At 38.2% G+C, this 60,421-nt stretch overlaps 1 long non-coding RNA gene across 1 annotated transcript; it reads left to right on the forward strand.

Moving 5' to 3' along the window:
• Positions 1–53: 53 nt before the first annotated feature.
• Positions 54–15,999, forward strand: LOC147823738 (uncharacterized). Its single transcript, XR_015443367.1, has 3 exons — positions 54–105; positions 2,441–2,572; positions 3,259–15,999. It is a non-coding gene; the product is annotated as an uncharacterized LOC147823738 (long non-coding RNA).
• Positions 16,000–60,421: the final 44,422 nt, after the last annotated feature.

The raw sequence follows: 60,421 nt of genomic DNA on the forward strand, positions 1-60,421 counted from the left end.
AAGACCTACACATGCTCTTTGGATGGATCACAAGTGGCCAAATTAGGGGAGGAAAAGATGTCATGCCTGTATAAGCCTCCACCTCAAGAAACCAGCACAGGAAAGGTACGGTATCTGTCCTTTGGGTTATCATACTTTCTAGTCTAAATGACAGAGTTTATAGCAATTTTTTCTGATCAGAAATTATGATATAACTCTTCACTAAAAAAATGCAGTTATTTGTGTATTAGATTTTATTAAGAATATATTTCACAAAATAATTCATTCACAAAAATGATATTATGAGAAACTACAGAGCTAAGCTGTGTGGAGATTTCACAAGGTCAACCTGGCTGAAGCATCAGGACTCCAAGTCCTCAGTCCTCTAAACCTTGAAAGCAGAGGCATGAAACCTTACACTGTATGCACTGCTCTTGCCTAGAAGCAAGGCTGAAATCAAGCCCTCCCCTTTGATAAAGCAAAAGAGATAGAATATAAGCATAGTTAAAATCCACAGAGGGAAAAATGAGGCAAATAAACTTGATTACATAACTCTGTCAGCTATAGTCAGCTAATGGTTCAAGACAGAAATGACAAACTTTATCCAAAATCCACTCATCTCTTAGCTCTTCAAGGGCAGAGACCATGTCTTTGTTTCTTTTTTTAGTTGTAGAGTTTAGCATAATGTCTGGCATGTAGTGCATTTTCAAAAATATTTGGTGAGTGGAAAAGCAAATTAAATGAATGAAAGAATGAATAAATGAATGAGTGAATAAGGTCCTAGGGTAGTCAAGCTGTGAATCTAGCTAATGGCACAAGAATAATTTTGCTTAAGGAATGAATTCTCTCTAAAGTTCTGAGGAGAAAGATGATATATCTGTGCATAATAGGTAAATTATAAAAGTAACTGTAAATAAGGATTAAAATGATTAAAATGAATAAATGATCATTTGAAATAGGAAGAAAAGGTCGAAAGGGGTAGGGAAGTGGGAGGGGAAGGGGAAAGGAAAGAAGGGAAAGGAAAAATTATGTGAAAAGAAAAAAATGGAAACAAAGTCTATGTAAATAGGGAAGGGTGGAGGGGGTGAAGGGCTCACTGGTAATGGGGAAAAAATAAGAACCAAGATACATCATGTACAGGTACAAGCACCCAATGATGAATGTAAATGTATTGTATACCTAAAAGGTACCCATAAAAGAATTTAAGCAAAAAAAAATAAAATAAAATAAAATAAAAGTAAGATTATCACCAATCTAAGTGGGGTAATCTTAGAACATTTAAAGACATAATTCCACAAAAAAAACCACAAAAATGGAAACTGTATTGAGACAACTTACCTATTCCTCAGAACTTTTTGTCAAAATATTATGTTAAGTCTTTAATTCATCTTTAATTGATTTTTCTGTATGGTGTAAGATAAAGGTCCACTCTCATTGTGTATACAGATATTCAGTTTTCCCACCATTTATTGAAAGGATTATCTCTCTTTGTATTCTTGGAACTCTTGTTGAAGATAACGTAAGTTCACTATTGTCTTACTCCACATCTGTTGTAACAAAATGTCACAAATGGGGTAATTTACAATGAAACAGGAATTTATTGGCTCACCCTTTTGAAGACTGAGTAGTCCAAGACAGAGGGCCCAGCATCTGGTGATGGTCCTCTTGCTGTGTTCTACTATGATGGGAAGAAGAGGAGGAGCAAAAAAGGGTACGAAAGCAAGAGGCAGAAGGGGGACAAACTCCCATTAGGACTTTCATCACACACTTACCCGAAATTACCTTCTTTATTTTCTTGTCTATCTCTATTTGGAAGGCAAATTCCATGAGAGTAATAACTTTGTTCATAGCTGGAGCCCCACAGCGTAGAACATCCAGAGCCTAGAAGGTGCTTAATGGAAATTAAAAGCACCAGAAATAGAGTGTTGACATCACGGAGTTCTCAGGTTACCGCTGCTCCTACGAAGATAAAACTAAATCTTATGGCAAAATCTGGGGTTACATTTTATCAACTGAAAGAATTCGGTAAAGCCTGCCCTATCAAACTCAAAATGTTTTCTGACAAACAATAAAGTATACTAGTCAGAGTTCTCCAAAGAAATAGAACCAGTAGAATATAAAGTTATAAGAGGGGATCTCTTAGATTGCCTTACATGCTCACAACCTGGATAGTCCCACAGTGGCCATTTGCAGACTGGAGAGCTGGGTAAACCAGTAGCCTCTCAGTCCAAAAGACTGGAAGCCTCAGAACAAGAGGGACCAAGGAGGCAGCCCCAGTCCAAGGTGGATGGTCTGAAATCCCCTTAGAGATTTCCAAATAGAAGCCCATGGTCAAAGGCTGAAGGATCCGGAGTCTGACATGCATGAGTGACAACAGCAGCAGAAAATGCACCTGCTTGCGAAGGGCTGAGCATGCACAAGTGCAAGCTTCCTTCTTCTTCCACTTCTTCATTCTACCCAGGTCCCAGCTGACTGAACGTGCTGCTGACCCATCTTCTCCAGAAACACAGACACCCCAGAAGTGGGCTTCCTCAGTTTTCTATGCATCTCTCAGTCCTCTCAAGTTGACAACCAGGATTAATTATCACATAAGGCAAGGGTTTTAAAATTCTTGGAAAACATTCTATATTGTAGGGTTTGAGAACTTATGTTGAGAAAAATAGAACAATATTTTGGAAACAGAGCAGTGGGTGGAAAAGGCACACATGGGAATGATCCTAAGAATGGATTCAAAGGAAGGAAGAAAGCTGAATGTATAAAAATGATTATTGTTACATTGTTTAAAATAATTTTAATCTGGGATAACCTAAATGTCCCACAACAAAATGGATTAGTACAATGTGTTCTTTTGGAATCATTAAAATTAAACTTGAAAATAACAATGAAAAGCAAATAATGTTATAATAATATTTGTAGTGAATTGGCTGAAAATAGAAATTCAATCTTGTGCACATAAAATTACTATAACCGAGTAAAATAAAGATATACAAGAGATGAAAATAATTATATATCAGCCAAGATACCTATTGCAAACTAGCCTAGCCTAGGGCCAATTTAAACAGAAGAATAATTTAATAAAGACTGCCAGTTGGTTCTTAAAATCACTAGAAAGAATGGAGAAGCAGATGTCTAAGTTTCCAGCAACAATGTCAACAGTGAGATATTATATTTTAATAAATTTATTATTTGGGGTTTTCTAAATAGGTAGTCTGCCACAAATGACATTCTTTTTTCTTTCTGTCCAGCTACTTAACTCTTTTTTCCCTTTTCTTTTTTCAGGCTACAAATTCTACTACAATGTTGAACAAAAGTAGTGACTGCAGCATTGTCTGATTTACTCCTAATTTTAAGACAAATGCATTCATAATTTACATTTGAATATGATATTTTCTGTACATTATTTGTAAATAACCTTAATATTATGTTAAGAAGGTTCCTTTTTCTCCTTTGTTTCCTAACCCTTTCAATGATGGATGGACATTGAATGATACCAATGTTATTTCTGCATTTAGTTAGATAATCATATGTGTTTTATTTTCTCATATCTTAATATGGTGAATTACATTAACAGACCTCTTAGAATAACTTTTATGTCCGGGAAGAAATCCAGTTCTTCTGATGATGTGTCTTGTCTTTACAATCGTTGGATTCAGTTTGCTACTGACTAATTTTGCATCTTTTCATAAACAAGATCAGTTTGTAATAAATTATTCTTATATTTGCCGCAAAAAGGTTAAGTATCAAGTTTATGCTAGTTTCATAAAATAAATGAAATAATATTTCTTGTTTTATATTTTCCTGAGAGGACTGTGCCATTTAGAATTATTTATTCCTGAAATTATTGGTATGCTTGACATGCAAAACCTCCAGTTGTAATTTGTTTGCTTATTGACTTACTTTGTATGGAAATATTTTTATTTACTGACTCTATTTACCTGCTATATCACCATGGAGGTTTCCTACACTTGAGTTGATTTTATTAATTTATATTTACTAAAAATACATTTCATCCAATTTCAAATTCATCATCCTGAAGTTATTTCTGACATACTACTAATTACATCTTTTATTTGGTTCTTGTTTATAGTACATAAGGATTGCATTCATCATGGGGAGTTGGTACATGTACATGACATATCTTAGTTATTCTTTTTAACCCTCTCCTTTTCCCTCCCTCTCCCTTCCTGCATCTCCTGGACCCCTTCTCCTTATACGGATTTGGTGCAGCTAATTACATTTTTAATCTTTGCAGTATCTGTGGTTATGTCCCTTTTTCACTGTTAATTTAGTTCAGCTGTGCATAAGTAATATCCATCCTTAGAAAGAATTTCTGATTCTCCATGACTCCTAGCACAGCAGGGAGAGCCCACAACCATGGGACACACTATAACCTTTGACTTATAAGTACCCAAATGGTCTTAAATATTCATTTATTTCTTATTAACCTAACCATAATGCCATGAATCCCTTGAACAAAAATTCAGTTTTAGAACAAGCCAAAATTATCAGAAAATTCAGCAAATTAAATACCAAACATCTTCAAGATAAATGCACTTCAGGATAAAAAGGATAAATTCTGGGAAATTTCTCACATCCTTAGGCAAAGAGAACACCCCCCCCCCCAAAAAAGCATAGAAAATAATAGAACAGCTGTTCAATATCATCATAGTCTGGGGGCACATGTTCAAATTGTGAACATGGATGAGATATGATACAACTCAATAGTTACATTCGACCACGTACAGGCTGTAAATCACACACAAACCCACACCATAATAAGATAAAAATCAATTACATTGCTACACATATCTCCCATTCAGATTAAAAATATCTTCATAAGACATCCTCTAAAAAGGAATATATTCAATTATAACTGTAAATGAATATTCCAATTTGTTATTCATGGGCTCATTTATTTTAGCCTTTAGTTTGGTCACATCATTTGCTGGCCTCTGATGGCCATACGAAGTCTGTTTCTACCTTCAACTAATATGCCACATTTTATCTGAGAGAAAGAGGGCTGCTCTGCTTAGTCAGATCTCAGAAAAAATATGAAGACATGTTTTTTAATAGGTGGATGGAATGGGGAGATCCTCACAGTGTTGCTTTCCCCTCTAATATTTGTAGGCATAAATTCTCCATCCCATTCTCATAGTAACTTCCAAAATTCAATGTCAGCCACAGGAAGGAGGGAGACACACCTGGGGTCAAAGGAGGTATCACCTGATCCAGCCTTGTGATTCCCAAACATTTCACTCACAAGAACCCTCAAAGGATCTTGAAATGCTACAGAGCCTCTGATACCTTTTTTAATTGACTTTTAAGGTCTTTAAAGAAATTATTTAAGTTTAAATAGTTGCAAGTGATACAACTTTCAGCACATTACAATACTGACATTTTCAATAAAACTGCTACATCACTCTTTTAAATGTATCCAGTGGAATCTAAAGGCCATAGCAATTTGACTCCCACCATCATTTTTTCAAGGAAAGGTATTTTTAAAGTTAGAAGTTTCACAAAATTCCCTTTCCTCCTTGAACTTTGATTTATATTCTCCCACAGATCATTCTCTTAATATTTTCTGTCCTTCAAAGAATTTTATAAATTATTTTTTCATATCCTTTGTAACAAAATATGTATATTACTTATATCTCCTATAGCTATAAAGCTCCAAGTGCTAAAAACTTACTTCTAGATTTGCTTATTAAAATTTTATTTATTAGCTATTAATCCAAATAGTACATCTAACTTATAAATCCTCAGAAATACACCATTGGAAATGAATCTGATCAAAGAAACATTTTCCCAATTAGTTAATGAATCCAAGGATGAAAATTGGTTAATTATATAAGACTCAACATCAATACTATTTCTATTTTCTATTTTTATTTGTGAGCATTGGTCAAATACTTTCAAACAAATTAGTTGGGTAGAAATAAATTTACATTTACACAATATTGTTTGATTCTTTGTACTCCTTTTAAGTTTTATGTTTAAAAACATCATATACTCATCTTTTATCAAGAAATTGGTAATCTGACCACCAGCCCCAGCATCGAGGAGCAGAGCTGTGGAGGAGTGCAGAGGAGGTGAACCTTCAAGGCCATCCTACCACCACCCCCAGCACCAAGAAGGTGAGCCAGCACAGGCACCAGCAGCACACACACACACACCCTTGAAATGAGAAGACACTTAAACAAGTCTCAAAGCCAGACTCACAGATCACCTAAAGCAACCCCAAAGGGAAATGAGATGGAACACTCTGATACTCAACATCCTGAACTCCCTGAACTGGCAATAAAAGAGGATCTGGAAAAAATTAAATCAGAAATACTTTCTCAGATAACAGCAGAGATTGTACCCATAGCGTAAGACATGATTAATAAATCTAGAGGGGACACAGAAAAAAGAATAGAGGAGCTGAGGAACATGATGGAATCACAACATAGGAAACAAATAGAATCCATGAAACAGATAAAAACAGATTTCCAGGAGATTAAAAACTCCACTGAAAGTGTATGCACAGTATGAGCCAATGTGAGGAGAGAATCTCGGATATAGTAGATAAGATTGCAATTAGTGACCAGGAAAAGAAAAATTTCTTTAAAATTATAAGGGACCATGAGAAATCAATCCCACAGCTGCTACACAATGCGAAGAAGAATAACATAAGACTGATCGGTGTCAATGAAGAAACAGGAGAGAGTGTAGACAACGCAAAAAAAACTATTCAAAGAAGTGATGGCAGAAAACTTCCCAAGCAGGGGAAAAGAACTTGACATACAGATAAGGGAGGCATATAGGACTCCAAATAGCCTTGATCAAAAACAGTCTACACATAGGCATATAAGTGTTAAGATTCCAGAAACCCAACAGAAGAACAAAATTTTTCAAGCAGTTAGAGAAAAAAACAAAACAAATCACGTACAAAGGAAAGCCCATCAGAGTCACAGAAGACTTCTCAATGCAAACCCTCAAGGCAAGAAGAGCTTGGAGTGATGTATTCCAAGCCCTAAAAGAAAACAGCCTCCAACCCAGATTGATGTACCCTGCAAAACTATCTTGCAAAATTGATGGAGAAATAAGATACTTTCATGACAAAGAGCACCTTAGGAACTTCATGAATACCAAAACAGCACTGCAAAAATTTTAGACAATATCCTAGGAAAAGACAATGAGGATCACAACCCCAGGAATCTCAGTAGAATGAATCCATTAGGCATGACAAGAAATTAAATGCAAAGGGGGAGAATCTAACAAAAAGAAAAAGTCATGACAATGATAAGTCAATACATATCAGTTATGACCATCAATGTTAATGGTCTTAATGCACCAATCAAAAGAAACAGACTGGCAGAATGGGTCAAGGAGGAAGATCCCACAATATGCTACATACAAGAAATACATGTAATTCAAAAAGAAACTCATAGACTGAAAGTTAAAGGATGGAAAACAATACTCCATATGACGGGAACCCGAAAAAAAGCAGGAGTAGCTATCCTCTTTCCAGATCAAGTGGATTTCAAACGAATACTGATTAAGAGAGACAAAGAAGGACACTACATCCTTGTAAAGGGAACAATCAAAGAGGAAGAGATGACAATCATGAATATATATGTACCAAACACTAGTGAGCCCAACTATATAAACCAAATACTAACAGACATGAAAAATCAAATAAGCACTAATACAATAGCAGTAGGGGACCTCAATACCCCACTCTCACAAATAGATAGATCAACCAGACAAAAAATAAGCAACGAAATACTAGAACTCAATGAAACTCTTGAACAAAGAAGCCTAACAGATGTTTAGAGAGTGTGCCAACAAACAAAATCAGAGTACACATTCTTTTCAGCTGCACATGGGTCGTTCTCCAAATTAGACCACATACTCACTCATAGAACATGTTTAAGTGCAAAGGAATTTAAGTTATCCCCTGCCTAATATCCGATCAAAGTGTGATGAAATTGGAGATCAATAGCAAAAGAAAGCACAAGAATTTCATAAACACATGGAAATTGAACAACACACTTCTGTATAACCAATGAGTCACATAGGAAATTAAAGAAGAAATCACACAGTTCCTACAATAAAATGACAATGCCAATACAACATATTGGAATTGATGGGACATAATGAAAGCAGTCTTATGAGGGAAATTCATAACAGTGAATACCCATATTAGGAAAACAGAGTGAGCCCAATTAAAAAACCTGATGCTAAACCTCAAGCTTCTAGAAAAAGAAGAGCAGGATAAACCCAAAGCTCATACAAGGGAGGAAATTATAAAGACCAGAGCAGAAACCAATGCAATGGAGACTAAAAGAATGATACGAAAAACCAATGGAGCAGAGTTGGTTCTTCAAAAGAATAAACAAAATTGACAAACCCTTAGCCAACCTTATCCGAAAAAGGAAACAAAAGGCCCAAATCCATGCAATTAGGAATGAAAAGGATGACATTACAACAGAACCAGCAGAGATCCAGAGGATCATCAATACCTACTTCAAAAACCTATATGCCAATAAGATGGAAAACACAGAAGATATCAACAGATTCCTAGATACATATGAATTACCAAAGTTGAACAAAGAAGACCTAAAAATTCTAAACAACCCAATATCACCAATGAAATTGAAAACAGTTAAAAACTTAGCAACTAAGAAAAGCCTAGGTCCTGATGGCTTCACTGCTGAATTCTATAAGACATTTAGAGAGGAACTGCTGCCACTACTGTTTCAACTCTTCAATGAAATTGAAAGGGAAGCAATACTCCCAAATTCATTCCTGGAAGCAAGCATCACCTTGATCCCCAAAGCAGAGGAGACCCAACCAAAAAAGAGAACTATAGGCCAATCTCACTAATGAACATAGATGCAAAAATCCTTAAAAGATACTGGCAAATAGAACAAAAAAGATCATCAAGAAGACCATACACCCTGATCAAGTGGGATTCATCCCAGGGATGCAGGGATGGTTCAACATATGCAAATCAATCAAGTAATACACTATATCAATAGGGCCAAGGACAAAAAGAATATGATCATCTCAATAGATGCAGAAAAACCATTTGACAAAATCCAACATTCGTTTATGATCAAAACCCTACACAAAATTGGAATAGATGGTCTCTACCTCAATCTGATAAAAGCTATCTATGAAAAACCAACAGCCAATATCATATTAAATGGTCAAAAACTGAAATGCTTCACACTAAAATCAGCAACAAGACAAAGATGTCCACTATCACCACTCCTGTTCAATATACTCTTGGAAACATTACCCACAGCGATTAGACAAGAGAAAGAAATAAAAGAAATAAAGATAGGAAATGAAGAAGTCAAATTGTCATTATTTGCAGATGACATGCTACTCTATATAGACGACCCCCAAAACTCCACCAAAAGTCTTCTAAACTGAATAACCAAATTCAGTAGAGGAGCTAGATAAAAGGTCAACAGACAAAAATCAATAGCTTTCTCTACATGAACAACAGACTCACTGAGGTAGAAATAGGGCAAACAATTCCTTTCAGAATAGCATCCAAAAAAATGAACTACATAGGAATGAACCTAACAAAAAAAATCAAAGACATCTTCTCTTAAAACTATAGCACTCTGAAAAGATAAATTGAAGATGATATCAGAAAATGGAAAGACATCCCTTGCTCTTGGGTAGGAAGAATCAACATAGTGAAAATGGCCATGCTTCCTAAACGGCTATATAGATTCAATACAATCCCCAGTGAAATGCCAGCACCATACTTCTTGGACCTTGAGAAAATCCAAACATTCATTTGGAACAAGAAGAGACCTAGAATAGCTAAAGCAATTCTAGGCAACAGAGACATGGCAAGAGGGTATAACAACCCCCAACTTGAAACTATACTACAAAGCTACTGTGATAAAAACAGCATAGTACTGGCAAAGAAACAGACCTGAGGACCAGTGGAACAGATTAGAAGATGCAGAAACAACTCCAGACACACTCAGCTACTTCATCTTCAGCAAAGGAGCCAAACACCCTCACTGGAGGAAAGATAGCCTCTTTAAGAAATGGTGTTGGAAAAATTGGGTTTCAACTTGCCAAAGATTAAAACTAGACCTATATCTCTCACTATGCATTAAACTAAAATCAAAATGGATTAAGGATCTAAATGTTAAAACAGAAACACTGAACTCACTGGAACAGAGGTTAGGTAGAACTCTTGAAGACATTGGTGTAGGAAAAGACTTTATGAACAAAACCTCAGTTGCCCATGAACTAATACCAACAATCAACAAGTGGGATCTCTTCTTATTAAAAAGCTTCTGCACATCAAGAGAAACCACCAACAGTGTGAAGAGACAACCCACAATGTGGGAAAAAATCTTCACCTGCTGTTCCTCAAACAAAGGTCTACTATCTACAATCTATATAGAACTTTAAAAAATCAGACCTCCCAAATTTAAAAACTCAATCCAAAAATGGGCATCTGAAATGAACAGACATTTCTCAGATAAAGAAGTAGAAATAGCAAATAAACATATGAAAAAATGTTCAACATCACCGGTCAGTCAAGAGATGCAAATGAAAACAATGCTGAGATTCCACCTCACCCCAGAAAGAATGGCTGCTATCATGAAATCAACCAATAACAAATGCTGGTAGGACTGTGGGGAAAGAGGAACCCTGCTCCACTGCTAGTGGGAGTGTAGACTGGTGCAAGCACTGTCAAAATCATATGGAGATACCTCAAAGAACTAGGGCTGGAAGTCCCATTTGACCCAGCTATTCCCCCGCTGGGTATCTTCCCCAAAGAACTAAGAGTCATACCACAGTGATATATGTGCACCAATGTTCATAGCAGCATAAATTGTAATAGCTAAAACTTGAAAACAGCACAATTGGCCATCAACTAGAGACTGGATAAAGAAAATGTGGGTGTTTTTTATGAGGTGGAGTACTACTTAGCCATAAAAAATGAGAAATTAGAGACATTTATAGCTAAATGGATACACACTGATGTGATACTCTTTTTTAAAATAACTTTATTATCAAACACACACACATACAAAAAATTGAAACCATTCAAAGAAGAGCAATGCAAGGGGAAAAAAACTACAATAATATTCAATACCATAGAACTCAATTAAAACAAAACTGAAAAGCACTTAAACATTTTTCCATATAACTTAAAAAAGCATCTCAAGCACCAACAAGACACCAGACAGTGTGATTTGTTTCAGAAAGATCCCCCAAACCAACACTGTACAAATAATGATCTGGAAAAAAACTTCAGTTAGTTAGCAGACTCCACATAAGCCAAACTTCTCCCTAATTTAAATTTCGATGCTGTCATATGACACGCCATGGAAACACAATCCGAGAAATATGTTATTAGGCCATTTCATCCATGTGTATCCTTAATTACACTTTCAGTTTCTCACACTGGAGAAACTATTCGGTATTTACACATGTGTGTCCTATCTATTTCACTTAAAAGGATAGCCTCAATATGCATCCATTTACCTATGAATGTCTCTAGTTTCTCATTCTTTATGGCTGAGTAGTACTCCATTTTATAAACAAACCACATCTTCTTTATGCAGTTTCAAGTTGATGGGCACTTGGGCTGTTTCCAAGCTTTCACTACTACGAACTGTGCAGCTATAAACACAGGTGCACATATATCGCTGTGGTAAGATTCTTTTAATTCTTTTGTGAAGATCCACAGCAGGGAGATAGCTGGGTCAAATGGGACCTCTCACTAAGAGAACAATACAAAAAATCAATGAAGCCAAGAGTTGGTTCTTTGAAAGAATCAACAAAATTGATAAACCTTTAGTCAACCTTGTCAGAAAAAGGAAAGAAAAGGCCCAAATCCATGCAATTAGGAATGAAAAGGGTGAAATTACAACAGACCCAGCAGAAATCCAGAGGATCATCAATACCTACTTCCAGAACCTATAGGCCAATAAGATGGACAACACAGAAGAAACGGACAGATTCCTAGATACATATGAATTACCAAAGTTGAATGAAGAAGACCTAAAAATTCTGAACAACCCAATCTCAACCAATGAAATTGAAAATGTAATTAAAAACTTATCACCTAAGAAAAGCCCGGGCCCTGATGGCTTCACTGCTGAATTCTACAAGACATTTAGAGACGAACTGCTGCCACTACTGTTTAAACTCATCAATGAAATTGAAAGGGAAGGAATACTCCCAAATTCATTCGTGGAAGCAAGCATCACCTGGATCCCCACAGCAGAGAAAGACCCAACTGAAAAAGAGAACTATAGGCCAATCTCACTAATGAACATAGATGCAAAAATCCTTAATAAGATACTGGCAAACAGAATGCAGAAGATCATCAAGAAGATCATATACCCTGATCAAGTGGGATTCACCCCAGAGATGCAGGGATGGCTCAATATACGAAAATCAATTAATGTAATACACTATATCAATAGAGGCAAGGACAAAAACCATATGATTATCTCCATAGACACAGAAAAAGCATTTGACAAAATCCAACATGCATTTATGATAAAAACCCTACAAAAAATTGGAATAGATGGTTTCTACCTCAAACTGATAGAAGCCATCTATGAAAAACCAACAGCCAATATCATACTAAATGGTCAAAAACTGAAATCCTTCACACTCAAATGAGGAGCAAGACAAGGATGTCCACTATCACCACTCTTGTTCAGTATAGTTCTGGAAACATTAGCCACAGCAATTAGACAAGAGAAAGAAATAAAAGGAATAAAGATAGGAAATGAAGAAGTCAAATTGTCATTATTTGCAGATGACATGATACTCTATATAGAAGACCCCAAGAACTCCACCAAAAGTCTTCTAGACTTAATAACCGAATTCAGTCAAGTAGCTGGTTACAAGGTCAACACACAAAAATCAATAGCTTTCCTTTACACGAACAACAGACTCAATGAGAGAGAAATAGCACAAATAATTCCTTTCACAATAGCATCCAAAAGGCTGAAATACCTAGGAATCATCCTAACAAAAGAAATCAAAGACCTCTTCTCTGAAAACTATGGCACTCTGAAAAGAGAGATTGAAGATGATATCAGAAAATGGACAGACATCCCCTGCTCCTGGGTAGGAAGGATTAATAGAGTGAAAATGGCCATACTTCCAAAACTCCTATATAGATTTAATGCAATTCCAATTGAGATCCCAGCAGCATACTTCATAGACCTCGAGAAAACAATCCAAAAATTCATTTGGAATAAGAAGAGACCCAGAATGGCAAAAGCAATTCTAGGTAACAGAGACATGGCAGGGGGTATCACAATCCCCAACCTGCAAGTCTACTACAAAGCTACTGTGATCAAAACAGCATGGTACTGGCAAAGAAACAGGCTTGAGGACCAGTGGAACAGATTAGAAGATGCAGAAACAACGCCAGACACACTCAGCCATCTCATCTTCGACAAAGGAGCCAAACACCCTCACTGGAGGAAAGATAGCCTCTTTAAGAAATGGTGCCGGAAAAATTGGGCTTCAACTTGCCAAAGATTAAAACTAGACCTGTATCTCTCGCCATGCACTAAACTAAAATCAAAATGGATTAAAGATCTAAATATTAAAATAGAAACTCTGAACCACTTGGAACAGAGGTTAGGTAGAACCCTTGAAGACATTGGTGTAGGAAAAGATTTTATGAACAAAACCTCAGTTGCCCGTGAACTAGCACAATCAACAAATGGGATCTCTTCTTATTAAAAAGCTTCTGCACAGCAAGAGAAATCACCAGCAGTGTGAAGAGACAATCCACAATGTGGGAAAAAATCTTCACCTGCTCTTCCTCAGACAAAGATCTACTATCTCAAATCTATAAAGAATTTAAAAAGATCAGACCTCCCAAATTCAAAGACCCAATCCTAAAATGGGCATCTGAAATGAACAGACATTTCTCAGACAAAGAAGTAGAAATAGCAAATAAATACATGAAAAAATGTTCAACGTCACTGGTCATTCGAGAGATGCAAATGAAAACAATGCTGAGATTCCACTTCACTCCAGAAAGAATGGCTGCTATCATGAAATCAACCAATAACAAATGCTGGTGCGGCTGTGGGGAAAGAGGAACCCTGCTCCACTGCTGGTGGGAGTGTAGACTGGTGCAAGCACTGTGGAAATCAGTATGGAGATACCTCAAAGAACTGGGACTGGAAATCCCATTTGACCCCGCTATTCCACTGCTGGGGATCTTCCCCAAAGAATTAAAAGAATCATACCACAATGATATATGTGTGCCCATGTTCATAGCAGCGCAGTTTGTAATAGCTGAAACTTGGAAACAGCCCAAATGCCCATCAACTGGAGACTGGATAAAGAAAATGTTGTTTTTTTTATAAAATGGAGTACTACTCAGCCATAAAAAATGAGAAATTAGAGACATTTATAGCTAAGTGGATGCACATTGAGGCAATACTCTTAAGTGAAATAAATAGGACACAGATGTGTAAATACCGAATAGTTTCTCTGGTGTGAGAAACTGAAAGTGTAAATAAGGACTAAATGTATAATAGGTCATGTGAAATAGGAAGAAAAGGGGCAAAGGGGAAGGAAGTGGGAGGGCTAAGGGAAAGGACAGAAGGGAATGAGATTAATAGGAGAAAATGGAAAAATAGGAACAAAATCTTTGTAAATAGGGAGGGCTGGCGGGGTTGAAGGGAGGGCTGGGCAAGGGTGAAAAACAAGAACCAAGAGAGACTATGTAAAGGTGCAAATTTCCAATGATGAATGTCGTTGCATTGTATACCTAAAATGTACCAATGATTCGAATGAATAATCGATAATGTAAAATAGGAATAAAAGGTCCAAGGGGATAGGGGTAGTGGGAGGAGCAGGGGAAAGGAAAGAAGAGAAAGGAAAAAATGATGAGAAATGGAAAAAATGGAAATAAAGTCTTTGTAAATAGGGAAGGGTGGAGGGGGTGAAGGGAGGGCTAGGAATGGGGAAAATAATAAGAACCAAGATGCATTGTATAAAGGTACAATTCCCAATGAGAAATATAATTGTGTTGTACACCTACAATGTACCAATAAAAGAATTTAATAAAAACAAAAACAAATGGGACCTCTAGTCCTAGTTCTTTGAGGTATCTCCATACTGACTTCCACAGTGGTTGCCCCCGTCTGCACTCCCACCAACAATGGAGAAGGGTTCCTTTCTCCCCACACCCCAGCCAGCATTTGTTATTAGATGATTTCTTAATAGCAGCCAGTCTTTCTGGGGTGAGGTGGCATCTCAATGTTGTTTTCATCTGCATCTCTCAAATAACCAGTGATGTTGAACATTTTTTCATATATTTATTTGCTGCTTTTACTTCTTTGAGGAATTTCTGTTCATTTCAGATGCCCATTTTTGAATTCGGTCTTTGAATTTGGGGGGTCTGATTCTTTTCAGTTCTTTATATATTCTAGATAGTAGTCTTTCGTCTAAGGTACAGTTGCTGAAAATTTTTCCCCCGTTGTTAGTTGTCTCTTAGCTCTGTTGATGGTTTCTCTTGCAGTGCAGAAGATTTTTAATAAGATGAGATCCCAGTTGTTGATTCTTTCTGCTAGTTCCCATGCCACTGAGGTTTCGTTCATAAAGTCTTTCCCTATACCAATATCTTCAAGAGTTCTACCTAACTCACTTTCCAGCAAATTTAGTGTTTCTGTCCTAATATTTAAGTCTTTAATCCACTTCAACCTTTATTCAGTGCATGGTGATAGGCATGGGTCTAATTTTAATCTTTGGCAGGTTAAAATCCAGTTTTTCCAACCCCATTTATTAAATAGGCCATCTTTCCTACAATGAGGATGGTTGGCTCCTTTGTCACAGATGAGGTGGCTGAGCAGAGGTGATACACTTAAGTGAAAAAAATGGGACACGTGTAAATACCGAATAGTTTCTCTAGTGTGAGAAACTGAAAGTGTAAATAAGGACTAAAAGGTATAATAGATAATGTGAAATAGGAAGGAAATGCACAAAGGTGAGGGGGAAGTGGGAGGGGTAGGGGAAAGGAAAGAAAGGAATGAAATTAATAAGAGAAAAGGAAAAATGGAAACAAAGTCTTTGTAAATAGGGAGGGATGGAGGGGTTGAAGGAAGGGCAGGGGGATGGGGAAAAAATAACCAAGAGATTATGTAAAGGTACAAATTTCCAATGATGAATGTCATTATATTGTGTACCTAAAATGCACCAATAAAATTAATTAATTAAAAATAAATTAGGAATCTATCAGCTGGCAAAGAATCAGATGCCTCTTACCTTGCCCAGTAATTGGTTATTCACTCAGTGGAGTCATTCACATTCTTAACATGGCTGCCTTGGTCTGATGTCCTGGGGTTTTATCTATCTGGCGCTGCATCTGGATTGTATAGATGAGAACTGTGTTTTTCTTTTTAAAGTGGGGGATGAATCACTGTGGAAGAGGAAATGGGAGAGTCACATAGGCAGGACTCCTTGATCACAGGCTGGTTCTCAGGCAAATGGATTTTAATAGGTTTCAATATGCAGAAATAATATGTGGAAAGTTAGTCCCTTTAAGTTGTCCATAACTTTATACGTCTAAAGGGAAGTACCCCTGTTTTAAGATTACTTGACCTCATTTACTGTATATCACTAACTTAGGAATCATATATGAGAGAGTTATCAGTTCAATCAACCCAAAGCAGTAACTGTTTAATAACTGGCTACTTATTAACAAGTTGTAGAAATGTTCAACAAAATAAAAAAGGCTGTGATTTGGGCTTTCCCAGCATGAGGTAGTTAAAGGGCTCTGAAAGGACAAAGAGAAGAGAGGGCCCCAGAGAAGGATGACAGAGCTGACACGAGAGGGGATGGCTGACAGTGAGCAAGACCCAAAGTCTTCAGTGTGCTCCAGGAAATCTGAAAGCAGAGACAATGAAAACTGGCTTAGGTAAAGAAAGAGCTTTGTTTGAACATGGAATGTGAGGTCAGGAACAAACTTCCCTTGAGAGACCGCAAGAGTACAAGTGTTGGCAAGAGAGAGCCAGAACCCAGTTACAACAAGATAGTAGGGAGGCAGCAGGTGTGCCGCATGGCAGAGTATTAACTGCACCTTGCTGCTCTGCTCTTCTGACTCCTTTGTGGATTCATCTTCCCAAGGAAACTTGCCTAGATGAGAGGCAGGGTTTTTTGGCATAAAAAAAAGAAAACATCTTCTTGGAACAGTAGTTAATGGCAGGAGAAGCTGAAACACCCTCCAGGTCTCTTAGGAACAGGAGACACAGAATGAGCGGCACAGGTGATTGACACTGAGGGTGACATGACGCCAAGTTGGTGTCCAGAGATAGCGTCCACACAATTCAAGCATCAGATGCCAGGATTCCTGGAACCAAGGGGAAGCAGAAGAACCTGAATTGTAGGCTTCATCTATGTACCCTAAGGGGAAGAAGGGAGACCCAGCCAGTACCTGTGGGTCAAGATAATAGTATTCATGCTTTAAATGCAGTTCTTTAAAACATGAAACATTTTATTCCCTGTTTCAACAAGGTTTCTTTTCATTGACAAATGATAATTGTATCTATTTATGGGGTGCGATATGATGTTTTCCTATATGGATACATTTTAGAAAGGTCAAATCAAGCTAATCAGCATATCTCACCTAACAAGCTAAACACCTAAACAAGCTTTTGATACAGGTGATAAAAGTGAAATTGGAGCCAGGCGCACGTCTGTGATCCCAGCACCTGGGAGGCTGAGACAGGAGGATCACCTGGAGTTCAAAGTCAGGCTACGCCACATAGTGAGTTCAAGACCAGCCTGAACTGCACAACAAAACCGTGTCTTAAAAAACAAAACAAAACAAAAAAAGTGAAAATGGAGCTCTTTCAGAGTTGACAAAAGATTCATGTGACTGTAACTGAGGCAAAGAAAAATTCTTAACAGTTAATTTCTCTGTGGGACCAGGGAACAGAATTTAGAGACATCACTTTTGTGTGGAAGCACCAACATGGGAGGAAAACAATTGTTCAACTGGTCATTGACATTGGCACTGTGTTAAATTGGGTTGTACTGCCACCTGGTGACCATTGCAAAGATGTACAGAGACCAAAATTAGCCCCTATCAAAAAGCAAAATCAGCAGCTTGGCCATGCATGCAGGCAGAGCAGGCATGGGCTGAGTGCGCCCTGCTCAGTCTGGCTCACTCCACCCACTTTCCACCAGGAGACTGAGCTGGTGAGGATCCCCAGAACGCCCACCAGCCTCCAGCTTGGCCTCCCAGGCACCGCAACAACAGGGCACGCCCCCCCCCCCCCCCCCCGGGCCTCTTGGCTGTACAGCTATGTGGATCCACACTACAGAGGCACAAGGGAGCATAATGGCCATTGTCCTGAGCTGCAGAAGGGAACAACAGAGAGAGGGCCTCTCTCAGGCTCCCTGATGAAAACAAGCCCACTGGAAACATGAAAAGAATCTCTGCAATGAAGGCACACCAGACCACCATGCTTGGTAAGTTACAGGGATCATCACCTCCCATCAGGATCTGGACTATCTTCAGGGGAAAGGCAGCTGGAACCTGCAGTAGAGCCTTGAAGAGTTCAACCCTGTAGGAGGACAGGGAGCTCATCTTGGGGGTTTCAGCCAGAAATCTTCCTGAATCTCACAAGTCTGAGACTGGCTTACTGAGAATCACTGACTTATAACTGCACACTGCTGCCCATGTTGTCTATTGTGACAACAGAGACATACCCGGAAGGAGGCCATTCATTTTTATCTTTTATTTGTTATTTTTAAAATTACCACCATTTTTTTGCTCTTATTTTTAATTTTTTTTTCTTCTTTGGTACTTTTTTAAAATTTTTATTTTTCTCTTTTTTCTTTCTTTTCTCTTTTTTTTCTCTCTGTCTCTGCCTCACTCCCTTGCTGTCCCACATTGTTCTTCATCTCCCTTTGTGTACCTGTTCTGCCCCTAATTCGTGTTTCTTCCTTACCTTTCTTTTCTTCTCTTTCCTTCTCTTGCCTGTGCCCTCTGGCCTCACTGCTAACCTTCCGCTATCGTTCTACTTACCTATTCCCCCTCCCCAACTCCTAACTCCCCATCCCAAAGGGTAAAGTTGCTATATTGAAGAGTTTATTCACTATAAACGTATGTTGGGTAGGTCCTTGATTTTGATTTAATTCACACAGTTAAAGGTGATAGATTAATAACTACCACAAATTGTCATTTTTTTGTCTTTATTCATTTTCATTGATGCTATTGTGTTGCTGACTGTATCACTTGGCCTAAGGTCTTGCGATTGATCTAATCAGTTGTCCTTCCTGGTATAATGGAAATGAGCCAGCCTCAGAGCCATTAGAGACTCAAAACCTAAAGACCAGCTATATCTGGAAGACACCTCTGAGAAGCAATCATTCCATAAGGGTTCCAAATACATCAACAAACATATGTACAATGAGCAACTTCCAAGTATCAACCCAAGAACTAAACCAAGGACAGTACGAAAAACAAAAATGAGAAGACACTTAAGTAAGGCACAAACTCAGACTTTCACTGCAAAAAAGGCAAATTCTGGGGGAAACTAAGTGGAAAAGTCTAAAAATCAACCACCTGGACACCCTGAACTGATACCACAGGAAGGAACAAAACAGATGAATGAGGCTCTAGAAAAATTCAAAAAAGAAATAATTTCCCAGATAACAAAAGAGATGGTGAGCAGAGGGAAAGACATGATTAGAGGCTCTAGAACAGAAACAGATAAAAAAAAATAGATGAGCTCAGAAACATGCTGCAAGCCATGAATACCCAGCATAAGAAAGAAATGGAAACCATGATCTCCCAACATGAGAAAGAAATGGACTCCATGAAACAGATTCAAACAGATATTCAGGAGATTAAAAACCCCATTGAAAGTATGCAGAGCAGATTAAGGGAATCTAAAGATAGAATATCAGATATAGAAGACAGGATTGCGCTTAAGGACCATGAAAACAGAGATCTCTTCAAAATACTAAGGGACCATGAGAAATCAATCCAGCAGCTGCTAGATGATGCAAAGAAGAATAACATAAGACTGACAGGAGTCCACAAAAAAACAGGAGAAAGTACAATTGACATAAAAAACTGTTCACAGAAGAAAGAGTAGAAAACTTCCCAGACAGAGGTAGAGAATTGGACATACAGATAAGTGCGGCCTATAGAACTCCAACTAGCCATGATCAAAAAAATCTACACCTAGGTATATAATAGTCAAGATCCCAGAAACCCAACAGAAGAACAAAATCCTACAGGCAGTTAGAGAAAAGGAACAAATCACCTACAAAGGAAAGCCCATCAGAATCATGGCAGACTTCTCAACACAAACCCTCAAATCAAGGAGATCCTGGAGTGAAGTATTTCAAGCCCTAAAAGAAAATAACTTCCAACCTGGACTGTTGTATCCTGCAAAATTATCTTTCAAAAGCGATGTGGAAATTAGATACTTCCACGACAAAGAACACCTGAGAAATTTCATGAACACCAAACCAGAACTCCAAACAATTCTAAGCAATATCCTAGAAAAAGACAATGAAGGTCACAACTCCATGGGGACCAACAGAGGGAAGCCACCAGGCAAGGTAAGAAACTAAAGGGAAAGGGAAAAAAAATAAGAAATAAAAGAGCCAACAACACCAAAATCTCATGACAAGGATGAGGCAATATCTATCAATTATAACTCTCAATGTTAATGGCCTCAACTCACCAATCAAGAGAAATAGACTGACAGAATGGATTAATAAGCAAAATCCAGCAGTATGCTTATACAAGAAACACATCTGACTCAAAAAGAATTCATAGACTGAAAGTAAAAGGATGGAAAACAGTTCTCCACATGACAGGAACTCAGAAAAAAGCAGGGATAGCAATCTTATTTGCAGACAAAGTAGATTTCAAACCAAAACTAATTAAGAGAGACAAAGATGGTCACTACATCCTTGTGAAGGAAACAATCCAAGAGGAAGAGATGGCAATCCTAAATATATATGCACCAAATATGAATGCCCCCAACTATACAAAACAAATAATAATGGACATGAAAAATCAAATAAGCACTAATACAATTGTAGTGGGAGAATTCAGTACACCACTATCACAAATAGACAGATCATCTAGACAAAAAATTAACCATAAAGTTTTAGAACTGAACCAAGCTATTGAACAAATGGACTTAATAGATATTTACAGAGTGTTCCACCCCACAAAATCAGAATAAACATTCTTTTCTGCTGCACATGAGTCATTCTCCAAAATGGACCACATGCTAGCTCATAGGACATGTCTAAGTAAATGTAAAAGAATTGAAGTTACTCCCTGTATATTATCAGACCATAGTGCAATAAAATTGGAGGTCCATGACATAAGAAATCACAAAACTCCCACAAACACATGAACCTCCTGAACAACCCTCCTGAACAACCAATGGGTAACAGAGGAAATTAAAGAAGAAATTAGACAGTTTCTGCAAGTAAATGATAATGCCAGTACAACATACAGGAACCTATGGGACACAATGAAAGCAGTTCTACGTGGGAAATTTATAGCAGTGCATGTCCATATTAGGAAAACAGAGAGAACTCAGAAAAATAACCTAATGCAGAACCTCAAACTCCTAGGAAAAGAAGAGCATAATAAACCCAAAGCTCATACGAGAAAGGAAATTATAAAGATCAGAACAGAAATCAATGCAATGGAGACTAAGAGAATGATACAAAAAATTAACAAATCAAAGAGTTGTTTTTTCAAAAGAATAAATAATATCGATAAATCTTTAGCCAACATTATCAAAAAAAGGAAAGAAAAGGCTCAAATCTATGCAATTGAGAATGAAAAAGGTGACATCACAACAGACCCACCAGAAATCCAGAGGATCATCAATACCTACTTTGAGAACCTGTACTCTAATAAAATGGAAAACACAGAAGAAATGGATAGATTCCTAGATATATACGAATTGCCAAAGTTAAAGGAAGAAGATAAAGAAACTAAATACCCCAATTACAATGAGTGAAATTGAAAATGTAGTAAAAAATTTACCAACAAAGAAAAGCCCAGGTCCGGATGGTTTCATGGCTGAATTCTACAAGACATTTAAAGAACTATCGCCATTACTCTTTAAATGCATCAAGGAAATTGAAAGGGAAGCAAGGCTTCCAAATTCATTCCTGGAAGCAAGTATTACTTTTATTCCAAAACCAGGGAAAGACCCAACCCAAAAAGAGAACTACAGACCAATCTCCCTAATGAACATAGATGCAAAAATTCTCAACAAGATACTGGCAAACAGAATACAGAGGGTCATCAAGAAGATCATACACCCTGACCAAGTCAGATTTATCCCAGGGATCCAAGGATGGTTCAACATTCATAAATCAATAAATGTAATACACTATATTAACAGAGTCAAGGACAAAAACCATATGATCACCTCAATAGATGCAGAAAAGACATTTGACAAAATCCAACACCCATTCATGATTAAAACGCTACAGAAAATTGGAATAGAAGGTCTTTACCTTAACCTGATTAAGGTTATCTATGAAAAACCAATACCCAACAACATACTAAATGGTCAAAAACTGAAAACTTTCATGCTAAAATCAGAAACAAGACAAGGATGCCCACTATCACCACTCCTGTTGAATATAGTTCTGGAAACATTAGCCACAACAATTAGAAAAGAGAAAGAAATAAAAGGAATAAAGGTAGGAAAGGAAGAAGTGAAACTGTCATTATTTGCTGATGATATGATATGATATAGAAGACCTAAAATACTCAGCCAAAACACTTCTAGACCTAATTGACAGATTCAGTAGAGTAGCTGGACACAAGGTCAACACTCAAGAAACAATAGTCTTCTTATACACAAATAGCAAGCTCACTGAGAGAGAAATTCGGGAAACAATTCCTTTTACAATAGCATCCAAAAAAATGAAATATCTAGGAATCAAGCTAACAAAGGAAGCAAAAGACCTCTACATTGAAAACTACAGCACCCTGAAAAAGGAGATCGAGGAGGATATAAGAAAATGGAAAGACATCCCTTGTTCCTGGGTAGGAAGAACCAATATAGTGAAAATGTCCATACTTCCAAAACTGCTATATAGATTTAATGCAATGCCAATTGAAATTCCAACAATATGCTTCACAAAACTAGAGAAAATAATCCAATTGCTTCTCGGCCTTTTGGCTAAGATAAAGTGGAGAAAACAGTCCAAAAATTCATTTGGAACCAGAAGAGACATAGAATACCAAAAGCAACTCCAGGCAACAGAGACATGGCAGGGGGGTATAACAACCCCCAACTTGAAACTATACTACAAAGCTACTGTGATAAAAACAGCATGGTACTGGCAAAGAAACAGACCCAAGGATCAGTGGAATAGATTATAAGGTGCAGAAACAACTCCAGACATACTCAGCCACCTCATCTTTGACAAAGGAGCCAACCACTATCATTGGAGGAAAGATAGCCTATTTAATAAATGGTGTTGGAAAACTGAATTTCAACCTGCCAAAGATACAAACTAGACCCATACCTATCACCATGCATTAAACTAAGATCAAACTGGATTAAAGATCTAAATATTAAGACAGAAACACTAAACTTGCTGGAAGATAAGTTAGGTAGAACTCTTGAAGATATTGGCATAGGAAAAGACTTTATGAACAAAACCTCAGTAGCATGGGAACTAGCACAAAGAATCAACAACTGGGATCTCATCTTACTAAAAAGCTTCTGCACATCAAGAGAAACCACCAACAGTGTGAAGAGACAACCCACAATGTGGGAAAAAATTTTCACCTGCTGTTCCTCAAACAAAGGTCTACTACCTACAATCTATATAGAACTTTAAAAAATCAGACCTCCCAAATTTAAAAACTCAATCCAAAAATGGGCATCTGAAATGAACAGACATTTCTCAGATAAAGAAGTAGAAATAGCAAATAAACATATGAAAAAATGTTCAACATCACTGGTCATTTGAGAGACGCAAATGAAACAACACTGAGATTCCACTTCACTCCAGAAAGAATGGCTGCTATCATGAAATCAACCAATAACGAATGTTGGCGGGGCTGTGGGGAAAGAGGAACCCTGCTCCACTGCTGCTGGGAGTGTAGACTGGTGCAAGCACTGTGGAAATCAGTATGGAGATACCCCAAAGAACTAGGGCTAGAGGTCCCATTTGACCCAGCTATTCCCTGCTGGGGATCTTCCCCAAAGAATTAAAAGAATCATACCACAGCGATATATGTGCGCCCATGTTCATAGCAGCGCAGTTTGTAATAGCTAAAGCTTGGAAACAGCCCAAATGCCCATCAACTGGAGACTGGAAAAAGAAGGTGTGGGGGAGGTTTTATACAATGGAGTACTACTCAGCCATAAAGAACGAAAAACTAGACATTTATAGATAAATGGTTGCATATTGAGGCCATACTCTCAAGTGAAATAAATAGGACACACATGTGTAAAATCCTAGTAGTTTCTCTAGTGTGAGAAACTGAAAGTCTAAATAAGGATTAAAATGATTAAAATGAATAATTGATGATTTGAAATATTAAAACATCCAAAGGTGTAGGGATGGTGGGAGGGGAAGGGGAAAAGAAAGAAGGGAAAGGAAAAATTATGAGAAAAGAAAAAAATGAAAGCAAAATCTATGTAAATAGGGAAGGGTGGAGGGGGTGAAAGGTGCACAGGTAATGGGGAAAAAAATGAAAACCAAGATACATCATGTACAGGTACAAGCACCCAATGATAAATGTAAACATATTGTATACCTAAAATGTACCAATAAAAGAATTAAAAAAAAAAAAAAAGCAAAATCAGAAGACCAGCTCTCAGAGTTCATCTTGCACTGTATTGGAATCAACTGGATTAAGTTCTATTTTAACACTAGTAAACCTCTCTGGCAACATAAAAGAATATGTTTAGTCACTTGCTTGGTTTCAAGTGGGGATACATGTGTGACATATTTTCACAGCATCGATTACTTTATCTTTAATATAATGGTATAAACCAGGGGGACAAGCTAGGCTGCCTGAGTTTGGATCCTATCCAGGCCACAGAAAGATCTTGGACAAGTTATTTAATATCTCTTGACCTCAATTTCCTCATCTAAAAATAAGATGAGTAATAGTATCTAATTCAGAAGGTATATGTAAGAATCAACATAATGTGTTCGTGTAAATTGTTTAGAGTTGCACATAGTAAGCAGTCAAGAAATGTTACCTAATACTCTTCCAAGGAGTTTACCAAAAGTTTGTTAAATCAATGGATAACAGGAGAAAAAAATCACCATCCCTCTCCCTGTACTCTTGCCCAGAAGATGACTGTGCTAGGAGGTTTCAACTGGCTAAATTCCATGATGCTGACTGCATTCAGCATTTAGTATACAGAAAATGTGGGTATAAACAGGACTGTTCCAGTAAGTGACACTAACTCTATTTCTTCTGCCTTTTCAGGTGTAGTTTTGCATCATCTGAGTCCTCAATCGTGACTTTGGGCCTATGGAGAATCTGCTTTACAAACCTCCTGCAGCTTCCAGTTCCCCCAAGACCCACTCTGCAGTCTTTTCCCTTCTCACTGCAATCTTTTCTCCCCTCTCCCCAGCAACAGGGGTGTTCTGTGGTTCTTCGCACAGGACAGGTACACCTGCCCCAGGTGCTTTCCACTCACTGCTGCTTCTGCCTGGATCACCCTTCCCAGCCCACTAGGCTCACTCCATTGCTTCCTCTTTATTTTTTTCTTCTTCTTCAATGCCAGGGATCAACCCCAGGGTCTCCTGCATGTGAGATAAGGGTTCTACCTCCATGCTACAACCCTGACCCTAATCATTTAATAAATACCATCTCCTTGGAAACTTCTTTTTTAATCACACCACTGTAAAGGAAAATATTCTATTTTATCTGATTCTGCTTTTATTCAAAGCACTTGATCATCTGACATACTATATATTTATATATTTAACTGGTTGTTTGTTTTTCTATCTTCCTCTACTGACATGTGTTGTTTGCAAGGGCAGGAGGTCTGTTTTTTCCCTCTAATAAGGCCAAACACAGATCTTTCCCCTGGTGCCTGAACCTGTTGACAAAAGAACATGAGATGATAAAAGCTGTAAAATCTATAAAAAGCAAAAACTCTTCCTCGGTTTTTGAATCTGCTCTTAAACTTGGGCTTCAGCCTCCATCTTTATCTTCTACCTCAGCATTGACTTGTGACATTTCTGAACCTCTCCATGGCCAATAACCACATCATTTCACAGGTACCAACATAACTAACCACCTCACGACATCAGTAATACAAACAAGTAGCAATGTTGAGATGCAGTCTGTCAAAAGAGTAAGTTCTAAAAGTGTGTGGCAAAGGGCTAATTCAGCAGGTTTGGGATGTTCAAACCCTGAACTTTTCCAAGGAAGGACTGGCCGTTGAGCAGCTCTGAGCCTTTGGAAAATCCTTTCTAATGAGAGTGTCTTTGTATACCTGAGACCCTGAGCCACACCAGAGAGTTGATGCTAATCACATGGTTTATAGGGACCACCTGTTTGGACCACACTGCACCAATTTGACCTCTAGGGGAGCTGTCAACTGAGTAGCTACAGTCAGTCACGTGGGAGCTCCATGCTTAGGGGACAAACCCCAATAGCAAGGCTCCAGTGGATTCCTCCAGCTGGCACCTCCATCCACACTGTCACACATCATTTCTGGGAAGACTGGTACTGTCCTTTCCCTTCCACTAGGAGAGGATGACTGGAAGCCAAGGTCTGATTCCTCCCAAATTCTACCCTGTTGCCTTTTCCTCTGCTGATTTTAATCTGTCTCCCTTGTCTCTAGTAAATCCTAAATTTGAGCATAACAGCCTTTCTGAGCCCTGTGAATCTTTCTCTAGAGAATCATCAAACCTGACAGTAGTTTTAGAGAGCATAACAAAGCCAAGACTGATGATGATTATAAAATCCATTCATTTACCTATAAAAAGTATTCTTAAGAACTTGTAAATTGCTCAATAAATGAATTTTCAATTAATACAAATATAAGGAGAATACATTGGTTTAATGCATTTAGAAATAATATTATATCCTCTTGAGCCAATGAATATTTACAAATATTTTGAAATAATATTCAAAGAAAAACTACTCAAAATTAATCTTTTTTTTGTACCAGGGATAGAACTCAGGACCTTGCACTTGCTAGCCAGGCACAATGCCACTGAGCTAAATCCCCGGCCCTCAAAATTAATCTTTATGAAAATGTTTGGTCCATCAAGATGCTTGCCATTGCTCCATCCCAGGCTCCGAGGGCAGAGAAGCTGAGCCAGTCCCAGCACCCAGAAGGAAGCTCCCCCACTGCCATCCCAAGCAACTAGGGCAGAGAAGGTAAGCCAGTCCCACCACCCAGGAGGAAGCTCCCCGCCTCCATCCCTGGCTCCTAGGGCAGAGAAGGTGAGCTGGTCCCAGCACCCAGAAGGAAGCTCCCCCACTGCCATCCCAAGCTCCTAGGGCAGAGAAGGTGAGCCCTGTGGGCACCAGAAGCACCCCCCCCCACCATGGAAATGAGAAGGCACATAAACAAGCCTCAAAAACAGACTTCCAAATCACCTACAGCAACCCCAAAGGGAAACAAGATGGAAAAATCTGATACTCAACTGCCTGGACTCTCTGAACTGGCAACAAAAGAGGATCTGGGAAAAATGAAATCAGAATAATTACTCAGATAACAGCAAAGATTGTGCTCATGGTGCAAGACATGATTAATAAATCTAGAGAGGACACAGATAAAAAAATAGAGGATCTGAGGAACGTGATGGAATCCCAACATAGGAAACAAATGGAATCCATAAAACAGATACAAACAGATTTCCAAGAGATTAAAAACTCCATCGAAAGTCTGCGCAGCAGAATGAACCAATGTGAGGATAGAATTTCACATATAGAAGATAAGATTGCAATTAGTGAGGAGGAAAAGAAAAATTGCTTTAAAATTGTAAGGGAACACGAGAAAGCAATCCACCAGCTGCTAGATGATACAAAGAAGAATAACATAAGATTGATTGGAGTCAAGGAAGAAAGAGGAGAGAGTGCAGAGGACATAAAAAAACTATTCACAGAACTGATGGCAGAAAACTTCCCAAGGAGGGGAAAAGAACTCGACATACAGATAAGGGAGGCATATAGGACTCCAAATAGCCTTGATCAAAAAAAAAAATCTACACATAGGCATATAATAGTTAGGATTCCAGAAATCCAACAGAAGAACAAAATTCTACAAGCAATGAGAGAAAAGAAACAAATCACATACACAGGAAAGCCCATCAGAATCACAGCAGTCTTCTCAATGCAAACCCTCAAGGCAAGAAGAGCTTGGAGTGATGTATTTCAAGCCCTAAAGGAAAACAGTCTCCAACCCAGATTGATGTACCCTGCAAAACTATCTTTCAAAATGGATGGAGAAATAAGATACTTTCATGATAAAGAACACCTCAGGAACTTCATGAAACCGGCACTCCAACAAATTTTAGACAATACCCTAGGAAAAGACAATGAGGATCACAACCCCAGGAAACCCAGCAGAATGAATCCATTGGGCATGACAAATTAAACGCAAAGGGGGAGAATCCAACAAAAAGAAAAAGTCATGACAAGGCTTTTAAAACTTTTAACTTCATCTCCCTAATGAGTGTATAATTCAATCTTGTTATTGTACTGATTAGTATTTTTCTGATTCTAGAGTTGCACACCATTCCTTGTGCTATACTGGCTATTTATCATCTTCTTATGTCTACATTTTAATTGGGTTGTCTATTAATGAGCTCTAAGAATTCTTTATATATTCTGGTTGTAGGTTATATGCATTGTAAATACAGTCTGTTTAAGGACTACTTTTCCTTTTACTGATGTCATTTAAAGTTCTAAATTTTGATGGAATCTCATTTATCAGTTTTTTTCTTTTATATATCATGTTTTTTGTATCCTAGGTAGTTCTTGCCTACCCTGAATTCATAAATATTTTCCCTTATAATTTCTTCTTAAAGTTTTATACTTTTAGGCTTTCTTATTTAGGTTCATAGATCCCTTCAAGTTATTTTCGTGTGTGGGAAAAAAAGGGTTGAGGTTAATTTTTTATATACGGATACCAGGTGTTCTAGTGCTGTTTCCTGAAAACACTGTCGTTTCCTTGGCTCTTGAATTGAGTTTATATTCTATAAAATGCTAATGTTAAATAATCTTTCAAAACTCAGTCGACCATATATGTGTGGTCCTATTTCTAGATTCTCTATTTTATTCAAATAATCTATATGTCGTTCCTTACATCAACACTGCCTTGATTACTGTAGCTTTAGAAGAAGCCTTAAAATTAGGTACTAAATGTCTTCCAACACTGTTTTTGTTTTTGTTTTCATTTTCAACTTTTCTAGGTCCTTTGTACTCCTACATAACTTTTAAATTTCAATATCCAATTCTTCATTTATAGCAAGTAACACAGACCTGAATTTTTATATATACCTTGTGTTTTCTAATCCTGCTAAATTCAAGTACAAGTTCTAGGGGCTCCTAGAGATTTCTTAGATTTCTTAGATTTCTTAGATGTCTCCTAGATGATCATTTCATCTACATATAAAGATTTTGCTTCTGCCATGCCAATCCTATCCTAGTTGTGTCATTTTATTGCCAGACTATTTTGGTGGGGCCTAGGTTTCAAAGTTTAATGGACAGATAAAGAGTAAGCATATCTGCCCTTGTTCCCCACCTTAAGGAGAAAGCCTTGTATCTTCTCCATTCATATAAGGCGTTCTTTCTGGAAGTATGGAGTACATGTCTTTAATCTATTGAGAAGGTTCTGTTCTACTTCTAGTCTCCTCATAGCTTTTACCATGAACAGCTGTAGAATTTAGTCAATACTTTTTCTCCAACTACTGACAGGATCATATGGCTTTTTCCTTTCCTCTGTTTAAATGATGACTTTTGGGGGTGGATCTTCCAATGCTGAACCAACACTGCCATCCCTATAACAAAACCACTTTCTACATCCTGCCAGATCTGACTTCTAAGAGTTTGTTTTGTTAAACAAATTTCTATCTATGTTCATACTTTTTTTTTTCTATTATCTTTATCCAGTTTTAGGATGAGCACAGTGTTGAGTTCCTAAAAGGAGGGGAGAAGTGTTCCTCCTTCTTTCTGCTGTAATTGTTTGATATAATTTATCAGTTAAAATGTTTATGAGCCTGCTGCTGTCATATAGGTAGGTTTTCAAGCTAGGAATATACTTTCTTTAATAGGTGCTATTCAAATTTTATATTTCCTCCAGAGTTAGTTTCATTAATTTGTCCTCCAGGTTACTTCTTAGAAGTTGTCAAATTTATTTCAAAAAAGATTTTTGTAATATGCTTTCTATATCCTTTTAAATTCTGTAAAATCTGTGGTAATGTCTCCTAGATCTTAATATTGTAGTTTAAAAAATGTATAACTGATATTGTGTAACAGGAAGAAAAGGTCTAAAAGAGCAGGGGAATTGGGAGGGGTAGGAGAAGGGAAAAAATGGAAAGGAAAAAATATGAGAAGAAGAAAAAAGTGGAAACAAGGTCTTTGCAAATAGGGAAGGGTGGGGGGTGAAGGGAGGGCAGGGGAAGGGGAAAAAAATAAGAACCAAGAGACTCATGTAATGGTACAAGATGCCAATGATGAATGTAACTGTATTTTATACCTAAAATGTACCAATAAAGTTAATGGGGGAAAGAAAAGATGCTTGCCATTAAACAAAATAGTCCTTAAGAATCACTTAATTGTTGTTATTTTTACGTTAATTGCATCTAGACCCTAAGCCTTATATGAAAATAGTACTATTTGGAAATTCTTCCCAACATATAGGGGTAAATTAAAAGCAGAATGTCAATTTCTACACGTCAAATTCACAAAAATAGAAAAATAGCAAAATTGTATATTTGTCAGACACATCTATGCTCACACACAAATCAGACTTGTTTTTTCTCCTGGCACCAATTCTTCCATAATCAAGAATACAACGGCTTGCATAAAACAGGAAAGTGACAGAGAAAACATTATGTAGAATATTGAAAAAGCACATTGTTTTCTTACTAATTAAACTTCAAACTAACAGATCTTACAAGAATAACTTAAGAAATTCCTGCTTTAGTTTGGAGTGCCAAAAACTTTGGAGGGGGGAACCTTTCAAAGTTTTTATTACTATGGATTAAAAATTATTTTTGGATGTTAAAAAAGGATTTTTAAGATTTTCTCAAACTTATTAATCCTTGGTTCAAAGCTCTCTTTAGAAAATATTCCACTGAGTTATATTTTACTGGTTCTATTGAATATTTTGCTTCAGTACCTTATACATCAGACAACTGGACAGCAAGGTGGATTTGTGATAAATTCACCTTCTTCTTCATTTGCTTTCAAAGAGGTTTCTGGGCCTTTCACAGGGAGAGTGCAGTTGAGTGTGGAAATCCTGTCAGCCCTCCAGATCCACTGGTTTGGTATCTGCAGATTCAGCCAACCTATATCCAAAATATTTGGCTGGAAAAATTACATCCGTACTAAGCAGAGTTTTTTTCCTTGTCATTGTTTCCTAAACAGTGTAATGCAATATAACAACTATTTACATAGCATTTACATTTTATTAGGTATTAGCAGTAATCTAGAAATGAGATGAGAGGCTGTGCACAGGTTATATGCAAATACTCCATCATTTTATATGAGAGATTTAAACATCCAAGGATTTTGGTACTCATGAGAATTCTGGAACCCATCCCCCACAGGTACCAAGGGATGGCTGTATTTATAAACCATAAAAGCAATGAGGAAACTCACGCAATTGTAACCAGCATGTTTAGTTCATGCCCTTCAGTTGTTTGCTCAGAAAATAATAAAGCACAGTGTAATTAACAAAATTACTGGCTGGAAACAAGAAAATAATGAGCCACTGTCACTATTTTTCTATCTGTCATAGGCGTTACTTTGGAAGTTCTTTGTCATGTAATCACATTCAAGCAAAATGAAATAACAGCTATTACTTGTGTTTTTAAAGGACAAGGACTCACTCTGAGGAGGTGGATATGTTAAAAGGCAGAAGCGAGTGAATGATGAACACAAAGCATGATGTGAGGATTTTGAAATGCCTTCTAAATGTAGAGGCTAAAAAAAGGGTAAATATCTGGGTAAATCTATGTGCAGCTCAAGAATTCTACTTACTCATTGTAGCTGGCTCAGGAGCGGCAAATGACTTGCCCATTCCCTTGCCCTGGGGCAGTCTGTCAGTAGCAGCAGACACTTAGCCCTACCAAGAGCACCCTGTCACATAAACAGAGTGGACCAACTCCTGAGCAGGACGGACCCAGGCTCAGGTGACAGTGGCCTGTCCTCACCTCTCACATCAGGTTGGGTCGGGAGGTGATACTGTCATCCTGATGAAGAGAGCTGGAGAGAGCAAGCAGTAGTAGCGTCTGCAAGTGTCTTTCACCCGTGCATCCCAGAGGCAGAACAGAGCCCAGAAGAGTTTTATAAAGGACTAAAAGTTTTAGGGGGGAAAGGAAGGAAGAAATTAAAGATGTTTAGAAGTAAGGAAGAAAGAAAATATCAAGAAAAGTTATCTAAACCTGAAAATAAACCAAAAAGATTACCGTGAGCTCTCATACTAGAACAGAGTCTAACAAGCCCACATGTGGGTTGCCGGACTCTCTAGGAATAGAGCATTATTGGGCTATTTACTTTTTAGTCTGATCCATATTCTGTAAAGCTAGATAGTAATTTGGAGAAGACTGGTAAGTTACAATAATTTTCTTTCCAATAGAAAGGATTGCCCCCAAAAGTTGAGTCCTGGAGGACTGTTTTCTATCTAATTTTTCAATCTTATTCTAACATTTTTCTTTAATAGAACAAATATACCAATCTCTATCTTGCTGCTTCCCCTAGTAATGAGTTGAGTAAGTCTTTTGCATACCCTAATACTATATGAGATTCATGGTTATCTTGTTTTAACTTTTTGAAAAGTATAGTTTGATGGAAATAAGAAAAGAACAAAAGGAAAGAGGAACTTTCTTATTAGATTACTCTGAACATGAGTAGCTTTGTTACATTCCCCTCCTCCTCCTCCTCCTCCTCCTCCTCCTCCTCCTCCTCCACTCTCCCTTCCCTGCCCCTCTCTCACCTGCAGGCTCTCTCTAGCAAACCCAGCAAATAAACTGAAGAGTAATACAAAATTTGCTTTCTGACTGGAGCCTAACCTTGGTACCCAATACTCCACAACTCCTGAGACACACTAGTCACAGTGAAGATCTTCATCGTATATGGTATAATCAAAAAAAAAAAAAAAAAGCATCATTTCCCCCTGAGGGTTGCAGTCCCTCTTATGTTATATGAAAGGAGAGAACTAGAGATCTGACCATGGTCCTGAGGCCCAGAGGAAACTGGAAGGGACTGGGGAGAAGGCAGTGTGAACAGAGCTCTGGGCAGCCACCTACCAGGATTCCTACCAGAAGATTCAACTCTCAATTTCTTTAAATACCACCCTTCAGAGTAAGAATTTACTTGAGACACAGGATAACATGGTTTCTTTATTTCCCTCTATACTTAAAATGTTTATGGCATGTTTCAAATATTACTTTTTGGCGTTGCACTTTTCAATGCAGTATAATAATTCCATTTAAGTAATATATCACATATATATTTTTTTCAATTTGCTATTTTTTAATATTAATTTTATCGGTACCTTTTAAGTACACAATGTAATGACATTCATCATTGGAAATATGCACCTTTACATAATCTCTCTTGGTTCTTATTTTTCCCCATTCCCCTGCCCTCCCTTCAACCCTCCATCCCTCCCTATTTACAAAGACTGTTTCCATTTTTTCCTTTTCTCTTATTAATTCCATTCCCTTCTTTCCTTTCCCCTACCCCTCCCACTTCCCCTTCCTCTTTGCCCCCTTTTTTCCTATTTCACATTATCTATTATACCTTTTAGTTCTTATTTAGACTTTCAGTTTCTCACACTAGAGAAACTATTCAGTATTTACACGTGTGTCCTATTTCTTTCACTTAAGAGTATTGCCTCAATGTGCATCCATTTAGCTATAAATGTCTCTAATTTCTCATTTTTTATGGCTGAGTAGTACTCCATTTTATTTTTTTTAAACCACATTTTCTTTATCCAGTCTCCAGTTGATGGGCAATTGGGCTGCTTCCAAGTTTAAGCTATTACAAATTGTGCTGCTATGAACATGGGTGCACATGTATCACTGTGGTATGATTCTTTTAATGCTTTGGGGAAGATATACAGCAGGGGAATAGCTGGGTCAAATGGGACTTCCAGCCCTAGTTCTTTAGATAGATAGATAGATAGATAGATAGATAGATAGATATATGTTTTAGTACCAGGGATCGAACTTGGGACCTTGCTCTTGCAAGGCAGGCGGCGGAACCACTGAGCTAAATCCCTGGCCCCTCCATATATATTTTTAATATGTATAGAACACATTTACCATTAAAGTAGCCAGTATCATATACTCCACTGTTATATGTACAATTGGGCTGATAACTCCTACTTGCTCTAAATATTTCACCTTTATGTATCATTTCTGTAGCATTTGAATTATTTATGTGTAGCCCTCTAACAATGAATCAACTTATTTTGCCTGTTTATAAGTGCAATTTATGCCTGATGTTGGAAAAAAGATTGATTATGAAAAATATCTTACAGAAAGTGTTTGAGAAGTGTGCATGGCTGGGGAAGGATGAGGCTCATGTCAGGAATGAGCACCTGCTGTGTAATTGCCAGTCATTTGCAAAGCAGCCCCACTGAGTCCCAGGCATTACAGCAGGTGCTTTGACTCAACAGAATGATCACCAAGAGAAAAGAAGACATAACATTATCTGTCTATATTTCTTTTTTGTTTGTTTGTTTGTTTGTTGGTACTGGGGATCGAACTTGGGTCCTTGCGCTTGTGAGGCAGGCGGCGGAACCACTGAGCTAAATCCCCGGCCCATCTGTCTATATTTCTTGATAGTCAAATCGCACACAAAGCATTTTCAAATCCTCACTTTTCACTCTCTGCATTACCTCCTCTTCAAGTTGGTCCCTTTGGGTATTGTTTGTTTAGTCATCTTTTTAAATGTTATCTTTTTTTTCTTGATTATATAAATCTAGGGGGAAATATGTACTAGTTAGGACTAGATCTAAAAATGAATTTTTCTCTCACATTAGCATAGACAATGACTATTCTGGGGCTCCACAGTTATCAGTAACCCTGTTTCCTTCGGTCTTGGTACTTCACTATCCTCATCACAGGATTTCTATGTTCGCTCTTGGTTTCTGTTACCTCTTCCACCTCCAGCTAACACATCTTCACTCCGCCCAGCAGGAAGGAGAAAGGGGGAGCGAAGGGGTTCTGCATTCTCCCACCTGCAGACCATGCTCCACAGAGGTGCTGACCACTCCCATTCATGTACTCCTGCCTAAAACTTAGTCTGTAGTCTTATGAGCAAAGGGGCAGCTGAGAAAGAATCTATAGACCTAATAGCCCAGTTTCTAGCTAACAGTTGAGGGTTCTTACTGAGGAAGAATAGATATTTAGGGATTCATTGCCATCTCTAACACATTCTGTCTCTTTAGACATCCAAATAGCTACACACCCTCCCTCTCCTGAAGGACACCCATGGCCCTTCTCAAAAAACGACAAGAGCAAAACGAAAGCCAGGAACTGCTTGCAGATCACTGCCAGAATCTCTGGGCAATGGGCTCTCTCAGTGAAGTGCAAATCTGACTCTGTGTTCTGGCAACCTGTAGACTACAAGATCTGCTCCAAGATGAAAGAGAGGCATGCAAAACAGATCTGCAATTAAATCTACAGCTGGGTAAAAGGAAGCAAGAAAATTACACAGCAGTCACTAGTCCATAACTGTTCAACAACTGCACTTTTCTTTGATTTAGACCAAGTGTCCTAATTTTTCTTTCTTTCTTTCTTTCTTTCTTTTTTTTTTGTACCAGGGATCGAACTCAGGACCTTGCACCTGGGCGGAACCACTGAGCTAAATCCAGCTAAATCTCAAGCGTCCTAATTTTGACCATGTGGATTCACCTGGTTCTGCCCTTAGGAAGTTCTCCCCCTTCCACTGTTTTTCCTTGTCCAGTATCTTCCGTGGCCAAAGTAATGCACATAATTCTGCACATATTTGCAGTTTTTAAGTCTGGGAGCTGTGGTCTGTACTTTCTCTTCTGCCCAAAGCCCTCTCTACAATATTAATGGCTTCTTAAACCCTTCAGAAGGAAAAAGTAGTTTTAGCATAAAAGTGTCATCCTTAATCTGACCTTCACTGTTGCGCTAGGCTCCCATGGTCTGGCAGGAGACTTAATAGCAGGTGTTATAAAGGCTTGGGCAGCAGTTTCATCTCCTACTTAGGCAGACTTTTCACAGCCACTGCACGCAACTCCTTCATTTTTGGAATGTTGTAGTGTTTATCTTTTTCAAACAGCAAGTCTCCAAATTCTAGACATTCAGTCAATTGGAGAGGCCTCAGATAGCGAGCAACTCCCAGAGAGCTGTGCCTCCACCTGTCTCTGCTTGCTAACTCCAGTGCGCATGCCTCTCTTTCCCAGAACAAGGATGAGAGTGCAAAGAAGCAGCCAATCCACACCAATGTCCTACAGTTTCCCCATCATCTCACTAAAACCACATCCTCTACTGACATGAGGTTAGCTTTCTAACTGTGAGTGTCTTTTTTTTTCAAATGTCTTCCTTTGCCTAACAAAAGTCACCAGAATTTCTGCGGCAAAATCTGGATCCTTGCTGCCCTTTAGTCACCACCAAAACAATGTCATATTTTAGTTTCTGTCAGAAGCATCTTCCTATTTCCTGGTACCAATATGTGAGTTAGTTTGAGCTGGGTTCAGCATGAAATAAATAAATGATGGCTTAAACATTCTAGACCTGTCCTCCCCTGACCCTGTATCTCCTCGTCCTCCCTTCTCCTCTTCCTCCTCCCTCCTTTCTCTCTCTCTCTCTCTCTCAGTGGAAACCCAGAGCTTACATAGCCAGTTCGCCATCATAAGGGGCCCAGGGTCCTTCGCTCCTGTTACACTAATACCCTCTCCCTGCGTTTTTCATCTCATGGTCCAAGGTGCCTTTGCAGCCTCAGTTATGATGCCTACATTACAAGCAGCAAGGGGAAAACAAAAAGGAACGACCCCTACCTCTCCTTCAATCAAACTTTTCAGAAGTTGCACAACACCTCTTCCATTACCTCACACTGACCAAATTTAACCACATTCCACAACCATACCAGAGACTGAGACACATAATTTCCTCTGTTAGGCCATGAGCTCAACTACATTTCAGGTTCTAATACTGACAAAGAGAGCAGATATTGGGAAGAGTACTTGCACAACCCAGCTCCACAACTGAAAGTGGACTCTTGAACCCCTTATTTAACTTTTCTGGCTGCACTTCTTCACCAGTGATAGGAAGATAGCAAACAACAGCACTGACCTTATCAGGGTATTGTGAATATTGAATTTCTTTTCCTTTTTTTTTTGGTACTGGGGATCAAACTTGGTACCTTGTGCTTTCGAGGCAGGCAGTGGCACCACTGAGCTAAATCCCCAGCCCTTGAATTTCTTTTTTGAGACAATGTCTCACTATGTAGTTCAGGCTGGCCTTGAACTTATGACAATTCTCCTGTCTCGGCCTCCCAAGTACTGGGATTACAGGCAGGCACCACTCTGACTAGCTAGTGAATTATTTAGAAGAGTGTTCCCCTAGCACTTAGGAAATACTCAGTAAATCTCTGAATTCAGTAAATAGCTGGGTTTTTGTTGTTGCTATTGTTGTTGTTGTTTTTTGGTACTCAGGACTTTGCACTTGCCAGGCAGGTGCAATGTCACTGAGCTACATCCCTGCCCCTTAGCTAATTTTGATTATACAAACAAAACCAGAAACACAAAAATGGGCAAGGCATGTATATAATTCACTTAAAGGAAAATATGAATAATTAGTAAGTATATGAATTCATTCTTAACTTTTTAGTTATCTGAATTCCACTTGGCTACCATTAATTTGGCCAAAAAAGTGGATAAAACTAAATATTGGTATGTTCTGTATTGATGAGACTACCTGAACAAAGAAAAGTTTCATCAGCTGCCAGTGAAGGTGTAGTGTCATCCCAGAAGGAATCTGGAAGTCCGGGGTGCTACCACATGTGTATGCACCCTAAAAGTGATTAACCCCAAAGCTGCACACATTTATAAAGAACACACCTACGGGTATCCAAGCAATATTGTTTGTGGCAGTAGAATTGAGACAAAACCTGGTATCCATTGCTAAAGAAATGAAGAAGTAAGGTTTTTAGATTAAGTTTACTGGTACATTTTAGGTATACAGTATAATGACATTCATCATTGGAAATGTGCACCTTTGCATAATCTAGAAGTAAACTTTTTGTGGTGAGTGCTCATTGTGGCAAAAACTACTACACTACAAATAGAAGCAGAAAAATGGTATCTTGCCTGACTGCTCAGGAAAAATTCCCAATTACGGAATTATTGGGTATGCCAGTAAATGTCATTTAAAATATGCTTAAGATACACCAGCAAATTTACAATCATTTGATATAGTGTATTCCCAATTACTCTAAACCTGCCTTCAGGTTTGATTTTATTTATATTTTTCATCTTCATTGGTCAATAAGTAAAAGGTAATATTTAATTATTTCAATCTGCACTTTTCTTACAAGTAAAGCTGAACAATTTTCAGTTATTTGGTTATTGGATTTTTTAATTATATATTTAGCATAATTTTCTGTTAGATTCTTCAACCTTCTCTGATCAGTTTATGTAATGGACACTCTTGGCTGCCAATCCAATTAGGATTGGAGTGCAATAGAAGCTGGAAAAAATGTCTTAGATGGGGTAGTAATGTGTCTTCGTAGGATATTCCGGAATAGTTGGAAACAGCTCGCCAACATAAGCAAAGACAGTGCCCCTGTGCTGTAGATGCAAAACCACAGAAATGGAAGGAAACTGGCTCTCCGGTGATACCACTGAGTCACTGAATTGACCCTAGAACACGAGCCATTTTATCTCAGGAAGTCTTAGGTGAGATCATAAACACCGCTTTGCTTCAGCTATTTTTAGTTCAGGTGTTCCACAACCGGCAGACAATCATCTAGTAACTGATAAAATTTATGAGCACTTCACAGTTTTAAAATATTAGGACATTTTTATTTCTTGCTAGTATGTTAATGTAATTTGATTCCATTCCAAGTACACAGAGTTTTATTAGAGATTTGTTTTAGTGTAAATTTTTACTTTATTTTATAAATATCAACTACAGACACATCAAGATCATATGGCATGTCTCTATTTGATTTGTGATGCATTAAATTTTATGTTTGAAATCTTAAGGCTCTCTTATTGTTCATTTAAAAAGAATCCTTTTGATCCCTGGTATCAAAATAAATAAATAAATAAAAATAAAAATAATCCTTTAATGAACCTGAAGGACATTATGTTAAGTGAAAATAAATCAGGAACAGAAAGAAAAACACTATATGATCTCATTTATATATAGAATATAAAACAATTGAACTCATCAAAGTAGAGAATAGAACAGTAGTAGCTGCCAAGGGCTCAAGGGTGGGGGAAGGAGGGAGACGGTGGTCAAAGGGTACAAGTATTCATTTATAAAATGACTAAGTTCTAGGAAATCTAATGCATAGCATGGTGACTATGCTTAATAATACTATCCTTTTTCCTTGAAATTTTCTAAGAGAATAGGTCCTAAGTGTCACCCCAAAAAGTGGTAGAACTATGTAATGTGATGGATATGGATATTGATTATGGAAATTATTTTACAATGCATACATATACAAAATCATCATGTTGTCCACCTTAAATATATACATATAATTTTTGTCAATTATATCTCCATAAATCTGGGAGGAAGCATCTTTGGTCACAAATCATGTGTTATCCTCATAATTTGTCTCTGAATTTGATTTCTTATTGTTGTGTATGTTAATGAGATTTGATTTTTTTTTTTTTTCGGTACCGGGAATTGAACTCTGGACCTTGCACTTGCGAGGCATGCACATTGCCACTGAGCTAAATCCCCGGTCCTGAGAATTTTGTGTTAACCTCCATGAGTAGGATTAATCTTAATTGGATTTGGCTGGGTTTTTTTTTAACTATCTTAACTTTTAGTGTGAGAGTTAGTATTAGCTTCATATGAACAGAAATTCAACCTCACTAATGAGAGGAATTTAAGTAAAAGTGAGAAATTGTCTTAATAGTTATTATATTTGCAAATTTTTAAGTCTGTTAATATCAAGTGCTAGAGCAATGAGAAAAAAATCAAAACCATGGTGGGTACTGCTATTGCTGAGCAGTCGGTTCAAACATTTTAGAAAACAATTTGGCAGTGTGTATGAAGATGCTCATAACTCCCTAACTCTAACACATGCACACAAGGGGACATAAACAATGATATCCTTGCAATATTTCTGATGAAAGAAATAGAAAACCAAATGTCCACCAACTAGGGAATAGATAAATAAATGGACTGTCGTCTCTCTAATGGAACAGTAGCTTAAATAAATGAATTAGGTATACATTTAGCACCAAAGACAAATCTCATAAATACAGTGTGGAATTTTTTTTTAAACCCACACGTGGAACAGGTGGAACCAAGGCGTGAGACCATTTATATAAAATTTTAAATCTGCAAAACAATATTTTATAATACAAATGGATACATAATTGTGTAGTTTAAAGACTAAAAGCGTGAAAATTAGGACAAACATTAAGTAATGATAGTGGCTAGTTCTGGGTAAAAGAGAAGATTAAAGATTAAATTGATACTTCACTCGTTTCTTTTTTAGAATTAAATACACGTCCTATTAAATTTTAATATAGTTGACAGTGGTGATGTGAGAAGTGTTAAATACATTATTCTATTCTTTTTTGTTTTAATTATTTCAAGAACCAGATTAACTAATCAGTTTTAAACAGCTGCCACAGAATTATGAAAAATGAAATCACACAGCAATTCGTCATGAACATTTCTCCAACAGCGACCTCTGCTGTCCATTTAGGTTGTGACCAATAATTTACCGCAAAAATCAACACTGAAGCCAGAGACTTGATTATGCATTTCCTTCCCTTCCACTCCAGCTGGAAGCAGTCTCTGTCTGTATCCAAAGGGCCAAATGGAGAATGTGGTAAAAACATATAGTATGCTATAATTATTCTTTACGTAGTGTTTCTCCTAGGCAAATAAGGAGCTAAGAGTTTGAGAGAAGCGCATCCCAGGGCACACACCGTGGAAAGCTGGGAGGCCTGGGAGAGAGAGGGTCGCTCTGTGAGAGCACGCTCAATAAAGGACAAAGCCAGGGTCTGCTGCCATTGGCCCAACAGAAATCCGATCCAGATGAGAGTTTGAAGTCAAAATAAGAGTTTGAAGAGGAATGAGAATTTGAAGTCCAAAGAATCACCCAGCGACACCAAGCCACACAAACCGACCCAGGGAAAGGGAATGAGGCACTCGGCAGCACTGTCCTAATCAAGCCTCTGATTGTTTACAGACCGGCTCCACCATCACCCAGCCCACATCTACCAGGAGGCTGCAACAGAACTGTGCTCCTACTGTAGCTCAAAGCTCTGGACTACTTGGGATTTTGCACGGGAGGGAGAATTGCCCTGGGGAAAAGACAGCTGGACAGGTCTGCCTTTGTGTGTATTTCATATAGCTGCTATAGTGAATTACTACAAATTATTAATTTGTTGTGGCTTAATTACAATGACATAAATCTTACAGCTCTGGAAATCATATATCTGAAATGGGACAGAGGGCTAAAATCAAGGCATCAGTCTTGATTGAGGCTCTGGGGAGAATCCACCTCCTCGCCTTTTCCTTCCAGGGCTGCACATACTCCTTCGCTCTTGGATTCCTGCCAGTTTCAAAGCTGACATTCACACCATTCCAACTCTTTCTCCATTCCTTCTCTAACTCTGACCCTTGCCTCCCTCTTTCATTTATAAGGGCCCCTATGATTACTCTAATCCTAGAGAAGTCCTCATCTCAGTGCCAGTAGATTGGGAAACTAAACTCCACCTGGTCAGGTAACATAACATCCTCTCTGGTACTGGGGATTAGACATGGACATCTTTCAGTGCAGGGTTCATTTTTCTGCAAAACACACTTCACTTGTGGCCATTGTTGGTGTGAAGAATTGCTGCACGCTTCTTTTCATGATTTTCCATTTCTCCTTCTCTGATAGTATTCCATTCTCATTCTCTCTCTCAATCCCTCCCCCCTTGCCTTCTCTACACACACACACACACACACACACACACACACACACACACACACTGTCCTTATCCCAATTTCTGGCCAAAAAGTGTACAAATAAAGAAGAAGAATCATACAAGTCATCATTAATAGTTTCATATCTACATGGTCCCTGAAGCGAGGGAATCCCCCCAGCTTTCTATCCATTACCACATGGGAGCTCTTCTGCCCCCTGCCTCCTCACCAGCCCTCCTGACAGTTGTTTCCCACTGCTCCAGCCCATTCTACTTCTTGTGTATTTCTATAGCCCCCAAGACACAGATAAGCAAGAGTTGTTTTCATTTCAAAAGATATCTGTTGGACAACTATTGTATGCCATTATTGAGCACAAAAAATTCCTGCCCTCATGGAGCAGTGTCCAAAACAGAGATGTGCAGGGAAAAATTCATGCTGAGAGTGAGAGTGTTGAAGAAACCACAGATGTAGCTTTTATGCACACCTTTAAGAACGGGTAACATTTTGACAAAAGCATTCCTGGCAGAGGATGGAATTAAGAAAGGTGCGGAGATGGGAACACCCTCAGAACATTCGGGAACAGCAGGATGACTTGGACAAGCAGTGGATGGAAAGCAAACTGGGACATGTAGCTGAAAAAAAGTTTGAAAGGCTTCTGAGAGGTCCTGGGTATTAGAGCAGGTGCCTGACTTGAGTGTATCTGTATCTCCTCGCTGGCCTCCCACCCTGAAGCCTGGCACGGGGAATTCTCTAGACAGGGATAGATGAACCGACCCATGGACTGACCAGAGTTTCAAAGATGGCTTCCTCCTCTGTTCTTTGTCAATGAGGCACTGTGCCAGGACCCCATGAGCACACAAGAGCAAGAAGGACGACTTCGATCTCTTCCTTCCTGACACGGACATGAATGGGATAATTTCCCCAAGTCCTTTTCCTTCTAATTCCACCTATATTCCTTAGGAAACTTGGCCCAATCTCTGTTGCTTTTTGAGAGTAGAGTATGTGGCAAGGTTGGAGGATTTCTGGATGCATTTGTCAGATGGACTTCCTGGACTCATAAAAGAGGTCAGGAGAGGTTTCGTTACCCATAATCCATGCTCAGCACTTACTTCCACCTAGTCTCACGGGGCCATTGTGATATTTTGAGCCCTTCATAACCTTATCCTTTCACTTCTCCTTAAGGCAGTTCCACCCTTTCCCTGTTGACAAGGCCCCACCAACCAGTCCTCGGACCTCTTCCTCTATGAAACTTTCCTGGATCATCCTCCACCCTCTCCAAGGCCTGATGACTCCTCAGGCCCCTGATGCTCCCTAGGACTCAAGAATCTAATTTTCAAGAAGTTAGTGAGTGAGGGCCGGGGATTTAGCTCAGTGGTGCCGCCACCTGCCTTGCAAGTGCAAGGTCCCGAGTTCGATCCCTGTACCAAAAAAAAAAAAGGAAGTCAGTGTATGAACTTGCTAAGATTCTGTCCAAGGGAATGACAATGATAGGTGAAGGAAACTGGTTCATCACGTCCACAAATAAATCAGAGCTTCTACATTTCAGGAGTTGAGTGTATTGGATCCAAAACCTCATGTAGAGAGGGAAGGTTATAAAGGTGGGAGTGGAGAAACCAAAGCAGCCAAGGCACTGAAGGTGAAAGAATGGCACAAAGGCAATATTCCTGTCAGAGTTAGGAAGAAGAAAGTGTGGCCATGGGTGGGGAGATAGTTGAACTCAGATTTCGTAAATGAATTGAGCCTGTGTGTTGCCAAACCAGTTGGGATGATACTTATTGGAAAAGAAGAGGTCAAAAACAGAGAGGCTTGGGAAAACAGAAAATATCAGGATGTTGACGGGACATGGGTGGAAATCCAGTAAATCCATCTAAGTCTTTCATGAAGGAAATGGGGAGAGTAGATGAGGCCCAAGAAGGGGGAGCCAGAGAACAGAAGCCTCACAGAAAGCCAGGTCTGGAAACAGCAGAGCAGGCCAAGGGGTCCCAGCTCCCAGCCCTGAGGGGCACAGGCTGCCTCAGGAGCTCCTGGGGGTGCACTGCAGGAAGAGGGGAAGAGGGGCCCCTGTAAACTTTGTTTTGTCTGCAGTTTTCTATTTAAATAATTTATGCCTTTATATCTATTAAAACCCTCCTGTTGTTTCTTGATTTCTTTGGTTGTATAGTGTAGTTTCTACAGTTAAATGTTTTGTTCATTTACTTTTTTGTTGTTGTACAGGGGATCAAACTCGGGACCTCTTGCTTGCCAGGCAGGCGCTGTGCCACTGAGCTACAGCCCTGGCTCACTTACTTTTGATACATCTCATTTTGCAGTAAACATCACTCAAGATGAAGAATGCTCTGCAACCCCATGTTAAGGTGTAAAGAGCTCATGGTGTCAACTCCCAAAGAGCCAGCTATTAAATGCTCGGTTTTCCCTTTCACCAAGCGATACTCAGAAAACCTCTTTTTAAAAAATATTTGCAAATGGTTTAAAACTTTCTTTAAATCACAGGTTTATTAAATTCTATTTCCACTGCATCAGATTGGAAAATATGACCTGTATGTTTTCAACCTTAAGGATTTATTGGTATTTTCTTCAGGGCCTAATATTGATCAGTGTCCTAGTTTTAATGACCCCTGGGAATTGAAAATTCTTAGTTCATTGTGTTCAAAGGCATAACACTCAAATCTTCCCTGTAGTTTCTGTTTGTTTTGTTTTGTAGTTTTGAAGAGAGATATTTTAAATATCCCCTACTATGATTATTTTTTCCCTATATTTTTAACAATTTGTTTTGCTTGTCTCCGTGCAAGGTAGTTTTGATATATAAAAGTTCGTGACTTCTAGCTTCTTGAAAATTGTACCTCTTTTTCTATATAAAATAGTATTCTTTGTTCCACTTAAAGATCTTGACTTTGATTCTACTTTAACTCATACTGTACTGCCCTAGCTGACCTTATTTTGTTTTGGTTTACTTCACATATATTAATCCACCCATTTATTTTCAACCTTGCTGTGTCCATTTATCTTTGATGCATCTCTTATAAAAAGCATTATTTGGATCTTTCTTTTTGACTCTGACATCTATTATGTTTTGGGCACTTTTTCCCTTCTTTTTTATATTTTTTTATTTTTTCCCCCACTGATCTTTCCACAATTCATTGCTGTTTCTATTTTTTTCAAGTGATTTCAGGGTTCTACATATCAGTCAGTACTTGATTCCACCAAGAAAGCGGAAACTCTAAGAGCAGCTAATAACATATATTCTTCCATGTAGAAGTCTGGAAGACGGCAGCGCAGGAGTAAGACCACAGGGCCACTGTCCTCAGGAACCCAGCCTCCACTCTCTTTCTGCTACACCATTCTTGGAGTCATTTCTTTTCTCAAAATCATAAGATGACTGCAAGACTCTCACTTTCATGCCCGAATTCAATGCCCCAGGAAGAAAGGTCACAGGACAAAAAAGGGGCACATCTCATCCCAATGAGCTCCATCAGAGATTTCCACTTACATATAGTTAGAACATGGCCACATGGACAGGACTATATATTTAGTATAAACCTAGCCACAAGAGTTACTGGGAAAAAGGTCTCAACTTGGTCTAACACCTCACTCCATTTCTAAAGAGTAAAAAAGATATTAGAAGGCAAGTGAAATAAGTCAAAATCTATATGCTACAGCCATCTTACCAGCTATTAAATTTAATTTTTAACATTATTGAAAGAAGTATTTCCCTATAAATATCAGCAATTAATTGTTATAGTCTTCCCTCTAAGTAAGAAATGTATCATTTTTAACTTTCTGTCTTTTCCAATCATGTCTTCCAAATATTAGTGAAACTGTGTTTCCAAATTATGGTAAATTTTTGTACTATCTATTCTTTTTATGAGAGAAATATATTCTTAATGGTTGCATGAAATACAATATTAACAATAATTTTTATTAAATTTAACTATAAGTGATAATAGTTTTCTTACTCTAATTGCCATAATTTTCTTTCATGAATATTTTTTATGTGAGAATAATTTTTTTCAGAAATGACATATGAATGATACATTTTCAGAGATGTTTATTTTTGCCTAATTCTTGTATGATATTTTCTAACTACAGAAATTCAGGTTCTTAATTCTTCCTCAGAACCAAGTACACCTACTCCTTCATCCACAGGCGTTTAATCTAGTAGATGAAACTTAGCCACTCCAATATGGATTTCCTTCACATATAATTTGTTCTGAAAACTTGTAAATTATTTTCTTTAGCCCTAGAAATTCAGAATCTATAATTTTCATCAACTATTTCTTGCTTCCCTCAGTAGGTAATTTTGATCAATAGTAACAGTACATCTTCACTTCCAAAGTTTTTCTCCTCCTTCCTGTTCTGTGTTCCTCATCTAACTTCTCCTTTTTTTTTTTTTTTTTTGGTACCAGGGATCGAACTCTGGTCTTTGTGCTTGCGAGGCAGGTGGGAGAACCACTGAGCTAAATCCTTGGCCCTAACTTCTTCTTAAATATGTGTATTTGATCTCCCAGACCCATCCTTCATGTCTCTTATCTTTAGCCTCATCATTTCCATCTTCTGTGTTATAGGAACACTCTTGGATTCCCAAGTCAGTAATTCATCTTCTTCCAATTATTTGGACCTTTCTTTTGATAAGTCATTATTAATATAAAAACTTTTTGTATGTTATTAGCTCTTGACTTATGAACATCATATCCTCTCAACATTTTCTGAAGATAGTGAATTATAATTTTGAAGTTTTTTATCTTTTTATACTCTCAACAAGTCATCTTGTTTATTCTTATTGGTCGTTCTTTTTTATGATGCTAGTTTTCCTCAAGTATTTGCTAATATTATGCTTTAAATGAAGAACTAGACTACTGGGTTATTAAAAAAGATAAATACAAAATATTTGTAGAAAAATAGATACATCTGGGAAATATAATGTTGAGTGAAATAAATCAGTCACACAAGCCTAAATACCATATGGTATTTCTCATTTGAGTAAGGCAAAGTACAGAGAGAATAATAAAGGATGGTGTTGTAGTCAGTGTTTGCAAGGGAATAGATTTAATGCAGGACACATAATTTATTCAGTTATTTTATAATATTCACACAAAAAGTCATGTAGAAGAGTGTAAGAGGTTTATCTGCATGCTAGAGAGCAGAAGAACCCAGCCAAGGGCCTGGATCCCACAGCAATGTCCCCCACGAGTCCAGCCAGAGCTCTAGAGGCCATGGCAATGTCTCATGCAAGTCTGTATCAAGTATCTGCACTGAAAAGGCCCAAGGGCCTATGGTAGAAGTTAGAAAGTCTGCACCAGCAGGGTGAAGTATCTGTGCCAGAAGGCTGAGAGGTCTGCACTGGAGCCAGGAAGCAACATGCAAGACAAAGGCGAAAACCAGAGCTTCCCCAAAGAGAACAGCTATCCCCAGCGACAGCAAGGACCTGAGCTCCCCTGATGACGGGAACCAAGGAGTTACTATCAGGAAAGCCAGCCACATCAAAGCTTCTCCTGGGAAATCAGCAACATGCAATCTTCCCCTCCTGTTCTCCTTTTATGCCATTCTAGCAACAATCCTCAGGTCGGCCTTCCACAGCCAGACCATGCTGACTCCATTCAGCTGGGCATCCCTACTCAAGTTGACTATTAATTAGTCTACCACAGATGGATAGAAAGAAAGAGGGGATAGAGCTCTTGCAAATGGGAAAGTGTCCAGGAAGCTGAAGGAAGAAGGGGAAGTAAGTAGAATTAAGATATGCCATGCACAGGAACCTAATAACCTCAATGAATGTAAACATTATTATGTCATAAATAAGAACTGAGAATAATAACTTGAATGAAAACGGGGAAAGGGAATTTAGAGGCAGAGGGAGGGAAGTGGATGGGAAAGAAAAGGGGACTAAAAACAGACACAAACATGTATGTACATGTTCCCATTCCCCAAGATGACTGTAAACATCGTGTAGTGCAAACATGTACTAACAAAAGAAAAAAGAAAAGGAAACTTGTAAGAAATGAGCATTTTAAAAAGGTATTGAGGGGGGTCGGGGATTTAGCTCAGTGGTTCCGCTGCGTGCCTTGCAAGCGCAAGGACCCAAGTTCAATCCCCTGTACCAAAAAAAAAAAAAAAAGAAAAGAAAAGAAAAAAGAAATAAAGGTATTGAGGGGTCAGGGATTTAGCTTAGTGGTTCCACCGCCTGCCTCGCAAGCACAAAGGCTCAAGTTCGATCCCCGGTACCAAAAGAAAAAAAAAAGGGTATTGAATACTTTGGTATTGCTGTGTCAATCATATCATTGTACAAAAAAGATTAATAGTTTAGCCTAAAGTGCACATTTGTGATACTGACTTTAATCTCTTATTTTCCTCTTTGGTTTAAATACATTGCATTTCCCCCTTAGCTTCAAATGGAAAAATATGTGGTACATATATACTATATCCAAAAGATCTGTGGCAAAGAGTCCACTTCAAACTCAGATATCTTTGTGTTTAAAATTTTGCCTCAGGTCTTGGAAAACCAGTTTGAATATAAGCTGTTCATTTATGGAAGGAATGACTATATTGGGGAAGGTATGTATAGAATGCAAAAAACTAAAAGGCTTATTGTTATAAAGGTAATTGCTAAATTTTGAGTCTACCTTTTTAGAAGACTGAAGCACAGGTGCCCATTTGAAAGCTTAAAAATATCTTCAGCAGTATATGATGATTATTTTTACATTAAACACAAAATGTTCATTAATCCCCCAAAATAAATAAATAAATGAAGAGCTAGGCTGAACACTGCAAACATCAGTCTTAGGCCCTACAGCAGTTGTGCAGAAGGACTGCCTCTCCCGGGAAGGCCCACTGTGGTCTCAGAACACATGGGGCAAGGATGCTTGCTGGTACCATTCCTTTAGGGAGTGTGGATGGGGAGCCCTGGCACCTGCAGTGAGTTTTCTCTTGGGAACCAATTGTAGTGTCCTTTGTTCCTCCATAGAGCAGAACTGTTTCTGTGACCATTTTAGAGACCTCAATTACCCCCACCTCTCCTTGACCTCTCATCCCAGCTGAGCCCGTCACACTGACCTGTGAGCAAACCCTTGAATGAACTACTGTGTAAGAAAACAGAGAGGAGTGGGGAGGACCAGACTAGCTGTTCCAGAGAGAGCTGCTGCTTTATAACCTACCTTTATAACCCACTAGGGCCAGCTCACTCACCCTATCCTTTTTGAGTCCTGACTTAAAGCTTCCCTTGTTCCTCTGGGAAGATGGCCTTCACTTCTGCTGTAGCCATCACAACATCTCTTTTTGGGTGGACCTTATTTCCACACTAATTTCTCCATTGTCTGATCCCTGGTTTTTTAATTTAAAAAAATAAATATTTATTCAATAAGCCTTTTGAATGGATCCAGTGTGCCTGTTATATTTTAGGTACTAGAGTGATAGCGAAGAGCAAGACAAAAATCCTGACCTTGAGGAGCTCACTCTCTTTGTAATGAATCAGTTCCACAGAGATAGGAAAGGGTTTCGATCTCATACTCCTCTTCATTCTCTAATCCCAGCCCCTGATGTAACATGTGAATGATTTTGTATATATTTTTCCACACCTTTCTCTAAGATCATATTTTTAAATGTGCTTGTTAGTTTTGTTTTACGTACAGAAACAAAGAGTTCTCTATGCTCTTATAACTTGTTTTTTCACCAAATGATTTGATACCAACATTCTTCCAGCTACACTACAAGGGTCCAATTTACTCTTTTACCAGATATATTGTGTTTGGTATTGGGATTTACGATAGTCAGTAGAGGCGTCCTCTTATTGATAGACACACCAGCATTTTGTTGAAAAGGTTTTAGTTTTGTTTTCCATTTTTAATTGAATATATTTCAGTTTTTGTTGCTATAAATCTGTGATTAATATCCTACTGGGTATGAATGCTTTTGTTTCTATTAGAATAAAGTCCCTTGATTGGGAATTCTAGGACATTTTATGCATTTTCAATTTTAACAGATAATATCAGATTTCCAAAGTGATTGTGACATAAATGCCTGTCCCACACTAGACAGGGCTCAGTGTTATCGGTCTCCTGAGTTTTGTCAACAAGCTGAATGAAAAGTGATACTTTAATTGGAGCTTTAATTTTTATTTCCCTAACAAAGGGAAAAGACTTCTATATTTTTGTTGGCAGTATGTATTTCTCTTCAGTAGATTTCTCCTTCTGAATTCTTGACCTATTTTACTGCTGTTATCATTTTTCCTCTTTTGTCAAGTTATTAAAAATTCTTTATATAAGAAAGATAATTCTTTGGCGAAGATCCCCAGCAGTGGAATAGCGGGGTCAAATGGGACTTCCAGTCCTAGTTCTTTGAGGTATCTCCATACTGATTTCCACAGTGCTTGCACCAGTCTACACTCCCACCAGCAGTGGAGCAGGGTTCCTCTTTCCCCACAGCCCCACCAGCATTTGTTATTGGTTGATTTCATGATAGCAGCCATTCTTTCTGGAGTGAAGTGGAATCTCAGCATTGTTTTCATTTGCATCTCTCGAATGACCAGTGACATTGAACATTTTTTCATGTATTTATTTGCTATTTCTACTTCTTTGTCTGAGAAATGTCTGTTCATTTCAGATGCCCATTTTCAGATTGGGTCTTTAAATTTGAGAGGTCTGATCTTTTTAAGTTCTTTATAGAATCATACCACAGTGATATATGTGCACCCATGTTCATAGCAGCACAGTTTGTGATAGCTAAAACTTGGAAACAGCCCAAATGCCCATCAACTGGAGACTAGATAAAGAAGATGTGGTTTTTTTATAAAATGGAGTACTACTCAGCCATAAAAAATGAGAAATTAGAGACATTTATAGCTAAGTGGATGCACATTGAGGCAATACTCTTAAGTGAAATAAATAGGACACACATGTATAAATACTGAATAGTTTCTCTCATGTGAGAAACTGAAAGTGTAAATAAGGACTAAATGTATAATAGATAATGTGAAATAGGAAGGGGCAAAGGGGAAGGAAGTGGGAGGGCTAGGGGAAAGGATAGAAGGGAATGGGATTAATATGAGAAAATGGAAAAATAGGAAGAAAATCTTTGTAAATAGGGAGGAATGGAGGGGTTGAAGGGAGGGCTAGACAAGGGTGAAAAGTAAGAACCAAGAGAGACTATGTAAAGGTGCAAATTTCCAATGATGAATGCCATTATATTGTATACCTAAAATGTACCAATGATTAGAATGAGTGATCGATAATGCAAAATAGGAAGAAAATGTCCAAAGGGGTAGGGTAGTGGGAGGGGCAGGGGAAAGGAAAGAAGGAAAAGGAAAAAGGATGAGAAATGGAAATAAAGTCTTTGTAAATAGGGAAGGGTGGAGGGCGTGAAGGGAGGGCTAGGAATGGGGAAAAAATAAGAACCAAGATGCATTATGTAAAGGTACAATTCCCAATGAGAAATGTAATTGTGTTGTATACCTACAATGTACCAATAAAAGAATTTAATAAAGTGCAAAAAAAAAGAAAGAAAAATAATAACCCTCCAAATATCAAAAGCACAGTAAAAAATGTTACTTGGTCTGTCTCTGTCTTTAACATTTATTTATAGTATCTTTTCACATGAACAATGTATAAATTTGTTCATAATCAAGAATGTTTTCTTTTTTAGTTTCTCTTGTTTTCCTCATTTGCTTAATAAGGTCTTTTCCACCCCCAAGTTATTTTCATATTCACCAAACTTTTTATTTTTTGTTTTTAGATTTTTAGGCCATCTGGAATATACTTTATACATGAAATGAGGGAAGAAACCACTTTCATCTTACTAAAAAGCCAATTATTCTCATATCAGGTCCAAGTAATTATTGTACCCACTGAATTCTAATTAGAGTTTTGTCGCACAGTACACTCTCTGCTAGGTGCCATGAGAGTGCCTCTTTGTCTATTTCTGAGACAAAACCACACTACAACTTCCAAAGGACAGGGCCTTAGCTTTTCCTATTCTCTTTCCTGTATCCTCAATGCCTAAAAGATGTGTGAATACTTGTAAAATTGCCTTCCCTATTGTAGATGCTCAAAAAGCATTTGCTGAATAAATGAATGAATTATATTTGAAGAGTGAGTTTAACATTTGGAACACCAGTGTTCTTTTCTCATTCCTCTTCTTTCAAAATGTACTAGCAGGGCCAGGGATTTGGCTCAACGGTTCTGCCGCCTGCCTCGCAAGCGCGAGATCCAGAGTTCAATCCCTGGTACCAAAAAAACAAATGTACTAGCAGTTCTCACACACTTCCCCAATATTGAAGGATATATTTTCTCATTTCTAATTCTAACTGGTTTTTTTTCCGTATTAGGAAAACAATCTATTGCCATTTTTGTATTTGTCTTATATTCAACCATAGTCCCAACTCATTTTATAGCTCTTTCATAGGTTTTTGATACCAGACTATCTTGAATTTTGTAGAAATGCATCATTTAATCAGCTTATCATCTGCAATTGAAAGTAAATTTCCACTTATTATCATACTAATTCTGATATTTCCTTTCTTCACTGAATATATTAGACGAAACCTTCAAAACAGTATTGAATAATAGTGATGACAAGTACCCATATTTTCCTGATTTAAATGGCAAATGCTTGAATATTTTGTCATTTGTACAATGCTTGTTACTAATTTTTAATAAATAGCCTCTATAACTTTGTGGTTTCCTGTCTTCTTTTTTTACAGTTTAATTAAAAATGGCTTTTTTTCTTAGAATTTAATTAAGAATTATATTATAAGAACATAATAATGGCCTTTGGAGAATCTATTAAATTGAAATAATCTATTAATATGATCTTTTTCCTTTCATTTGTTAATCTGATAAAATATATTGAAGTATTCCTTAATAAGATTTTCTACAAAGAATCATGTGTATATTTATTGATATACCCTACTTGATATACTCATAACACATTATTCTTTTAATATACTGGTCTATTTCATTTGCTAATATGTTTACTTTAGATTTTGCTGCCTCTGTGTTAATATTTTATAGTTTTATTTTTATATTTCTTTTATTATTATTTTGATATTAGCTTATCCAAGCCTCATAAAGTTAATTAGGGAGTTGTCATCTTTTTATGATCTAGAATAATTCAAATAACATCAAATTATATGCTCTTTAAAACAGCACTACTTAAAGTATGGTCCTCAAACCAGTGCTAGTCTGCAAAATATATTGTGTATTCATAAGGTAAATACAGTGCTTTAGTTTCCTACTGAGGTTGTAACAAATAGCCACAAACTTAATGGCATAAATAACACAGAGCTGGAGGTCAGAATTGAGCTTAAAAATCAAAATGTCACAGGGCTGTGTTCCTTCTGGAAGCTCCACAGGAGAGTCTGACCCCTGACATTTTAGTTTCTAGAGCTGTCAATATTCCTCAATTCACCTCACACCAACCTCTGCTTGCCTCCTCATACCTCCATCACTTGTAAGGACCATGTGATGAAATTGGGTCCTCCTGGATAACCCAGAATATTCTTCTTGTCTCGAGATCCTCAGTCACATATGCAAAGTCTCTATGCCATGTACAGCAGTAACATATTCAGACATTCCACAGATGGAGATGTGGGCCTCTCGAGGACCACAATCCTGCCAGCAACATACAGAAATTGAGAGTGAGTGCTTAGAAACTTTTAAGGCAATTTGACAGTAACTTTGTGTCTGCTGAATCTAATAAAACATTGGGGTTTGGGTTTTATACATCATTTTTGTTTCACATTTATAGCAAAATTATACTGATACAGATATTGGTCTGCAGTATACTGAAAACTTCAAAAATTGATTCTTGACCATAGAAATTTTGAGAAACTTTAAAGCTTAGCTGTAATTCAGCTCTAAAATGAGCTGATCCCTGTTTCTTTTTAATACAAGTTTTAGTCATCTCCTAAATTCTCCTACTGTGATTCATTTGTTCATTCATCTAAATATTCTTACATCCATCTTGACAATTTTAATGCTACTGGAAAAATCAGCACCAAGTGAGTGGCACCCTGTACCAGTCAGCCTTTCAACTTTCATAGACTTAATGGATGGAGAAAGGGACAAGAAGAAAGGGAGACCTTATCCTATCAACACTTCACCATCTGCCCTATCACCATGTCAGGAGAATTTTGTAGTGTCCTAGACACATTTTCTACCGGCTATTTATTATGGTCATGAGGTTTTGTGCTTGGAGCCTGCCAAGGTCACTCAAGGTGGTGTTTTCTCAGCAGAAGGCAGAATAGCCTTCCTTGCTGTGGGGAACTGAAACTCTAGTAACCCATAGTTTGGACTTGCTGCATCATATGACTTAAATCATCACTAGTGGTAGCTTGGGTTGAAGTGTAGGTGTGGGCAAGGAAGGCATCAGGAGATGCGGTGCCTTTGGCACTTCATTTCCATGACAACAGCGGTTCTTAGGAAAAAATACAGAGTGGCCTGGCTTCTTAGAGTCATACAGTGTGTAGCTGGGTAAGGGGGGGGAGGGGACTGTGAGTATAAAATGGGGGACATATGTGGAGAACAGGAGGACTTTGGTGGCAGCCTTTAAGGGTTGGATGATGGCCAGAGTCTGACCACTGGTTTCCAGAGTTGGGACACCAATTAAAGGTTTTACCCTCCAGGTCTCTTCTGCTGCAGTTATGGCAGTGATGGGGAAGGAGAGGGACCTTGGTTCAAGGATGTGTGGGCAGATATGGTTTACACTGAGCACTCTGAACCTTCAGATGCCCTTGAATCTCCTTGCCTAGGGAAGCAGCTCACTGCTCATCATGCTGGCCTTAGCTGAGGGTCTGTTTAAGGATGTTTACCACCCCACCCCCAGCCTAGAGAATTCCTTGACTTCTTGAAGATCCAATAATGCAATGAAAGATATGTTCTGTGCTGGTTCTACTTGCTTGGTGGTGCAAGAACATTTCACAATATGAAGTCCATCATCCTGTCCCCTGTCCTTTGTTAAACTCACTCTGAGAAGGTTTTAGCTCCCCACAAGTACCCAGGAAAGACTCTGTCAAGATAATCCATCACCTCACCCAGGCAGGTCTGCAGACACCTTAGCAACGTCGCCAGTCGTGCGGAACGCGCCTAATCAACCCGCTGCAGACAGGCAGGTCTGCGGACGCCATAGCAACTTCGCGAGTCTCGCCGAACGCGCCGAGTCAGCCCGCACCCTGGCAGCAATCCACTGGACACATACACACACACACACACACACACACACACACACACACACACACACACACACACACACCGCTCCTCTGGCTTCTTCTCTGTACAGCCACCTGGTTCCACACTACAAAGACGCAGAGGACACCGGACCACCAAACCAGACCACTGTACTGGGTAAGTTGGAATCATCTTCAACCCCCATCAGGACCTGGACTATCTTTAGGGGAAGGGGAGCTGGAACCTGCAGTATAACTCTGCAGAGTTCAACACTACAGGAGAACAGGGAGCTCAACTTGGGACTTGCAGCCAGAAATCTGCCTGAATCTCACGGGTCTGCGACTGGCTCACTGAGACTCATTGACTTATAGCTGCACACTGCTAGCCACGTTGTCTATTGTGACAGCAGAGACATACCCTGAAAGAGGCCCTTCATCTTCATTGTTATTTTTTATTCCCAAAATTAGTATTATTAGTTTTTTTCTCTTTTCTTTTCTTTTCCTCCTACCTTTAATTTTTTCCCTATGCTTTGCAAATATTTGTTTTTCGCTCCTTTTTTTCTTTTCTTCTTTCTTTTCTCTTTCCTTTCTCTCTCTCTTACACTCACTCTCTTGCTCTCCCACATTGTTCATCTTCCCTTTCTGTCCCTGTTTTGGTCCTCATTCAGAGTTCTTCTGTATTTTCCTAGTATTCTCTTTTTCCTTCTCACCTGTGTCCTCTGACCACACTGCGAACCTTCCCCTATCCTTCTTCCTATCTATCCCTCCCTCCCCAACCCCTTCTAACTCCCCATCCCAAAGGGAAAAGTTGTTACATTGAAGAGTTTATTCACTATATGTTGGGTGGGTCCTCGGTCTTGATTTAATTCACCCAGCTAAAGGTGATAGATTAATAACTACCACAAAATGTCATTTTTGGTACTGGGGATCGAACTCAGGTCCTTGAGCTTGTGCTTGAACAACAGGCAGCAGAACCACTGAGCTAAGTGCCCAGCCCAAAATGTCATTTTTGAAGATGTACTTGATGCAATGGTGTTGCTGATTGTACCACTTGGGCTAAGGTGTTGGTATTGATCTAGTCAATGAACCTTCCTAGTATAAGGAAAATGAGATAACCTTAGAGTCATTAGAGACTCAAAACTTAAAGGCCAGCTATATCTGGAAGACACCTCTGAGAAGCAGTCATTCCATAAGGGTTCTAATTACAAGCAACAAAGATACCTACAATAAGCAATTTCAAACTATCAACCCACGAGTTAAACCAAGGACAGTACCAAAAAAAAAAAATGAGAAGACATTTAAGCAAGGCACAAACTCAGACTTCCACCCCACCAAGGGTAAACCCTGGGGGAAATAAGATGGAAAAGTCCCATAACCAACTACCTGGATACCCTGAACTGATAGCACAGGAAGTAACAAAACAGATGAATGAGGCTCTAGAAAAATTCAAAGCAGAAATAATCTCCCAGATATCTGCAGAGATGGTGAGCAGAGTGAACGACATGATTAGAGGATCTAGAACAGAAACAGATATAAAAATAGATGAGCTCAGAAACATGCTGGAAGCCATGAATATCCAGCATAAGAAAGAAATGGAAACCATGATCATCCAACATAAGAAAGAAATGGAGGCACCTGGAAGGGAGCTCCCCCACCACCATCCCAGGCTCCTAGGGCAGAGAAGGTGAGCCGGTCCCGGCACACAGAAGGAAGCTCCCCCGGCGCCATCCCAGGCTTCTAGGGCAGAGAAGCAGAGCCGGTCCCAGCACCTGGAAGGGAGCTCCCCGACCGCCATCCCAGGCTCCTAGGGCAGAGAAGCTGAGCTGTGCCGGTGCCAGAAGTACCCACCCCCATGGAAATGAGAAGACACATAAACAAGCCTCAAAAACAGACTTCCAGATCACCTACAGCAACCTCAAGGGGAAATGAGATGGAACAATCTGACACTCAACTGCCTGGACTCTCTGAACTGGCAACAAAAGAGGATCTGGGAAAAAGTGAAATCAGAAATAATTACTCAGATAACAGCAAAGATTTTGCTCATGGTGCAAGACATGATTAATAAATCTAGAGAGGACACAGATAAAAAAATAGAGGATCTGAGGAACATGATGGAAACCCAACATAGGAAAAAAATGGAATCCATAAAATAGATACAAACAGATTTCCAGGAGATTAAAAACTTGATCGAAAGTCTGTGCAGGAGAACAAACCAATGTGAGGATAGAATTTCACATATAGAAGATAAGATTGTAATTAGTGAGGAGGAAAAGAAAAATTGCTTTAAAATTGTAAGGGAACATGAGAAATCAATCCAGCAGCTGCTAGACAAGGCAAAGAAGAATAACATAAGACTGATGAAGAAAGAGGAGAGAGTGCAGATGACATAAAAAAAACTATTCACAGAACTGATGGCAGAAAACTTCTGAAGGAGGGGAAAAGAACTTGACATACAGATAAGTGAGGCATATAGGACTCCAGCTAGCCTTAATCAAAAAAAATCTACACATAGCCATATCATAGTTAGGATTCCAGAAATCCAACAGAAGAACAAAATTCTACAAGCAATGAGAGAAAAGAAACAAATCACATACAAAGGAAAGCCCATCAGAATCACAGCAGACTTCTCAATGCAAACCCTCAAGGCAAGAAGAGTTTGGAGTGATATATTTCAAGCCCTAAAGGAAAACAGCCTCCAACCCAGATTGATGTACCCTGAAAAACTGTCTTTCAAAATTGATGGAGAAATAAGATACTTTCATGATAAAGAGCACCTCAGGAACTTCATGAATACCAAACCGGCACTCCAGAAAATTGTAGACAATACCCTAGAAAAAGACAATGAGGATCACAACCCCAGGAAACCCAGCAGAATGAATCCATTGGGCATGACAAATTAAATGCAAAGGGGGAGAATCCAACAAAAAGAAAAAGTCATGACAAGGCTTTTAAAACTTTTAACTTCATCTCCCTAATGAGTGTATAATTCAATCTTGTTATTGTACTGATTAGTATTTTTCTGATTCTAGAGTTGCACACCTTTCCTTGTGCTATACTGGCTATTTATCATCTTCTTAAGTCTACTTTTTAATTGGGTTGTCTATTAATGAGATCTAAGAATTCTTTATATATTCTGGTCATAGGTTATATGCATTGTAAATATGGTCTGTATAAGGACTACTTTTCCTTTTACTGATGTCATTTAAAGTTCTAAATTTTGATGGAATCTCATTTATCAGGTTTTTTTCTTTTATACATCATGTCTTTTGTATCCTAGGTAGTTCTTGCCTACCCTGAATTCATAAATATTTTCCCTTATAATTTCTTCTTAAAGTTTTATACTTTTAGGCTTTCTTATTTAGGTTCATAGATCCCTTCAAGTTATTTTCATGTATGGAAATAAAGGGTTGAGGTTAATTTTTTATATACGGATACCAGGTGTTCTAGTGCCATTTGCTGAAAACACTATCTCTTCCTTGGCTCTTGAATTGAGTTTATATTCTATAAAATGCTAATTTTAAATAATCTTTCAAAACTCAGTCGACCATATACGTGTGGTTCTATTTCTAGATTCTCTCTTTTATTCAAATGATCTATATGTCTTTCCTTACACCAGCACTGCCTTGATTACTGTAACTTTAGAAGAAGTCTTAAAATTAGGTACTAAATGCCTTCCAACACTGTTTTTGTTTTTGTTTTTGCTTTTGTTTTTAACTTTTCTAGGTCCTTTGTACTCCTACATAACTTTTAAATTTCAATATCCGGTTCTTCATTTATAGCAAGTATACACAGACCTGAATTTTTATATATACCTTGTGTTTTCTAATCCTGCTAAATTCAAGTACAAGTTCTAGGGGCTCCTAGAGATTTCTTAGTATTTTCTCTGTAGATGATCATTTCATCTACATATAAAGATTTTGCTTCTACCTTGCAAATCCTATCCTAATTGTGTCATGCTGGCAGGGGTGTGGGGAGAAAGGAACTCTTCTCCGTTGTTGGTGGGAGTGCAGACTGGTGCAACCACTGTGGAAGTCAGTATGGAGATACCTCAAAGAACTAGGACTAGAGGTCCCATTTGACCCAGCTATTCCCCTGCTGGGTATCTTCCCAAAAGAATTAAAAGAATTATACCACAGTGATATACGTGCACCCATGTTCATAGCGACACAGTTTGTAATAGCTAAAGTTTGGAAGCAGCCCAAGTGCCCATCCATTGGAAACTGAATAAAGAAAATGTGTTTTTTTTATAAAATGGAGTACTACTCAGCCATAAAGAATGAAAAACTAGAGACATTTATAGCTAAATGGATGCATATCAAGGCCATACTCTTAAGTGAAATAAATAGGACACACGTGTAAATACCGAATAGTTTCACTAGTGTGAGAAACTGATAGTGTGAACAAGGGTTAAAATGATTAAAATGAATAATTGATAATTTGAAATAGGAAAAAAGATCCAAAAACAAAGGAGTGAAGGGAGGGAAAGGGGAAAAGAAAAGAGGGAAAGGAAAAACTATAAGAAAAGAAAAAAAAAATGGAAATGAAATCTATGTAAATAGGGAAGGGTGGAGGGTGTGAACGGTGCACAGGTAAGGGGGAAAAAAAATCATATACAATTAAGGGTTGGGGGTTTAGCTCAGTGGCACCACGCCTGCCTCACAAGCACAAGGTCCTGAGTTCAATCCCCAGTACCCCCCCAAAATATATATATATATACAATTAAGATATTTAACTTGTAAAGAACCTTGATTCAAATGTCCATTGTATGAAAGACACTTCTAAAAGCAAGGCTGCCCAGTGTAACTTTTGAAAGTTGAACAAGCACTTGGGTACATTGAGAAGGTTAAAGATAATATTTTCCTGAAACAAGTATGCCACAGATATATTCATTTACTATCAAAAGTTAATAAACCAGCTCCAATGGAGTAATTATTTGAAAAAAAAAAAGATAATCCATCAAGTTCTGAT

Source organism: Heterocephalus glaber, unplaced genomic scaffold, assembly GCF_053883595.1.
Source record: "Heterocephalus glaber isolate CG9 unplaced genomic scaffold, H.glaber_assembly_v1.0 deba00001567, whole genome shotgun sequence".
In the NCBI taxonomy this organism is placed as follows: Eukaryota; Metazoa; Chordata; class Mammalia; order Rodentia; family Bathyergidae; genus Heterocephalus; species Heterocephalus glaber.